We start from the raw sequence: 68,557 nt of genomic DNA on the forward strand, positions 1-68,557 counted from the left end.
AGTTTTGTTAATTCAGAAAAGAAGTGCATGGAAACTGATTGTTCAGCAGCTCCTAACAGCAGTCAGATGGAAGCACTGATCCCTACTAACAGTGCTGTCATTGTAACCCGAGTTTAATTTCAGGACCTCTGGGCTAAAATATCTCTGAAAAAGATCTAAGAACTGTAAGAGAAAGCACTATAATTGTGTCATGTCACACTAAGCACTTATCAAGCTGAAAATTACTGTAGTATTACAGTAACCATCAAATCATGAGAGTCGTTAACAGACTATTAACAGTCTGTGCTGTGTTTTCTTTTGGCTGTTTACCCCACATGTCAATCTTATACGTTCTAGGATTTTAGAGCCTCACTGAGTGCATAGGACAAAGGATTTCCACTCAGTCATTTTCAGTTTTATTTTTTGTCTTCCCTAACTACTTTAGTGCACCACTAGATAGCACCAATATACTGTCTTTTCCCTTAATTGCCTTAAGCAGTTTCCCTTTTCTGTGCAACTGAGAAAAAAAAGCTGTACTATACTTCAAGCTAATAAAAGGTGAAAAGACTTAGAGTCTTTCTCACTTCACACCATTATAAAGAACTGCTGCAATTTTTCTAACAGACATTTTAAAATTAAATGGGAGAGTTGCTGATTTGGTTTTTTTTAGTTAATTACAATGTGCCATTTAATATTGTGCAAAATTATAATTTCTGCTCTTTTATTCATTTCTAACTTCACACCTGCAGTCTCTCCTGGCAAATCAGTCACGTCAGACCCACCTGTCAGCACTGAGAACAGTCAGGGTAAACACTGATACTCCAACTGAGGTTAACTGGATAAAAGACAGCAGCTTGCACCCAATTCTTCCAAAGAGCCAGGTATCCACAATATAACGTGTTGCATCTACAGGCACACAAGTTAATAAAAGCAGTAGGTCTCCAAATGCCAGGCTGGTGATGAAGATGTTTGGAACCGTCTGCATTGATTTAATCTTGAAAAAGACTTTGATGAGTATAGCATTTCCAAGGAGACCCACTGAAATGATCACAGCATATGTAACATAAATTGTGCACAGTATTTCTAATCCTGGAAAGGAGTCTTCGGTCCATTTTTCATTTGTAGTTTCATTATCAATGATTGATTTCAGTTCTGTACCATTTGTAGATGCACACAAAGTCTGATTAGCTGAATGCAAGTATACTTGAGACATTTCTTTAACTGTTTCTTCTCCCCAGGCTGGACTTAAATTGATCAAAAAATTGTTTAATATTTAGCTTGCAGCATATCAGCAAGGTCAATAGAAAGGTACAGATTTGTGCCTGAAATTAAGATTCCCGTTGCGCATTAACTACTTTCATCCCCTTCTGGGTCTCAAAACATGCCTAGGAGAAATGCACGCAGATCCTGTTCTGAACTGTGTAGGAGGTGGAGAATTTTTTTATTGGCTTTGCAGCTAGTGGAGCAGAGAGGGAGGAGGAAAAAAGAGAAAAGGAGTTTCTTTAAAGGTATTTGCTGAAATGATGTTTTTTTCTTGGAGGTATCTGACAAGTAAATATTGTGTTGTAATTACTGTAGCATTAGGGTTTGCATATTACCTAGCAAATGTAAATATTTTTCAAAATATTCTGAAAAGGAAATAAAATTAAAATCTGAAATAGTTGTCTCAATAGTACAGGTAAGGATAGAATATAACAATTTAACACAAAACTGTACAGTATACCTTAATGGCAGATAAAGTATTTCAGAGTATAGATAGTATTTGCCGAAAAAGCCATAGAGACAACCTGTGCTTGTCTATGCTCTGATGAGTCTTTCTATCACAGAATTGCAGTGACCTTCCAAAAGACAATATAAAATCAAAATTTATGGCCATAATCCTGCTAACACTTATATTAAAGCTTAGGTTCGTCCCTTGAAACAGTCTCATTGCTATCAAAACCACAACTTACGCTGAAGTTTGAACAGGTTTCTAGATGGTTGCTGTACGGAAGCCTGTTACCTTGCAATAATCCATGTATTTATTGGCTTTGGATGGTACAGCTGATGATTCAAATCTTCTGGGAGAAAAATAACTCTTCATGATGCTATCTCAATCAAACATGTTAGTACTATGGGTTTTCTTATCTTTAGATTAGTCAACAGTCAAATCTTAAACTCTGCTCTGTGATGAACTCCTGATTAACATAAAATAAGGTACGAGGAATGTGACCTATTGAGTTAAATCTCCTGAAATTAGGGAAGCCAAGATCTAATTTCTAAATAGTAGAAGTCGAAAAGATATCAAAGGACTGAGCTTTATGCCTTGAAAATGAAGATGAGTAGCTGGAGTATTTTTTCCTCCAGATTGTTCTTTAGCTGTGACGTTGGAGTGGAGAAGGTAACCTGCTTAAATCACAAAAGCGATCTTATAGCCAAGTCCCTTTACCTTTAGCTGCACACATACAGACACACAAAATCAAGTTTGTTTCATATACTCAGAAAAACTCCTCTAAGTACTATGCATGAAAATTCTAATTTTCCCTCTCCCAATCCCAATCCTTGCAAACGCAACTATGCCATAGATATCAGGTGGTGATAGACCACACGGTAGATCAGATGGAAGTCCAATGCTGTGGCCAGGTGGAAGAAGGAGTCACTAATACAAAAAGGATGCATGGGTTAAAAATTCCAATTATGTTTTTTGAAAGTGCTTTTAGAAGAGAAGTTCTTGTCACGATTAACCACAATATAGCCTTTTATGCAGGCACAGTATGTAGGTTGCTCACAGATTTAGGTGCCTTTGAGGATGCCCGATTATGTTGTCCACCCACACTGGTGTAGTACTGTGCATTATATTTAATGTAGAGTTCAGCAACTGTAGCAGATTGTGACAGCTTAATGTCAGATAGTTACATAAAATGTTTAGATTTCCTGTATAGAAGTAGGGTATCGCCAAACATTGGGAACCAATTGCTCTCCATCAAGTGTTGAATACTCAAGGGTGGCATCTGAATGAAAAACATCAGGTGTTTAGCTGAAACTGGAATTTAGCGGAAAGAAACTTGTTACTTGCCTTGAATTGCACTAGTTGATGCATCAAAGTTCAGCTAGCAGCCTAGATCCCAACCTCTTACAGTCCCAGAGCTTTCAGAGCCATCTGAGAGATCCGGGCTGACAACGTGAAATCTGAGGATCGGTTTATTCTCTCACTTGACCATTTCGTATGGCAGAACAGAGGACCTGAACTTATACCAGTCTGTGCAAAAGATAATCCAGAGGACTGAAGACTCTTGAACTATGAGATGCTCCCAAGAGCTGGTTTGGGGGATGATTCAGGTGTGAAGGGAAAGGTGACAGACCTCCCAACCCATATTTAAACCTCTTGAGGACACCAACATATGCCACAGGTGAAAGCAACCCCAGAAAGTGGCAAGGGCTTAAAATTCTGTTTACTTCTGGTACTTCATGTGCTGTTTATTCCAAACTGGACCTGAATTCATATATCTGAACCTGAGTGCTCAGTCTGATGCTTCACACTTTAGAAGCCCGCATTACCTGGAAACACAGACACATTTTCCCTGCTCTCTCTCTAATAGGGCACGGTACATATGTCTAACCTAGCTCACAGCAGCATATAATTCTACTTGGTTTTCTCTTTCTAGTGAGAGATTGTATTTTTCCCAGTTTTCTGCCTCCTTGGGGGAATCTGGCAGAAGGAAGCTCCTTCGTTTCTCATAATTCTTCTTACGGCCCTTGTATTACTGCAGGTTTTAGCTAGTCAGCCAGGTTCTCTCTTTATGGAGTGTAAGATATTAGTTGAACTTTAGGAGGTGAAAAATATTATTTTGAAAAAGCACACAAAATAACATTCTCTAGACCCAACAAAAGCCTGAAGGACAGATAGTAAACATCAAATATGCAATTTGTTTATGATGGTAGAATTTCAGTGTTTCTGTTCATTAATTTTGTGTGCTTTTCATTAGTGTCATGGGTAGAAACCAGGCAGGAGACAACACACCGTGTTTTTAACACAGATTCTGGTAGCTTTCAGTTGTGCAAATCCAGCTGAAAAGGAAGAGAATGGCGTAATTATTCCAAACAATAAACAACTCTAAGGCGTTATTTTAGAGCTCTGTCTTCTGGTGCAAAGAGAAAAGCAATTTGGGTAATTCTGGCTATTGTTTGAAGTACCAGGCTTCACAGAAAATGAATGTTCCTTTTGAACTCCATCTTGAAAAAAAGCCCCAAAACTAGTAAAATACCCAAGAGTATATCATTTAGCTGTATTTTTAATGCAAATTTTCTGTTTTAATGCAGTGTGACTGCTGACTTAAGTCATTTCCATGTGCTGCATAGTGTCACCCACTCAGAAAAATCTCTTTCAGAACCATTTGCTCTGCACCAAACTAAAATATGGAGAAAACAGCAAAAATCTTAACTGCCATTAAAGGAATTGATTTTCCAAAATTGTAATTATTTTGTGTAGCATATTTTTGTTATTTCAGTATACATTGGTCATGCTGCATTAATCATTATTTATACAAATATGTCAAAATGCTTTGTAGGTAGAGTGGTAGAAATACAAAACTGATAACACACTGAACTACAGCTGTATTAGCCAGCCTGGGTTTTTTAGGATTATTTTAACTCACTTTCTTAGGTCATTATTTGTATCATTTCTGCACAAAACTATTTAGTTGTCTTAATTCTTCTTTTATGTCTCAAACTCATTTTCGACCCTTGCTTTGATTGTCTCTCCTAGCAATTTTGCCATCTGTTTATTGCTGGCTGATGTATCTTTCTGTCTCTCCACTGAGCGAACTGACGTTTATGTTCTTCGGGTGTTAACGGCAGAGAGATACCGAACAGCTTGTCTATCCTAGTCCTGAATTTTGGTAGACTCTGTTGTGGCATCCTCTCTTATAAAAGGCTTTTCTTAGATTAGGATCTCTTCTACAGATGAGCCTGATTGCTATCCACGTGCCCAGACTGTTCAGCACAGAGCAGGACTCTGCCATTGGGTCACCACAGGCACATTCCTCTTATTCCTCCCTGGAGGTATAAAACTGATTGAAGTCTAATAGTCTGCCCAGATCAATGTAAATCTTTCCCTTCCCGCAAATCTCAGTAGCCTTCCTTTTAGGTCATCTTCTTTTGACATAAAGATGAAGGAAGGCTTTTTCTCCTCCATCAAGAAGTCCTAACCTGGAGTCCTTTAACAACTCTAGCTTATAAGTTAGACTCTGCAGTTATAACTAGAATGATATTATCTGAAATATCTTTTTCTTCCTAGTGTTTTCTGAACTGGCTTTGCCACCTTTGTGTTGGGAAAAGGAGTCCCTGCTCTACAGACAACATTCTCGGGGATGGATACCTGTAATTGCCTTGGTTCTGACTTGCATCTGTGTTGCAGCTTTAGTGTCTTCTCTTTAAACTGAAATTGCCAATAGCATGTCAAATAATGGCAAGAGGGCACAAAGAGTATCATGACTCACGTCGATAGTAAGAATGAAGCTTTTATCTGACAGCCATTTCATGGGCTGTATGACTTGTGTAACTGTTCCCAATCCATTCTAGTGTTCAGGCAGGCAAGTATTAAATGGGAAGGGCTGAATGCACACGTGGAGCGAGCGACGATGTCAGAGACAGCAGTCCATGTTTAGAGCAAATTACTAACACATCCAGGGCTGTTTCCAGTTCCTACTGCGAGAATGGGAATGAGTCATTTCCGTGCACTACATCTGAGTCTCTTCCGAAACAGAGAGAACATCACCTCCCCATCTCACCAGGCATCCATTTCGGAGCTACAAGTGTCAGGCAATGGGGAGGAAGGTTGCATAAGGCTCTGCCCGCACTGGATTTCTTCACTTGAGAGCACAAGAGCTTGGTTTCAGTGTCTGTCAATCTGATGTTTTTCACCACTAAGCGGGAACATCTTCTCTACCCTGTATTTTGATTTTTTACCATTGCCCAGTGTCCTCAGCAGTTGGAGACAAAACAACTACTGAGCTATTAAAAGGGAAAATATCTTTTTAGGATTCTTTAATGACAATTTCCTTGGCTGTGTCACATTCATAGCAGAGTGTAACCATTCATTTTCAATGACTACTCATTTAGGAGAAAAATGCATTAGTTTATCACTGGTTTTATCTCCCTGTCACCTGTATGGAGTTGATTCTACACCAAGGGCAGAGGGAGCTGTGCAGGCACTGAGACTTAGGGCATCAAATCCTGCAATAATGTTTGATTGGAACTGCATCCCTGTTTTCTGGAACTGAAGATGAGCTATCGAGTTACACTTTCAAATACCACAAGACTTACCAGCATGTCTAGGAGCAAAAATAACACAATCCCAGCCCTCAGTGTTACGAAGGTGAGACAGAAGGTCAGTTCAGATGAGCTGTCAGGAGCAGCATTCAGTGATACAGCAACAAGAGGGATATCTAAATCCAGACTAGCCTCCTTTTCCAAGAGTTTCCTCCGCCGGTTTCAGTATGGGAATGGCCAGTGAAATACTGGTGTCATTTCTCAGAAAAGAGAGAAAAATAAACACTGCAATGTATCCTTGAATTTCTTCTGTTACAGGAACAATCAGGAAATGAAGTAATATAGCAAGCATAATTCTTTTGGGCATCCTTGAAACTCTCAATGATACATTTAATTTAGAACCATTAGAGTGCCATTACATGCTAAATACTTTCTGACACCTAAAAGCATAGAGTATTGTGCATTAAGACTTAACAGTGATCTTGCACAATAGGTAATTATCTTCCCAGTATTTTGATTTTTAATCTCAAGTCATTTCCCATAATGACATTTCTTTCGTTGTCCCAATAATAACTGCCTGCTAAATTTAGAAAGAATTATACATCTTGGGCATAAGTATTGCTAACCTGTATTGCTAACCACTATTGTAGATTCATAAACTGTCAGAAGAAAACGTAAACAAGCTGTAGTGACCTTTAACTGTCATTCTATGTAATATTGTATTGGCTTTGTGTGGCAAGGTTTGGGGCGGGGGGGCGGGTTACAGGGGTGGCTTCTGTGAGAAGCTGCTGGAAGCTTCCCCTGTGTCCGACAGAGCCAATACCAACCGGCTCTAAGACGGACCTGCTGCCGGCCAAGGCCGAGCCCATCAGTGATAGTGGTAGCGCCTCTGGGAGAACGTTTTTAAGAAGGAAAAAAGCTGCTGGGACAGACAGAAACGGCAGCCGGAGAGAGGAGTGAGAACATGTAAGAGAAACAACCCTGCAGACCCCCAGGTCAGTGCAGAAGGAGGGGGAGGAGATGCTCCAGGCGCTGGAGCAGAGATTCCCCTGCAGCCCGTGGGGAAGACCATGGTGAGGCAGGCTGTCCCCCTGCAGCCCAGGGAGGTCCACGGTGGAGCAGATCTCCACCTGCAGCCCGGGGAGGACCCCACGCCAGAGCAGGTGGGTTCCCGAAGGAGGCCGTGACCCATGGGAAGCCCGCGCTGGAGCAGGCTCCTGGCAGGACCTGTGGCCCCGAGGAGAGAGGAGCCCACGGAGCAGGTTTTCCGGCAGGACTTGTGACCCCGTGGGGGACCCACGCTGGAGCAGTGTGCCCCTGAAGGACTGCACGCCGTGGAAGGGACCCACGTTGGAGCACTTTGTGAAAAACTGCAGCCCATGGGAAGGACCCATGTTGGACAAGTTCATGGAGGACTGTCTCCCATGGGAGGGACCCCACGCTGGAGCAGGGGAAGAGTGTGATGAGTCCTGCCCCTGAGGAGGATGAAGCGGCAGAAATAATGTGTGATGAACTGACCGTAAACCCCATTCCCCATCTCCCTGTGCCGCTGGCGGGGGGTTGGTAGAGAATCCGGGAGTGAAGTTGTGCCCGGGAGGAAGGGAGGGGTGGAGGGAAGGTGTTCTGAGATTTGGGTTTATTTCTCATTACCCTACTCTGGTTGATCGGTAATAAATTGAGTTAATTTCCCCCAAGTTGAGTCTTTTTTGCCCGTGATGTTAATTGGTGAGTGATCTCTCCTATCCTTATCTTGACCCACAAGCCCTTTGTTATATTTTCTCTCCCCTGTCCAGCTGAGGAGGGGGAGTGATAGAATGGCTTTAGTGGGCATCTGGCATTCAGACAGGGTCAACCCGCCACAAATATTTATCTATCACATGGTTTCAAAGCACTATACATACACTGAGCTAGAAGGCAGCTTTAGCCACTTGTCCATGCAGAGACATAAAAAATCTCCAGGGACCCTTGAGTGAGCTGTCTAGACCTTGGATCTGCATCCACTGACTTAGCTGGTACAAAGGGTGGTGAAGTTTTGTGCCGGTCTAAATAGCAAGGTGGGAGTGGGGAGGGTTTTGCCCAAGTCACCAGAGCTGCTGCAGTGATTTTACTATCATTTTTTATTTCTTTTGCATCATCTAACCGATTGTTAACAACCCACTGAGATCTGACATCAAATAATTGTCTTCATAGATAAATATACTTTCAGAAATCCTTCTTTCATTGGTTTAAAACAGAGCACGCATTTCCTGGTGTATGTATCACTAAAAATAAGCAACCTAGGAGTAAATGAGAATGACTTAGAAATCAAAGGAGCTTTTAGATTGCTGCTTTCTCAGAGAGCGAGCAGACTCAACTGATACAATCAAAACCGTGGGGAGGAGGATGCGTTTGTATCGGTAATGCATCGCTGCCCGTCAGGTCACATTCAAGCCAGAGCTGTGGAAGCTGTTCCCATCACTTAAAATTATTAGGATGTGAATCAGAAGTGCAAAGCAATTTTTTATTAGATTTGTCTTTGTGCATGTCCTCTCCCTGTGAAAACCATCAGTGCACAATTCTGTGACAGAATGTCAGCGTAGATATGTTGGAGAAGAGCAAATGTAGTGGTGCCGGCACAGAAGATATTATTTCAGCCCAAAGAAAATTATACATCTTCATTCCGGCTGACAACCTAAACAATGCCATGCTTGAAACATAAATGATACACTGTTTAGCTGGAAAAGCCATTAGGCATATGATGGAGAGTGGAAGTGAGCTAACCGCCTTTGCAGAACAAATAGCTCTTTGCATTTTACATAAGCAAGTTGACAGGTTTTTAAAAATTTACTTCCGAATTTTGCTTTGTGAATAGAAAAAAAATCAATAGCAAGAATGGAGACCTGACATCGCTGCCTGCCATGCAGCTTGCTCTTCTTCCCACTGTTATACCTCCGAAGCAGGAAACAGGCTGACAGATCTGCCCAAAAAATGGCATTTCCAGCCATTTCTTGGCAGCCTGAGAAGTCTTAAGATTTCCAGCACTATTCTTACTGCTTGTCCAGCTTTTATCCAAATCTTTGCTGCTCCTAATCATTTAACAATGTTATAAGGGCATTTAGCAAAAACTTCAGAAAATCAAGGTACATTTTGTCTTTTATCAGGTATGTAATAAAACAATTACAGTATGCAGGAGACAAGGCCAGTCTCATGTTCCTCTCATATTGATCCTCTTTTGCTGCCTTTTTATTTTAAATTAGAGTAATAGAAAACAGAGTTGGGAAGATTTTCAACAGTTCTTCCAGTCCATCCTTTGCCTTAAGGCAAAATCAACTTTACTTATACCAATTCTGGCAGGTATGTCGTACCACTATGAGTATTTTTAAGACCTGCAATGATGGCAATTCCATGTGCACTCTAGATAACTTATTCCTTAAAATTAGAAACTGTTGCCTAATGCCTAGTCTAAATTTAAGCCTATTACCTTCTGTCCTGTAAAGCGTATGCAGAAAGAATTACTGCACGAAGGAGGACAGTGGGGGTCGAAGCAGGGTGGTAGAGAAGGCAACAGTGTCAGACTGTCCATCCACCTAGGCGTACAGATATCATAGCAGAGACAAACTGGTGTAAAAGGGACTCAGGAGGACTAAAGCTCCGGTTCCTCCGAAGACCTCCGCAGCCTCCTTCCTGGCCCTCACAGGACCCCCCTGGGGTGTGCAGCAGCCGGGTTAGGGGTGCAAGCGGAGTCAGGCACTGCTTTAGCACGCAGCACCATGGCACATCATGTCCTGCTTCTCATTGCAAAGCAGGGAAAAGTTGCATTCAGCAGCAGATTGTGGAACAAAGAGTTTACTAATGAAAATAATACAAGCAGAGGATGATAGTTCAAGTGTCTGACATACTTAACTGTATTTTGTATTAAATTTCTTTGTCATTGAAAGCAATTTCAAGTTAGAAACAAGTGGGTATGAGGTGGAACTCGTTTGCATGTTTTTAACGCTAACATTTCTCCCAGAAAGCCAAGGAAGTGAAGGTGATCTGTCTAATTTCAAGTAGGCTGGCTGTAGCTACTGTATGTTGAAATACTCATCTTTTTCCACTAATTGCTGTGTGGGAGTTATTCACAGAATGAAAGAACCTTTTGTATTTGCTATCATACATACCAGCTCTAAGACATCGCTCCTTTATATTTTCTTACTTCTCTGTCATCGGTACAGGTTAGTATTTTATAATATTAGCAATCATTAAAAAATCTTCACTTGAATGATACAGAGAAGGGCATTCAAAACTGAAACTAGGATTTGGTTGAGCAGGCAAGTTACCAGTTCAAACACATTTGCTGAAGGAAAGCCCCTCTTTAGTAGGAGAGGAAAGTTAAGTCTCTCTTGTGATGTTATGAAATGGAGTTTACCTCCTGCTGTATTCACACCAAAGTATTACTAAAGGACAAACTTCTTAATCCCTACCTCCAAAGATGGTAGGATTTTATCTGCTATTGTTCTAGGGTTGTTTTGTGGGTTTTTTTCTTGCAGGAGAGGTAATCTGAAACCTGTATCGTACACATGGATACTCATTAGAGGCAGGAATTTCAGTTTTTCTCATTTCCACATTCCATTTGAAGGTACTGGGCAACATTTTCAAACATTTAAACACATGTGTATCTCTTTAGAGATCTAAATCCAAGTCAACAGTGCCAGCACATCTGAAAATAAAAACATACAACTGAAAGGAATATCTTGGAAAGCTGAGTCCAATTTCTTAATTTATAAGTTGATCAAAGTCCATCTCGGAAAAAGTAAAGAAAGATACTTATTGAGGAGCCTAGATATCCACGCCTGAGACAGTCAGCCAACAGGCTCAAAAATATGACTTGAAACTCAATATTATGCATATTAGGTTCTGAGGATAAGTATCAGATGAAGAAGGGAACAGAGGTATGGCAGGAGGGTGTAAAGAGAAAAAAAGAGGACAAACTATGAGAAGGGTTAATGATGAGGAAGAGAATGTTTCCAGTCTCTGTTTAACATGAGGACTAATCCTGGAAACACAGGGAGACCAAATCCTTATGTGGTCAGTACTGCCACTCCACTGAAGCCTAGTGAGTTGAATCATGGGATGTTTTAGCTCCATAATTGTGTTCAGAGTGATAATTGTACATTAGAAGCAATTATTTAGATCAATGTTTATTTCTACATGCCACAAAAGAGAACCATCATTAGATAATCAGAAGAAAACAAGTTCAGTATCAATGAAAAAATCTTGCTTTCAGTGGATAGTGCCCTGTATCCATGGGTAGTATTCTTCGTGAACAAGGATGTTTGGTCTGAGCATCTTCTGGAGGTTCAGCACTGGGGTTGTAATGAACTTCAGCTATGGAAAAGAATTAGGGAAAATTTTCTATTATAATAATTTGGGTTAATATATTTAGAAAGAAACCTGTCTATGCAGAACTCACTGATTTAAGGTCTTTGGGGAGATAACAGAAATCAGCATGTTTCCAAAAACAACGAAGAATGTTTGGTGCTTATGTCACAATTCCTCTAAAGGCATTCCTTTTTCAGAATAGGGCTCTGCAACAATTTCTCTATCTTGGAAGGCAAAACCTCCTGCTGGGATTCTTCTGGATTAAACAGGCTCACAGCAGGTCCTGTTTGGCTTTCTGTAACCCTCAAGATCTTTGCTCTTCTGGGAATGTATGCAATAGACTGTAGTGCTCCCTGACTGGAAGTAGGTCCCATGAGAATGAGAGCCAGCTGGCCCAGGCTAGAATATCTCTTAAGTGCCTAAGGTGGAAGCTGAGCAGAGAATTCCCTTCCTTTTGGAGAAGAGCCATACCAGGATCTTAAGGGCTTTCTTACTTTCTTTAGTACAGCAAAAGCCATCTGTAAGGTAGCCATTTACCCCAAACTGAAGTCTGACACAGACAAAGCAGTAAAAGGTTTTCTATTTAATTCCATTGCTTGGGTTTTGACAGTCACCATATGGAACCTACTGCATTCTAGTCTATGCAGTGCATACTGTTTTTCTTACCGATCCTAAAATTTATATCTGGAGAAGTCCTGGGAAGGAAATCCAAACCATTGGAAGTTGAACTTGTTCCATTAGAATTTAGACTCCACAAAGCCTGGGACGGTGATTTGTGGTTTAAGTGCCTTGGTGTAGATCCAGCAGTTGCACCTGACCCACTCCAGTCTGAAATCAGAGAGTGGAAGGCACAGGAATAAAAATCTGTACGGGTGTCACATCCCAAACTACTAGAGACCAGGGAGGAGAAACGTCTGTGCTTGCTTCTTGTGCCATCCTTGTACCTGCCCTGAAGCCGTGGATTTCCGTGAAGCACAATGCACAATTCCTGCTGTTAATTTTTACACTAGCTCTGTCACACTCGTGCAGGTGGGGCTGGATACCAGCAATTCAGTCCTCTATTTCCCCTTTAGGGACCCAATCTAGTAATACTAATTTGGATAAGGTCATATCGAAGAAGACGGGTGGTACACAAAGGAGAGGAACGGCAGCCTTACCCTTATTGTATCATACAGTATCAAGCTGGCTCATGCTCAAGGGAGAATATGTGCTACTTGGAGCGTTCTTGCGGAATCCCCCCTCTGCAAGTGGAAAGCTACATATTCCTCAGCAGCACACAGTTCACAAGACCGCCGTGTACAGGACATATGTGTTAATACAGGATTTTTAGTCTGGTTTCCTGAAAAGGCTAAACCAACTGATTTAGCTTCTCCTTTGTTATACCCATTCGTAATGTCAACTAATTTTGATAGACACACAGAGGTACTGAAGTTATTAAATTCTTCCACATTTCTGTGAAAAATCAACATTACCAGAGTAACCCAGAATAAGCCACAGCCCATGTTATTTCGTGCTGAGCTGGTAGATAGCAGAATCTTAGAATAATTTAGGTTGGAAGGGACCCTTGCGGGTCTTCACTCCAACCTCCTGCCCAGAGTTGGTCAGACACCTATCCAGCTGAATTTTGACTCTCCAAGGAGAGAGACTCTTTCCACTGCCTTTCTGGGCCACTGTCACCTATTTAACTACCCTCATTGTGAAAAAACGTGTTTCCTTATAAATAATGGGAATTTCCATAGCTGCAACTTGTGTTCATTGCCTCTTCTCTTCTTGCTGTGCACCTCTGAGAAGTCTGTCTCTTCTCTATAACCATCCCTCAGACAGCCAAAGACAGTAATTACCTCTCCCTTCTCCTTCCCAGGCTGAGCAAACCCAGGTCCTGCACATAAAAAATAGCTACTAGTATGTCCAATATCCTGCATAAATTTCTGAACCTCGGCTGTATGAAGACTTGGAAGGCCACCAAAAACATAGCTCATGTAAGGGAACACTGAATGGCATGTGAGAAGAGAATCAGAGACCAAGCTGAAATCTTTTTTGGAAATCTACATTTTTTACTGCATGCTGTCACCCCATCATCATATCGTATAAACAGTTAATGGAAGAAGATAAAGACCTATTAAAGAACAATTATCCAATGCAATGCAGAAAGGCTACTGAGGGGAGCCTTATTTCTTAATGTGGAGCAAACGTGACACCAGTAGCAGGTGAAGACTTATGAGTCAAGCTAAACAAAACCCCTCAATGCTTACCAGAATAATTACTCAGACGAAATCTTCCCCAGCAAAAGTGTAGTCGGCACTGCTTCACTACTTCTTCCTTCATTAGGCAGTGAAACACAAAGATAAAGAACCCTGAAGAAGTAAGAAGAGAATTTCACAGGTTTTCAGGTGGATTCTCCAACCTGCTGTCCCTTTTCTAAACTTTTTGTATGCCACTCAGTTACCAGTATGTTATATATGGGCAGAGAGGTGGTCCCTGGGCCAGCATCAGGTTGGCCCAGAATTGCACTGAGTCCTTTGTGCATATGAAAGGGTAATGGGAAGAGCTTTCTGCAGATTTGGTATAAAAATAATCTGCAAGTCACTGTAGAGTCTATCAACCATTTTTATGCCCAGATGAAAAGGATTGTGCCAGGTCCTGAAAAGATGCATTTATTGGGACCCATGTTTCAAAGGCATGAATTCGTGTCTTTAATAGTATATCTATCACAGCAATACTATCTAAACAACACCATCATCCCACTGCAATGGAGCTTTCCTATTAAAATAGCTAAACACTGTAACACAAAGCTATACGAGCACTTCTCTTCCCCCATGCTTGAATTACATGATGTTAGAAATTTATTTCTATTACATGGCCCTAAACTGTTGTATCTATAGCAGTACTCCATTCAGAAATTACCTTGCAAGGTGTTAAAAATGCTGAAGAGATACAAGAAAAATATCCTCAGTGCTCCCCAGGCAAAAAAGACAAAGCCCCAAGTTAAGCCCAAAAGGAGCATCAAGCTGAAAGCACTTTTGAGGTCTTGAAGAAAACCCTTTTTCCAGAATCTGGATCTCTTTTGTGTCCTTGTTTTCACGGCATGGATTTGAAGGAGAACAGTGATGAACACGGCTGTATTCGTCAAAAATATTAAGAAGATGTAGGCCACAACGGAGATGTAGAACACTATGTTCTCCTGAATCCAGCAACTGCAAGAAAGGGAGGTGTGTATTCAATAAGGAGTTTTGTGAGCAGTGAAACTAATGAAGCCTGGTTTCCAAAATAAATGTCCCATATGGTTCTCTGATACCTGGTACGGGGCATTCCCTAACGCCCATTGCTTTCCCCCAGTGAAGACATTCATAGAATCTCTCCACTTGCCTTTTTTATGGATGTTATAGAAATTCAATAACTTTGAGACTTTAATATTTCTGCCAAATTCAGATAAACCTGAAAATTGTTTCACAACTTAATAATGTGTACGCACACACACACACTGCCTTAGGAAAACCGAGTTAAATATGACTTAATTAGGAGTCAAAATAGTAGTATAGGACAGAGATGAGCACTGGTTAGCTTTTCCTCTGACATAAATTAGTTTTACTGCCTTTTTGCTAAAGTTACAGTTTTCCCTCTGAGGTGTCATGGGTGTGTGTTGCTTCTCTAATGGGATAGAACTCAAATATTCCAGGTAATCTTCACCAACAAGTGATCAGATCGTGCTATACAGGCAAAAAAATTGGAAGCATTCTTTGCTATAAAACCCTTTTAAAAAAAGGATGAAAGAATGCTGTGTTTTCCCATTGGAGAAGAGAGGAGGTTGAGATGATTTAAATAAAAGAATTTGAAATTATGAAGAGACAGTGATGTGAATTGACATTAAAAAAACAGAAGCAAACGTGCAAAATACTAGAGCAATTACTCTGCCTTTAGGTTTTACTGGAAATTTAGAACATGCAGGAGCATATACAAATGTCCCATCAGACTGAGTTAGAAAAGAAAGAGATTTTCCAGAAAGTAAAAATGCAGTTGACTGGCAGAAGCCCTTCCTGTCCTCAAGCCCAGTCCATTGATGTGAGAGTTACTCCATGTAGTAGCCATATATCCAAAATGATCCAATGAACCAGAATCACTAAAAGATGGGGGAGAAAAGGCAAAAGCAAGAGAGAAGTTGCCTTCACATTATTTCTTGTATCTTTAAAATACTCTAGTGACCATTGAAAAGCTCAAAGTATTATACTTACAAATTGCTGAAGGGATTGCTCTGAGAATGTGATCCATTGCCATAGAAGTCTTTATTTATAATAAGCACAATAGTAATTACAATAGCTGGTATTCCTAATATGGAAGGCAAAAGAAAAAGAAATATTTAGATTAAAAAGAAAAAATGGAGAATATGGAAAGATGTCAGGTAACCTCTGATGAGTAATTACAGCAGACGTGTACATCTCAGGATCAAACTCTACCCCTAAAGCTCTTCTGAAATAAGTATAATTAAATGTGTGGCATAGCAGGTTTAATCTCCTTATTTATGTAAATTACAGATGAGTAGGCATAAAAATATCTGTGTTTGCAAAATGTTTGTGAGTGTTCAAACATCTCCAGAAGGGATCCAATCTGGTAAAATAAACCCAACTGATTATTACAAAAAGCAGAGTGTCAAAAGACAAGCAGACCACAGCATTTTGTAGTAAGATCTGATAGAGACAGACGTTTTCCAGACAGTGTTTTATCAGTCTTCCCTTCCACTCATTCCCCATTTCCCATATTTCTTTCAATTCTGGCTTTTCTGTTGAGAATGGCTGCTGCCAGCACCTCCATCATGGATGGCTGCCCCTGAGAACAATTAAGTGCGACATCAGATCTAAGGTGATACGCTGCATGCTATTCAAAAGCCTAAAAAACCCCTTTAAAACAGCATCTAATGGCGACCCAAAAAATATAGACCAAATTCTGCTCTGGGTCAGCGCTTCTGGTAACACCTTTTCTAACAGCTGAGCCAGCATTTTGGGTCCTTTTTGTCATGTTTCTCCCAAACAAGTGTGATGCTCAGTGCTTGGAGGAAAGGTGAACTTGCCTGAGGAGAGCTATGAATGAAAGCCAAATCCACCCCCCACAGGGAAATCGTGCATAGAATGGCAGGTAAGGACATGAGGCCTGGAGAAGGAGGTCAAAATCACCTCTGAGCATCCCCAATGCAGGGGTGAAGGCTGCGGGCAGCTCATACTTCCTCAGGCACATCCACTGACGTGGGGTACCATGATAAATCATTCATGTAAAGAGCAGGAGGGGTAGGGAAAGCAGTTCCGTACGCCCACTTCTGGTGTTCATTGCATATGACTCTGCGCAGGGAGCAAGAGGCACTTTCTGCTAATGTCTCCCTGGGCAGAAGAAACTTAAGCTGAGCCTGCCTGGGGGAAGAAATCTATCCTTACGGCTCAGGGTGTACACCACATTTCTACTAGCTCAGTGTCCTGACTCACTTTTGCAGATATGCCCCTATCTTAGAGAAGTTTACAAGCACAGAAGTGGAGAAGAAATTGCTTGCTTACCCCAGCCAGCAATACAGCATTTTAGGAGGTACTTTGGGACATAAATATTGAAAACTTTGACAAAAGCCAGGTAGAAGTGAACAGACTCCAGGCACATCCACGTGAAAGCTGCAAGAAGGAAATAGTGAAGGAGCACGGCCACGGTGATACAGAAACCTGGCTGGTTGAATGAGGACAGCCAGGAATTGGCGAGGAAGACCACGTTCAGCATCAGCAGTGCGGCACAAAGATTGAGCAGGATTTTTGAAGGGTTGTCTCTCCGCAGCTTTCTAAAAAGAAGGGGAAAGTCCACAAGGTTATCATTGCATGAGTTGTGCTGGGTGCATTCACTAATGCAAAGTAGCACAAATGTGTATTCGTCATATTATAAACTGGCTTCTTGTGGTATAAGTTGTGTCTGCGTTAGTGTTTTACATCACATCACTAGTGTGGTTTTGAAGCAGATCTTGCAGCCTGAAAAAGCAGAGCTTCTATATACATGGAGATCTGCTAGGTTTTTCACACTTGGTGGAGAAGAGACAGACTTAACATCATCTTTTTACTACTGCATCCAATATTACTGTTATTGCAATATTACTGGATTATGAAAGCACCCACAGTTACCTAAGTCTAGGGCCCCATCGTGCCAGGAGCTACTGGCACATACAGTATGAAACGAAACCTATCCAAAAGGACAAAACGCCCGAAAGACCAAGAGCAAAAGAGAGAATTTTCCCTATTTTACTGTCGATATCATCCACTGTATAGGCTATATACAGGGAATATTCCAGATTCTTGACATGATATCTTACCCATGTCCATGGGTAAATCTGTGAAATGACAGAAATTTAGGAATATAGAAGTTGCTGAACAGTTCAGACTAGTGCTTGTATTGAAGCATGAGTATTTGAATCCCCCTTATTTCACCACAGTCGCAGGTCAAAATAAAGCAATATTTACACTGTCAGCTCTCAGTCCTCCCTCCTATGCAACACAGCATGAAATATTACAAACATTCTGACAGTTGCTGCAAATTCATTACTGCTAACATATTAAAAGCGATAAAAGAAAAAGGATCAAACTTACTCAAGTGCTAGATATGTCACCAGTGTTATGCCCAAAAAAAGGGAAGAAGCACCACATCCTGCATAGCTTATCAGAGTTAATATACGATCATGTGTGATATCTATCTCTGTCCGGGACAAGTCCTGTGTTATAAAATAAAGAATCACAGTTGTTTGCCATAACAGACAAAGAAAATTGCTTTCCACACTTTCACATTGATAAAGAAATCAACTTCTGTTCTGCTTACTGCTACTTTTGGAGGGTTTCCATTAATATTTTTGTGTTTCTTGTTGTATAGTCCTACTGAATATCCAAACTAGTAAAAATATGCAGTATTTAAAGTATCCAGTAATAAGGTGTGAAGCTAGAAAAGCTATACTTCAGAAACCACAAATTCAACGAAGATTCCAGGATCTTGCCAAAATTATTCCACTGGGAGCTCGCTTTGTAGGAGAAACTCTACTTTGTTTCAATGGCAGCTGCCACGCTTGGGAACTGCACAGACCTGCTAAATGTCTTGGAGCGTGGGAGGATCCTCCAGATCCAGAAACGATCCCTCTGCAAAAATCAGCTGGGAGGCTGGGCCCTGCTCCTCCACAGCTGCTGCCAGGAGTAATTTTGAGAGGATTTTGTTGTTCCCTGCCACAGCGTCTCTTCTATTTGGCGAACTTCGAACCTCAGAGTGGTAACCTACATCTCTGACGTACAATCGGCGGTGCTGTTAAATACCTGTAACTGTGCTGATTACTAAAGTGGCAGTGCAGAAGAGGTGTGATCTTAAAATCAGCCTGAATTCTCTCTGCTTGAATGGAAACTTTAGCAAGTTGTCTGAAATCCGTGACGTCGAAATTCCTGTGGAAGTCACGTTTTTACTACCAGGGAGGGCTTGCATGCCTCTGGTGGAGCAGGGTAATGCTGACCTCTAGGGGAAGCTGGGCAAGCATCTGAAGGCAAAGGGATGGCCTTATCCCATCGTGTGGGTTGTATCCTACTGGGATTAGACAACTCCAATCTGCTCAGTTTGCTCTGAACGTGCCTAACACTTCGCATTTGTTGCAGCCCATTCTCAAGCAGTAATGTCATTTTTTGACATTCATCTTTAGAGGCAGTGTTCTCTGTATTACAGAGAAATAAGAGGCAATAGTTAATGACATCTCCCCTATTTATATTAAACTTCCCTTTCTGATGGAGCGTAGATAAAACTTTCAGAAAGATGTAATGTCATTAGTTGCCACTGGCAGGTAGTAAATTTAACACTGTACTTACAATGCAGCAAATAACACATTAACGTTGATTAAGTTACATTGCAAAGAAGTACAAACTACATCTGTAAAATGAATTTGCCTTGAAGCAAGTGACATTTAGAGGACTTTATACCATAAAAATTGTTATAACTGTTTTGTTTGTTATTAGTGATTTTGGCAAAATTGCAGATATCTAACAGGTTGTATAGATATGAATCTCCTATCTCTCCCAAAACTAGCGATGACTTTGTTTAGTGCCACGGGACTTTTTTGGAGATGATTCACGGAGTACTTACCAGTAGGACTCCAAAATGGGTAAGATGGTTACAAAAACAGATTGTGTAATTCATATCTGTATATTCCATTTCACACCCCGATGTATTCCAACCACCCAGTCCATCTGTGTAATAGAGAAAAAGGGATTTTTAAGCAGAGTTAGTCATGCTCAGGCATTTATAGCTCTGCAGCACGCAGAATGTGTGAATACGAGCTCAAGTTAGTACAGATTGCAGGGTCATTTAGCAGCACACAAGTGAGATTTCACACAGGAACACATCTTATATAGTTGCCTGAGAACCTCAAAACTTGGATGAAAGCCTTTGGTGGAATGAAAAAATATTTAAAGTCATTTATATGCCTGCACACAGAGAAAGCAGGAAGGTAAGGAAAGTGCGCTGGGCTAGATTACACTGCAGGCTATGGAAACACAGAAGGCAAGAAATATTTACAGGGCAGACGATTTGTTTAGGCAGAGTGTAGCGTTGAAAAAGCCAGATCTTCCCTGGTAAGATTAAATTTATGACCCTATTTATGTGGCATGTATGACGTATTCAGAAGCTAATCTTCCAATTTAAAAAAAGTATATATTCTAACACCAATAATTGCAGAGAAAAACCTCTCCCACGCATTCTGAGTTAACCCAATACACACTTGTCTTTCTGTATCTGTTGACTTTCTGAGCCATATTCAAGACCTAACCACAGCAAAGCCCCCGCTGACTTCCCTGAAGAAACTGTGAGAAGTCATCTGACGTTTCACTGCATTTCTGCTTTTTTCTTAAACTGTCTTCTTATTCATGTAGGTGCACCATTGTACAATGCTGAACACGTATCCCCTGGTAGTAACACTGATTACTAAGGTATCAATGTCAATGGAAACCAGCAACAGACTCAACAGGACAGTCTCAAAGTTTCAAGCTACAATGTCAAGGAGCCAAAGGCTCTGCGAGGCTGGTGACAAAGCAAGCGTGGCAGCTCTGTAAATAACACTTACTGTTCTTCCAAAAGTCCCAAAAGACGCAGTGCACGGCTGCATTACCCTGAAAGCAGAGAAAAAGGAGGCCGTGACATTTATTCAGTACGTCTGTACACCGCCTGCACTTGCAGACGGTGCATCTTGCCTGTAATGAGGGTTTATAACTACGGCAGTTTGATTTGATTTCCTCTGTGCTGAAAGCCCACTGATCTCTGCGACTATTTGCATGGTGGTGCTGCAGAGGGTCTGTAGGTCACGGGAGATGCCAGCAGTTCAGGAGCAGTTGGACACTGGGGCACTGGAAACCAGCTGGAATATCGGCCATCTCATCCATGGCACTGAAAACCAGTGGAGGGTCCCAAGTTTCGCCTTCCCCTTTACCAAGGGAAATGCTGGGAGTCGGTGATTTTCCCAGTTTTCCCAGTCTTTCTGTACCGTGTATTGTCTTTTAAGGACAGCAGAAAATCTGACAAGTTCTCCAGCTTAGACTGATTCCTGTGTCTGATCTCATTAGCTTCATGTGGTATCTGAGATGTCATACTGAATTACTGGTGAAATTCAAAAGTTATGACTAAGACCTAGAATAACAACCTGAGGTTTTGTACAATATAAAAAAAAAAATTCTCAACACAAGAAAAACTTTGGTGTAGAATTTCAGTGTTTCCACTGTCTCTGAAACCAGGCAGGGAAGACACCTAAGAGAAAATAAAGTTTGCCTGCATATTGCAAACAGCTGAACAGATTTAAATGAGTATTCAATGCAATGTTTTCCCTTGGGGACATTCTAGTTTATTACTCATAATGCTGCAGCAAACTTTCCCAAGGCACAGATTCATTTTCTTTTATTATTAATGAAGTTTAATAAAGCACAGAGTTTACAGGAAGCCACATGAACAGATAAGCTGTTAAGACACGTGATCTGTAGACTGTCAAATATAATTAGGCAGAGAGCCAAAGATGAAGGTTAGGATGATATCTCATTAAATATTTAATTAGGATATTTTTAAAAGGTCAAGGAAAAAAATCTGAGAGGTGCCAGATGGCCTGGTGGAGTAAAAATCATGGAAGAGAGGGGTTATCTAGATGAAATTTCTGGGTAGATATTACTTGCTAGAACTGAATGGAAAGAGCATATTGTCATAAAAGCAGCATTTTCAAGCTCTCATTAACTTAAACTTTAATCAAATTCATCTTATTGAATTATTTTGTTCTGCTCTGGGTTTGCAATATATTTATGTGGAGGCTGGACCATAAACAGTTGCAACACAAAAATCTTAAGGTGGAACCCAAGTCAACAAGCTTGACCCATGCCCATCAAAAGTAATTTAAGATAGATTTTAGTTTTGAAACATAATTTTGAAACAAAACAAAGCAAATTAATTTTGAAATCATCTATGCAAAGTTTTGCTTTTTTTTTTAAATTTACCCCTTTTGGTGACTAAAACAATTTGCTGAATTCAGAGAATCTACAAACCATTTCAGTCAAACCCCAAACCTCCATTTTTTAGCAAATAAACTATTCCTTGAAAATAATTGCCCAGATCAAAACAAAGAAACAATGAAAACATTCCTTGCTGCTAAGCATGGATTTGGAGTGGAGACACAAGCTTTACTAACCTGCAGGAATTAAACACTGAGATCTGTGTGATCTGTCAATGTTTTGGTTGATATATCACAGAGAGGTCAGGCAGAAAAATGTTTTAAGCTTATATGTCCTGTTCCCAGTTTATTGTAAGGGTAAGTGAAATAGGCTTTACTTCAACATGTCTCTGATGAAATGAACACATCCTACCGTATTTTGGTCTATGTGCTGAAGAGTAATAGTCACAGGCTCATTAAGGTTCTGAACTGATGCATTTTCAATGCTGGCACTCACAACGTAAGTATTCAACCTCTCCTTTGTTAAACTGTCATCCTGCAGTGGAAAAATACATGTATGCAAAAAAAAATCCAAGCTCTTCCCTGCTTCCATTTTTTTTTAAATTGTATTTCTTGGAAATGGCGATCAGCTAAACACCATGGGATGCCTGATGTAATTTAGCTACTTGCTACTTCATTAGAAAATGTAGTTAGTTGTAAATTCAGGGACAGCCTCCACATCAGCTGAAGCAGAACAGTTTCAGATGCACCAGCTGGATTGAGAAAGCTGTATAATCGTTTCAGTACGTCAAAACAGCCAGTTGTACATCATTTAGCTCATTAGATAGTAGCCACAATTGTGAATGCTTCTTCTGTGTGAAAAGCATTGCTCAGCACACTGTATGCTCCATCATACCAAAAGAAATAACTCCCTTTTAAATTACACTCATCCACCCCCTCCCCAAGTTAAGAAAACATAGCAAGTACTAGAATAGTCCTAAATGCTGTGTATCAGTACTGCTATTGTTTTAATGGAGACATAAATCTTGAAATTATTTTCATTATATTTGACATGTACTATGCATGTTCCTTAAGCAAAAGCTTACTATCAGAGGAAGATTAGGCTATGTTCTTTTCCTACAGAACAGAAGTATTAGAATAACATCAGCTACAGAAAATGAACAAAAAGTCTAAGGTCTACAGAGACCTCTCACAGCATTGTTGCTACAGAGAAGGTTTTGCTGCCTGGGTGCATTTTCCCTGCACATTTCTTAGTGCTCCATTAGTCTGATGGTAAATGTGCCCAGAATAGATGACGCTATTGGGATTTTTCTTTCATACGCACTAAGAACAGCTGAACCAATTACTGCCGTGTTAGCATTTGTTAGGAGTCGTAGTTACCGCAAAGAGTGAAGTAGTGCCAAAAAACTTAAACTGGATCTTCGAATGCTTGTCTGGGTCAGAGTGCTCGACCCCTAGGAATTTCTTAAGTGATTTTGGCAAAAACACTGAGGCCCAGGCCTTTTTGAAAGGGTTTTCTTGAACATCGATCTGCAGGAGAGAGAGATGACATGGTCAGAGCTGCTGTCCTCAGGTCAAATACATAACGGTCCAAAATAGCAGGAGGATTGTCTGGTTTAGTCAGTGGTCCCTGAGGTGATATTTGCTCTCACCTTGAGATCCACGCCTCTGTCGTAGGAGGTAACGCCAAAGGCCAGTCCTTCAAACACGCTGGGATCTGGACGCATCACCAACAAAGCCAAGGAAGAGGTTATGACCGACGTATTTCTTTCTGTGTAAGTCACCTTATAGCCTATCTCCTCAGTTGTCTTCAGGATACTTTACCAAGAGCAACAGCAAGAAAAAAAAAAAAAAGATACATCTCTTGAAATGTTCTCCTGGCTTCATAATATACATCCAGGAGACAATCAGCTAAAAACCTCTGCTCTGATTTATGATCACAAGAAGCAATCACTAGAGCAGAATAGGTCCATTTTGGGGTAGATGGCATTTTGTCTGGCACAGGGTCAGGTGATGGCAAGCAGTTGAGTTAGCATTTTTCAGTAGGCTGAAAGTCTGGCAGGTGGAAAATACCCTCCCGCGGGGACAACTGTCGTGGTTTAACCCCAGCCAGCAACTAAGCACCACGCAGCTGCTCACTCACTTCCCCCCCCACCCAGTGGGATGGGGGAGAAAATCGGGAGAAGAAGTAAAACTTGTGGGTTGAGGTAAGAACGGTTTAATAGAACAGAAAAGAAGAAACTAATAATGATAATGATAACACCAATAAAATGACAACAATAGTAATAAAAGGACTGGAATGTACAAATGATGCGCAGGGCAATTGCTCACCACCCGCCAACCAACACCCAGCCAGTCCCCGAGCGGCGATTCCCTGCCCCCGCCTTCCCAGTTCCTAAACTAGACGGGACGTCCCATGGTATGGAATACACTGTTGGCCAGTTTGGGTCAGGTGCCCTGGCTGGGCATGAGAAGCTGAAAAATCCTTGACTATAGTCTAAACACTACTGAGCAACAACTGAAAACGTCACATTCTTCACATACCGAACTCAAAACATAGCACTGTACCAGCTACTGGGAAGACAGTTAACTACATCCCAGCTGAAACCAGGACAACAACACAAGGTGATTCTGGGAAGACCTGAGTGAAAACTCACACCCAGTCAAATACTACATTTCATCTGGAAGGCAGTAACTCATAAAACCTGCTAATTTGATTATTTGCAATCATCTAATTGTACCCTCAAGTGAAATATTACAGCCAGAATAATTTAGTCTGCAAGGGACCTCTGGAGGTCTGTCCTCCAACTCCCCACCTCCCTCAGGCAGGGCATACTTTAACAGTAGGTCAGTTGCTGAGGATCTTGTCCAGTAAAGCTCTGAATATCTCTGAGGATGCAGATTTCACAGGCTTTCTGGGCCCTGCTCTCAGTAGGTTTTTTTTCTAAGGAGAGAGAAGAGGCTGGAATCCAAAGGAAGCAGCAAATCAGGGTTGTTTAATGCTCATGGGTATTAAAAGAGTCAGAGACAGCTCCACATCTTGTTTGGCCACCCTTAAGGCTATTCAGCAGTATGCAAGAAGGGATAATACTCTATTGAAAATGTGTATGACAGCTTGGCCCCAACAGACTAAAGGCAAACCTTCCTGTCCTTCTTTGGTCTGGTGTTATCTTCATGCATTGTTGGTCCCAGACACACAAGGACCCCCATGGGATCCTTTCAGCCACAGCTGCCCTAGAGCTGCAAAATTCAACTTCCTCAAAATATCAGGGATCCAAAATTTCTACCGAGGCTTGAAAGAAGGAGCGTAATAGCTCTTGTGAGGATATCATGCTAGCACTCATCAGGAATCATCACAATGGTTATGCTCTTCTGAGGTCAGATCTATGGAGAAATTAAAATACCTAAGATTCTCCTGTCCATGAAAATTGTAAAGACGTTTTTATTACAACTTGCATATACCAACTCCATCTCCATTAAGGATCAGGAGTCCAGGGTCTATTAGAACATCATCCTTGTCCCTGAAACCTTACATTTCACAGGAGGAGAATTCGAACTGATGGATACTTCACTTAAAAAAACCCCACAGCCTATTTGAGAAGGCAGAGGTGTTGAGTGCTGGCAGCTATCACAGCCCCCACTCCACACACTGCAGTGCGGTAGACTTTGAAGAGAGAGCACACAGCCAAAAGGATCACGATGCTCGATGCTTTCTCTCCAGCAGATTTTCTAAGCTATTTTTGGCTACTCCTCCTTGCGGACTCCTGACTTCTTTGAAAAGGCAATGCATAGTTGTCCAGTACAAACAACTGAGCTGTTGTGTAGTCTATGCCCCACCTAGAACTTAAGTGGAAACTTCATTTTTCTTGCTTTTGATATTTATTTTAATATTTCTTATTAAAATACTGTTTTACATTAAGTGAAAGAAAATTGCAGATAGGCACAGTCTTTAAAATGAGAGATGCTGAAAGACTTTAATACGATGAACACTGCATCTCTTTCTTACACTGTTGGTTAGCATTGGGTTTGCCAGTGCAAAGTAGAATAATCTTTCCTACTTGGAGGTTCAGGCCGTGCAGTGAGAAGTGGGTAAGCTGCCTTGCCCAAATCAGAGATGAGTAAGCTCTGTGTACTTGCGTTTGCCTTTGTAAAGGCTGGCAGTAGTTTTCTGAACAGTGCGCTGCTCAGCAACAGAAGCCAGACATTTTAAAAACAGGTAGTTGAGTTACCTTTAAGATCTCAAAGGAGAGAGATGTTTTTAAAGTTATCTAGCAACCTTGACTTTAGCGTGTGTGAGAATCACATAATGGACATAGGATCCTAAATGTAGATTTTGAAGTCTAACATTGAATAGCTATGTCTGAAAAATCTTCGTCAGCACAGGTACAGCACTCCAGCCTGGTGTGCTGGTGGAACAGATACGTGTCTCCAGGCTGACCTGCCAACAGACCTCACTGCTGAAGTGTGGAGATCACCTCTGAGATGAGATGGCAGCCAGCCAGTCTCCCTGGTCTGCCTCCAGGCTGAGATGCTCATAAAGAACAGCTCCGTGATGGTGACTTCTGCAGAACTGGTTCTGCTAAAAACACCTTTGACAACACAATAATCAATCTCTACTGCTAAGAACCACAACCATGCTTAAGAACCATGTACAGAAATTGCTAACTCTTGTGGTCGTATTTTAATAGACTGAATGAATTATTCCATGGTGCCATTTTAGCTTAGGAAGCCACTTCTGGGCAAGTTATCTTACTTACCTATTGGTCAGTTTTCTAATGTTCTCATCTTCTATTTCTTGCAGTAAAATATAGTTTAGTATAGACAATATAGTCTCTGCAAGTGTCACGCTCATATCTGCAAGCCTTACGATATCAGAAATTTTACTTGCAATGATTTCTAATTCTTCCATATGCAGTGTTGCATCTGGCAAGAGGTATAAAATATGCTGTACAACATCTTGTGCATTCTCTGAAAAAAAAAAGTACAGATGATTTATGTGGCATAGCTATATGTCTAGCTATATAGCTACGTGTCTCTATGTTAAAGCAAGGAGTTAGTCTGCTTCTTCTCTCTTTCCATATGGTCATAATGCTTCTGATCTATTACAAAGTTATGTCCCAAGTATAAGTCAATAAGCCCTCAACTTGTCAATGAAACTGGCAAAAACTTCAAAGTAAAATCTGGATATCTCAGGTTGTAATTTAAAGGAAGAAAACACTGTACTTTTCATAAGAATATTATCACTTGCTTTTGTATTATAAAGGTTATCTGTAAATAATACTTAGTTTTAACTTTGGTCACATTTACAAGCATTTGAGTTCAAAATTACACAAGATCCGCCCCTCTCCCCAAATGCTGCTTAACTGCTATAGCAGCAAAAGCAAATTGTGAATGGTATAGTTTGAAAAGTTGTATTTGCCATTCATCATCTCATCATCCTTCTATAATTTTTTTATAGAAGCAGAGTTTTACACCCTGGGACTCAGACTGTATGCAACTGCAGATATCTTTCAATGATCTATTATTTGATGGCACTGCTGAGTAGGTGTATAAGCTATAATATTGTTTTTGTTCACCATTCAAACAACTTGCACCATTTGGCATAGCTTAAAAAAGATATAAACAGGTGGTAAAGGTCACCTTATAGCTTACATGAATTACAGCACCAACTTTTCAATTCCATACGCTGATTTGTGCGTCTTTGTATGAGATATTATGAACTACTTTGATGTGGTAACAGAGTATAGACAGGCAAAACCTGTTACATTATTCATTGGTTATTTACTTAGTTCTAAATCCAAGTGTAGGATATGAGACAAGTCTTCAAAGTAATAGCTAGAGAATGTTGAAGCACCTTCAAAATTCATCTGAGTTAAAAACACTTTAAGATGACCAGGTGAGTAGGATGCACCTAAAGCAACCTTGTTGCTTCAGTTCTTCAGATGTCCAACATAAGCATTATCTGAGTATAACAATTTTTACTTTGATTCACGTGTCACTGAAGTATCTGGTGCCTTACCTTCTGTTATTGTGATATCATGGAGGTCTAAAATATTATTTGGAAGTTCTTCCAGTAATTTACATTCAGTCATATTTGGTTTCTCCCAGAAAGCTTGCTCAAGTTCAATATCAATTGCACTGGAAAATGAAAACAGTGTACTTTGTTACAAGAAAAAATATATAGTAATTGATGTTCCCCTGTATTTCCCATTTAAGTAGCTAAGAGTGTAATTAATTAGCCCAATTTTGAAATTTGACTTGCAAGTCAGATCTGACTTAGCACTCATTTAGCAGAGTGGGAGCAGAGCCCAAATGCCAGAGCAATCTGAAATGCATCTGGAGGTATTGGAGGGCAGAGTGCCATGAACGGATGGCACAAAATGCTACCGTGCATCCATTTCCCCTCCCTGCTCAAGCAGAAAGTCAGCGTCCTACTCTGCTGGCTTGCACTTGCTGCAGGTGATGGAAATGATGCAACACTCCTTTTTCCTGCAGCCCGTGCTGGACTGGCCCTGTATACTTTGCATCTTCTTGGCAGGGCACCGCTGGGTGCCATGACAGACTACCATCTGGTTCCCCATCACACAAAGCCCGGCGCTCCCTCCTGTTTCCCATGCAAGAACCAAAATGAGATGATCTCATCACTCACCAACTCCTCTGAGCAGACTGCAGAGGGTTTTTCCTGCAGCTGACCTCCGCTTTGGTAGCTGGGCTTGTTAGCGGCCAGGAATAATTTCCCTTGTCTCTCGTGTGTGAAAAGCTTTCTGGACAATCCATTAGTGCTGAGGAAGAAATACATAAAAGCTCTTTAAAAAGATTTAGTAGTCAAAAAGACCTGCTCTGATACCCAGGGATCCAGCAGTTCTCTGGACCTCCTTTCCTGATGGGAATGAGCTGTAATTTGCAGACTGGATAGGAGTATTTTACAAGTTTACTGGCTGCAAGAAAACGTTTTGCTTAAATACTTCATCTGTTCTTCTACAGTCTTTTTCTCTTTTGTTTGACAAGGTCAGTTCTCAGGTAAAGTGTTAGTTTCCCAGCATCACAAACTATATTTAATGACAGTATATCCTGCAGGCTTCTCTAATCTATCTGAAGGCGCTTTCACACTGCTCCTCATTATCCCATCAATGTCTTTCCTCCAGGCTTGTGGTTTTATTGTCTGCAGCTGATCTTTCATAAGTCTTTGGTATAAAATGTGGTTTTGAATTTCAGGTACAGTCTGGTAGCTCTTATCTCTGGCTTACTTCTGTATTTTAAGGAGCAATAGAGATTGTAACCAAACCAATAAAGAGATTATTTGCCATTTGAGGCTTGATCCAATATGCACTGGCATTAAGCAAATGTCAGCAATGGGTTTGGTTTTGGTGTTTGGCTCTGGTCTCCCTCAATAGTGAGGCTCTGGGGCACTGACTATGAGCAGGGGCTCCTGGATTTGCAGCTGCATCAGCCTGACCTTGCCTTCATTGCAAAGGTGCTCAGACCTGCCCTGGCACCAGGATTCAATTTTAGCTTATCTCCATTTGTCTGGGACCCAAGTTTTTGATCTTGCTGTCATTGCATGATGTTCTACAGCTTGTGCATCAGATGAGGTCAGTCTGGCTACTTGTAAGGACGTTTTCTAGCCTAACCTCTCCACAAAATTTACATTTGACAAACCACTTGTAGCCAGAATTACGGAGCATGTGATTTCCAATGAGGTTTTCATGAAGTATTACCTATTGGCTTGACAGCCACATCTTCAGGCTTCACGTATAAGGATAATGGTCCCTCTTTGTAAGTATCATTCAATAACTGTTTGATCTTGAGACTCAGCACTTCTTGTATTTCAAGTGATATGGCCTTTATAATGGCCTTGCAGATGTAGCTAGAAATATAATACACAAACAAGGCTACCATATTAGTAACATTTCACAATTATAAGTGGCTACAAATTTAAGGAGTAACCCAGAAAATTATATTGAGTTGGAGAATTTCTGTATGTATTTTGTTGACTGTAGGTGCAGTCTTATGGCAAATGTCACCAGATGCCACTGCTTATGTACACTAGTACCTTATCACTGGAAATGCTTTCTAAAGTACAATTTATTGGGAGTACAGGTACAAGAATCTTTTTATAGTTACACGGTAAATACCTCAAAAGGTTTCCTAATCACAAGTAAGCATTTTTCAACCATGTTTTAAAGTTTGGAGTGAGCTAGTCAAAACGATGAGGTGCTTGAGTACCCCTGCGCCCAAACAGAGGTGGCTCCAAGGCTCCCTGGAAAACTGAGATTTAACTAACTGCTTTCACTACCTCCACTGGATTCCAGCTTTTTCTCCTCAAAATGGCTATTCTTCCAGATAACTATGTTTGCTGACTTTAGGAGGTTTGGAAAGACTGTATCTCTCTTTGAGTGGCTTCAGACATGACAGAAAGGTGCAAGAAGCCAGCTCTCAGTTGTGGGTGGATCACCTCAATGGACCTCTAATTTAACTGGGGGCTAACGAGTGAGATTTCCTTAGGACTGGGATGTTTCAAGTGTTTCCAACTCGCTCCTGCCTCTACACAGTTGTTCCCCACTCAGCATGGTCTTTGTAAACCATTTGCAACCCCTTGAAGGTGACGGGAATCCAGGTCCCCTTCCTCTTCTGGCCTGAGGTCAGAAGGTAATTTGGATTTCCTACGGAAGAGGTGCAGGATTCATCCTGGCAGCCTTCCTGGGCACTCTCCACTCACTGTTCTGGCCCCAGCGAAGGATACTGCTCACAGCCAGCTCTTACAAACCTCCTGGCTTGCCATGGAAGCACTTTGAGCCTCCCAAGAGATGGGTTGTGGGAGGGAAACCTTGCATGCTGAAATACGTTTCCCCAAGTCAAGCATTACTGTGGTTCTGACACCACATGTGCTTTTCTGTTTTATACAACTAAAGGTTCCTTAAAACACCTGAGGAGGGGTATAATTCCTCCTCATCCTAAAAATGAAATCAATATGAACTATGGAAACCCAGTTCATAACCACGGGTCTTACCTTTGTGACATCTGATTTACCTTCATCTTCAGTTCACATGGAAGGACACAAGAAGTTAGAAGCTGGTTAGAATCTACTGGCGCAAGTTGGATTTTAATGAAAGCAAACAGCAGAAGCTCAGTGTGCTCATTGAAATAGAGCCTTTTGCTTTAAAAGTTATTGGGACCTGACTCTCTAGAGTAGCCTTTGTTTCACAGTACTTCTAGAGGTATGTCAGGATAAAACAGAACCTCATAGTGCATTAATGCTGCCTCATGAAGAGAGGAGAGCGGATCTGTATCTAATGCTGTTCAATGAGCACGCTCACCAGAAGGCTATTGCAAAGTAGGCTGCTTGCAAATAGTGCTGGGCACAACCAGCATTCCTTTGTGTGCACAGAACATATAAATATCTATTGAGACACAGTGGCTCTCCAGCCCAACTATTTACAGGGGGTACACCTACCAGATTGAAGGTCAATATTTAATAATTTCAACAAAACACAATAGTATCAGCATTTAGACCATGCAACTACTATATCCTCTATGCAGAGATAAGAAAAAGTAAGTTTTTAAATCAGAAAATAACAAATTACATACGTGAGCCCTCTTATAGACACTGCTTTGTGGGTAATTACCCCTGCAAGTGAAAGAGAATAGAATAATTATTTCATAGTAAGCATATAAATGTAACGTGCCCCATTCTGCTATCACCTAAAAAAAAAAAAATAATCTTGTGTCCACAATGAGCCAGACCTTGCAGCAGAGGAGTCATCTTGAGTTCAGTACAGGTGTATCTACATAAATCACTAAGACCAAGTGCTGTAACAGATAAGCAGCCTGACAAAAAACGCTTCTTCCAGAATGGAACCCACCCTTCTCTGACGGTTTTCTGAATTGGATTCACGCCGTGTAAACAGTGCAGTGTGTTACTGTATTGTCATTTGTAAAGCAAGCAGTAACTGTGGAAGTCAGAGAAGAAAGAAGGAAGTCGAAATATGCATAAAATGATAAAACTCCATGTCTGTACAAGTGATACTTTTATGAATTGCTAAATATCCCTCTTAGCTGCTCACAGTTCGGATACGAATACAGCTGAATTGGGCTAAAAGGTATGAAACAGAGGAGTCTTGTGCAACAAACTGTTGTTTCTGAGCATGGTTTTGGAACTATAATATCCTTTCATTAGACACTGCCACACGAGAGGCAGTGTGTACCTACTTACACAAACTAGACAGCCCTCAGGGGTCTGTGACCCTCACTCTGCAGATGGATGAGACCCCTAAATTCCTTCGCACTCACATGCAATCGCTGAAACAGGGCTTCAGCAGTAGTAATGTGAATGAACCCTGCAGGTACCAGCGCTCTGCCCTACTTTCCGTCTCCTGCAAGTACCAATTTCTGTACTTTTTGAACTGCCAGGATGGCATACCAGATACATCAACACACATTGGCTCATTGCTTACACACTGCAGAGGCAGCAAAGGTTCCATCTTCGTCATGAACCAATATACATGGCCAAAAATGAGATCTCAGTTTGGCAGCAGCTACTTGCCTTGCATTAGGTAGGATATATATTTTCAGGTGAATGAGCCCAGTAAACAAAATGTGGGTGTTCCACTTGATCGCAGTTGTACAGATCTGGGGGTTTGGTTTACACCTTTGTCATGGGACTGCTCAGTTGTGAAATGGGTACTTGGAACCTGGCTGCAATTTTGCTCAAAGGGCAGAGGGTCAAGGTGACACCACTATACAGCCAGAGGCTTACCTGACTTTAAAGTTTGTCACCACAAATTCTTCTCCAGTAAATATGATACTAAACTGGAAAGAAAACAATAACATTTTCATGAACTTGATTTATTGATACTTTATCTAGACCTGCTCGTAAATTTAGAATTGTCATCAAAATTCTAAATCCTGATGAAAATGGCTAAAAATTTTTGCAAAATGTCAACACTTTCCCCTTCCTTCAGAATTTAATTTTATCCTGTTAAAAATGCGTTGGATAACGTGATTCTGAAATGCCACAATATTGTTACATGGATACTCATTTCTGTGTTGTCCCATCACTTTGCATTCTGTACCAGCTGTCCTCATCATCTGATACTTGCTAGAAATACATGAGAAAAGAAAGCTACTCACCCAGTTTTCAAGAAGCTTCCTTGCATCATAGTAATCAGGAGCTTTCTCAGTTTTGTAGAAAAGAGAAAAGTTCATGTCAACGTTGAAGAAGCTGACTGTAAGAAGAGAACGTGAGACGCATCCTGTAGTTTGCACAGAAGGTGCCTGCACCCCTTCCCATCTCCTCATCTCTCTGTTGAACCACGGTTCTGTTTCCCATTCCCACAGTCACCGAGGCTCTTTGGGAAATCCCAGACTCCAAGTGTCTAAGTCTAGATTACTGCTACATTGCTAGAAATTTTATTAAAGAGCCTAAGGGCCCAAACACATGGTCATGTTATCACAGCTTAAACAAACAAGTTGTGGTTCATACTTGTGGGTGCCCTAACTTGGCTTTTACTGCCTGCTAAGTGCATAGGAAGAGATAGGAAGATCTGCTGACATACAATACCTTGCTAAGCAGCAATAGCTTAAACATGTGACTGAGTCTAAAATTGTCACGTGTATGATGTCAGTCAGTGTCAGTGATGATCACGTCAGCATTTAAAACAGCCTCGTTCAGCACTTACATGGAATGGTACCATTGGTACTACTGGTCGGAGGTGATGGGGGTAGCGTAGGAGCCGTTGTGGACGATGCTTCACTCGAGCCTGCTGAAAAAAAACAGTAAAAGGCCTAAGAATCCACAGTGGCAAAAGTGTAAGGAAGAGCATAGTCCAGGTGAGAGAGAGGTGTGAGTCCTTCAGCGAAGGTTGTCGTAACAAAGAGCTGCTGTTGTTCCACAGACCTCTGCAGGGGGAAGGCAAAGGGGGAAAATACACCTGTGCGTGGGTTGGGGTTTTTTATTTCTCCAGAGGTAACTACAGCGTAACAAGGGAGAAAACAGCATTTGCAGAGTTTAGATCGCAAGGAAGGCTGGAGTTTATGCAACATTATCTTTTTTCATTGCTTGTGTTGAAGAGTGGTTATCGCTCTGTTCCCTTCTTGCTCGTTAACCTGTGCCAGCCTTCAGGAAAAGGCATTTGTCAAACCCTGAATGCTAATGGGTTAACATGCAGTAATGCATGTCAGATGAACATGCATTGATATTCATGGTCTCTGGTTTAATGATAACCTGGCATAAGGATTACCATTATAAACGCCAGCCATCCTGCCTGTTGTTTTCAAAGTAAAGACTTCCAAGAATTTGTTCGTAGCTAATTTTCCTTGAAGTGAATCACCTTGTCAAACCAGATAGGATTTTTGCATTTCACATGCAATCTGCCACATCACCAGACAGACAGGGACAAAATGGGTGATGTTTGTCACATGTACTACAGAAAATTGCAGTGAACCGAATCACCATATAACATTACAGGCCTCGGTGATGAAAGAAAAGCAGAATCACAACATTTTGCTCTAGAGGTACTGTTTCCTTGCTATGCTGATAATTTGTGTTTTTTTCTTCACTCACATGACTGACAGAGACTTGACATTCTAGCTCTGACTAAGAGAAATAAACTTAACATATGAATACAAAGCCAAATGTCTATGAATAAGGAGTGTGGTCGGAAATAAGTAGCATAAGGCCATGCTTCATAAAACAATGTTTTCTCTACTGTAGTTCAAGGTAAGGAGAATCATCCATGCTTAAAATATAATGGCCCATCCCTGACCCATTCAAATCAACGGCAATACATCCATGGACAATAACAGAAACAGGAGCTGTTAACAACTTGAAGCCTCCTATTTTTATCCTGAATAGCTTCAAATTATTTCATGAAGTTGAAAGGACAGCTGAAGTCAAAAGCCCCTTCTGAACAGGCACGCTACAGTACACAAGCTTCTGCTTCCTAGACAAACAAGGAGTTTTACCCTTTGCATTAAGCCACAGGCCGGGCACTCATCGCAAAGTCAAACCGGAGCAATTTCTGAGTCCCACCTTCATGAACAAGAGGACAACAAAGCTATGGGAAGTCCAGCTCTGAGCTGTCTCTCCGAGGTTGGCTCTCGCAGACTAAGCTGAGACCCTCCAGTCTTCAGCTCAGACCTTCAGCCTCCAAACGCTCCTCGGAGGTGCCAGTCTGTGTTTTGGGGTCATCTCATGATTTAGGAAACAGCGGTTTCAGCCCCCGCAGTACCATCAGCAGAGGCAGAACGCGCAGAGCTGGCGGAGAGCTGAGCCTGGAGGCTCCTCCACAGCTGGAGGCAGTGGGATGGGGAGCAGGAAGGCTGGAGGGGCTGTTCCAAAGATCAAACTGTCCAGCAACCTGCTTTTGCAGAGCTGTGCTCTTTGTAGCACAGTCCCTGCTGCTCCCAGGGTCTACAGAAAGCTGTAACAATAGCAAGCCTGCTTTTCCCGTGATGCTTGATGAATCTCAGGTTTTCGTTTGGACATCTCTCCTCTTTACTCAGGCCTTTTGCTTCTGAGGTAGTATTAAACTGTTGGGAAAAAGAGGACTAATTTACTCTGCTTTAGTCTTCCACTAAAACTCTAGCAAGTCCAGGAGCAAGCTGCCACATTGCCATTTCAAATCCGTTGCCTGCAGCAGGTCAGAAACATGACCTGACATAATGGGTATTTGCTGATTCTTTATTTGGAAAAGATCCGCAGGCTTAGATCATCTAGCTGCAAGACAGACCCACATATTCAATACACAGACCTCCTACCAATAGCCACTAACACTGTTTGGCAGACGCATGAATATGCAGAAAGCAAGAAGCCAGAAGTATCTACTAAATTAAAAGCAAAACCCTAGAGATAAAGCAAAACAACTCCTCTAAAGAAAACAGAAGGACCTGAACCTAAGGGGATGTTCTTTTTCCTCCAGCACCCGTGCACACCAAGCCCTCCCCACCCTCAAAACACATACTACCCTGAGAATACAAAGACCAAAATCCGGAGTACCTGACCCCCAGTGCTGCGGAGAGGCAGATATTCCAGCATCCCCAGTGACTTTAATTCCACAGCTTAAACTTCTAGTGGAAATCTGTATGCCTTCCTGTGGTGTGAAGCTGCAGAGATGGGTTCTGTGAGCCCCAGTGTGATGATATAAATAATTAGTCCCTGGTTTCAAGCTGACAGAAAATGAGCGTCTTGTTATAGGCTTTTTTTAAGAACTGCTGTCATAGGGGAAGTGTGATGAGAACGCAGAAGGGCCAGTGCTGTGCAAACATGCCCTATCACTGGAATAAATTCTTTTTTCTTTCCCTACAGAAATACAGATATGATATTAGGCTATAATTTATCAAGCCGTAAACCAAACCGCTTGTACACCTAGGGTTTAACTTGTCCTCCTGACTGTTACAGTGCTGCAGGTCCTCTCCAGATAGGAGGAATCTGCATATAGCTGGGTGATTACAGGCTCCACTCTGTTCCTGTTGTTATCAGTGTAATGTTTCAAAAACCATTGCCTCAGGGGTGATGTACGATATCACCCAGTGTCAGCTAGGATGAATCAGAAAAATCTGCTAGGGGAAGAAAAAATAATAGAGAAATGGCCAAACAAAACCCAAACCCATTCTAATCAGGAATGTAACTCAGAATGCCGTTTTCATCTCCTGACAAATGAAGCATAATTACAACTTCACAGATTCTAATTCATTTCTTTCTCTTTCTCATTATCACCTGAATCAAAAAAAAAAAAATCTGTTTATGCTCACATGTCAAGGATCATTACCAGCAGGCAGGTGTGGGACTAGCCACCTGCATCCTGTAACTTCATTTGCTTTAATTAACATGCATGTAATTCCATTCACGAAATTAGGGCTAAGGCGTGATGACAGATGAGATCTGAGGCTAGAAAAATACTGTACCACTGACATTTTTAAAGTCCTAGTCATGGATTTTGATTTGATAGTTTAATAAGTGGTTTATTTGGCATCCTGTAAATATGTATGGTTTCCAACAGAAGAGCAGCAAAAATTAGACCAACCAATAAGAGAACTGTGATAAATATATTTCTATATTATTAGCAGTCATTTTCAGATATTGTATATTCATCCCTCTCCCAGATAATTTAAAATTAAGAAGAAAATCAGAAATCAGTGTGTGGGTGAGGTAGGGGGAGGAAGAGATGAAGACTATGAGTCAGTGAGAGGATGAGAACACGCAATTTTACTTCTGCACTTTTCGCAAAGGCCCAGCTGAGCTCGAAAAGTAAAGGATCATCTTCAAGAACTCTGGGGAAAAAGCAAAGGCAGAACAATAACTTTACTCCTACTATCAAGCAAAGCCAGTGCAATTGCTATGATAATTATATCACTTATAAAAAGTCAACACACCTTCTCAAGGCTGCTTCCTGCTACGTTCATATGAGAAGTTTCACTCACTTTGCCTAAACGAACCCTGGCTTTCCAAAAGTAGTGTAGGATTTCCAAAACAAAGCAGGTTGCCTGACTTTGCAGCACAATTGCATAAACTGTCTACTGTCAGGGTGAACTGAGCAATGCACAGGTCTATAAACAACATATATAAACAGGAGAAGGAAACCTTGCAGCTAGTAATTGTTATAAGGCATAAGTAACAATTTGAGTCATGACATGAGCATTGAAATGGCACTTCCCCATGACATTTCATTACATAGAAACACTTTGGCACAACTATTTCTTATACGCATGCTCCAGATGTTCTCATGGAGGCTCAATATATATGACCCCATATGGACAATCCATACGAAATACAGCCAAGTGCAGCTTCCCTTATCTGGCAGACAGGACATAAATCTCGGTATGTATTTACGCTACTCACTGTTATCTGTATCTAGTGTATTGTCAGTATATCTCTGTGCAATAGCTAGCTCATGAATTTCAGTTAATTAAAGTAAGGAGTAGATTTATAGTGGAAGCAAAGGTCTTGCCAAGATCTGACATATGACAGATTCTCAAACGTGATTAAATTTTATGAGCATCTCTATAACTAGGGCTTCACAACAGTCATCTTAGTTATTGCTCTTGGGAAAATGTCAGACTCCAGTAACCCTTCTCCCAGCATGGAACACAATGTGGATCCAGCGGTAGGCAAGAGTAGCCTCGGTGTCTGTTGGTGTAGTTCCTCACTTGTGAGAGACGCTGCTGTTTCTCCTTGCTGATAACCTTTGAATATTTGGGCCAACATTTTCCAGACTGAATGTCCAATTCAGGCTGCACTGGAGAATCCTAACTAGAGGATATCACCTGGTTCTTGGGGATTGCTTTAAAGGAAAGAAATGCTTTCACCATTGAAAGCCTCCCTCTAACGTGCTTTGTCTCACTAACAAGCTGCTCAAATTCATCCAGGTTATTGTTTTGGAAAAATCAAAGTCCAGGAACACTGAGCGGAGGCTTTGATTTTAGGTGCTAAACTTTTCATCAGCAAACATGACTAAGCTTCTCACAACTCCTTGCCAAGTCAAGCACACACCTTTCCCACAGAGCGAATGGGCCCAAGGGCAAAGGTGTAAATTGGAAAAGGGAAACTGAGCCTTCCTCCTCCCTCCTCATCAGATCATATGCCCCCCTATGGGGAAATAGCTCCGGCAACAGGCAGTGCAGAAAGAGGACTCCCTGGATAAAGGGAATGGGGCAGGGAGCCAAGAGACAGATGGGAAGGTTGTAATTTACAGCAATTGTTATTAGTGCCTGCGTTTTTTGGTGCAGAGCGAGGGGGTGTGCAATGAGGGAGGTGGGGGAAATCCCTGTGAGCACAGGTTTCAGCAGCAGTCGGTGATTTCCTGATGCTCTTCTCATTGCCTTCGGCCCTGATTCAATGAAGCCTGAAGCAGGAGATGGGAAAGAGCAGTGGGAACTGCGGTGAAGTCAGCGGGTGCTGCACTTGACAGAGACGTGCTGTCTGATGGGATGCTCCTTGAATTCTCAAACTGGACACCAAAAATGACCAATGACTTCATACTGTGCCTCTGTTTTCCCTGAGAAACCATCAGCTTACAGATGATTAGTAAAGAAAGATGCATTCGCTATTATTGTGGAGCACCTAAATATTGTGGCATGTCATTAGTTTTACATAAATTAGTCAGTCAATCAGGCAGTGAGTCAATCTCGGTCCTCTGTTTTAATAATGCGTAGTTTAAATACTGTGCAGTACATACAGTCATCAGGATTGAATGATGAGATAACCCAAAACACTGCTAAGAGTGCTTATCAGTGAAGCGACACCCATCTAGGGCACACAGCAGACAAGAGTCTTGCGGAAAAGTGATTACTATCATCTAACTACTGGCTCTAGTTAAATATTGTTAAAAATATTGGAAGAAAATTTCTGTGTCCAGCCTACCTCGCTCAGTGCCAGGCCAGCTGAGTAGCAGGTTGGTGCCCCAGCAGAAGGATGAACCACTGGAAGGTTCATCTAAAAGATGCCACCTGCCAGCAGCCTCCAGGGGATTTCAGTGGCAGAGCCTGCCCCTGCCAGCTTTCCCTCATCCACAGCCTCTATATCTCCTTCAAGAAGAGCCTGTGTGGAGTGAGTAGGCAGTGTAGTACGCATGGCTACAGCTCTGTCCACTCCTGGTCTCAATCACGGCAGCAGTGACTCAGAGGCTATTAGACAGTCCCCGTTGTCGTGAGCAGTGGAGGGTTCCCTACTCTCTGTGTATGATCCCCAGCAACACACACAACAGCCCCAAGAAGAGAAAATGTTGCAGAGACTCACCACAGCGCAGGCGATGGTCCGCAATGGGAAGGATGCTGCTGAAGTTCCAGTACTCTTCCTTCCAGCTGACAATATTGCCCATGGTGCAGTCCAGCAGCTCTTCCTGACCCATCACACGGTCCCACATTTGGAAGTAGTACAAGCTGCCAATGAAGCTGTTGCTTACCCGCACAATAAAGCCATCCTTTCTTTTGTGCAGATGACCCAGCACCAGGCTACCGTTGGGTTTCAGGCACTCAGCGCTGCCAATGGTTTTGGTATGCACGAGCTTACCATTGCAGTAGACCTCCAGCAGTTGTCTCCTGGTGTCCCACAAGCAGCACACAGTGTACCACACAAAAAGGGCCAGATCGATCTCAATGTCTCGTCTGGTGCCAAAAAGATACAGTCTCAAGTGCTTGTTTTCTCCAGAGAGTCCAAGCTGTAAGTCATTTATGTCAGTGGAGGTGGTGTTAACATCATAGGAAAACGCTGCCCAAGAGCTGACATTGGCAGTCCGGTTTAGGTCAATGCACACCGTGAACTGACATAGCTCAGGGATGTTGAAGTTGACCAGAGACACATACTTATCATTCCTTCCCAGTAAATCCAGTCTTTCTCCATGCAGATAACGTGTTTCTGTAAGCAAACGGCAATAGGAAAGAGGGTAAAGAAGGGAAATAAGTGTCACTCCCAAAGAAAAAGCTGCAGTATGACCTCATTCGGGTACTTCCCTGAATGACGATTTAAAAACCCCAAAGTTTCTTCTATTTCCAGTTTCTGCTGCCTTTGAAATTTAATTCGGAGACCACCCACACTACCAGTAAAAAGAAGATGAGTTTAATTCTGCAAAGGAAAAGTTGAAGTCCTCAAGACATGCCTAATAGGAATCAATACAGAATTCAGGTCTAGGGTCCACATGCTCCGGTATCGGTATGGATGTCCAGTGCAAAGGTCTTGGTTCAGCACATTCTGGGTAAAGAGCTGTTTGCATGTTTGGCTTCCAGGTGACATATCACACCCCCAACCTTCAGTTTTTAGGTCAAGGTTTCTGCTAAAAATAAAAGTCATAAGGACTGTCCTTGTCTCAGGTTCCAGAGAATTTGTTTGGGCATCTTTTTTCTTCATTACTTTATTATATCTCTTTATATCTTTACAACCTACTCAAAAGGTTTTGCTGACAGAGGCAAACTCCCGGAGTAATACTAACCGCAGACCTACATGGGCAGTGAGTAACTTGCCCACATGTGGCCCCAGCTCTGACTGCAGAGTAGCAGAGTAGTAGCTGCAATGGCTCTAACTCAGCCAGCCTCGGTCCCTGGAGCAGTTTGGCAGGGGCATCAGCAAGCTGTGGAAGGTCTTTCACTCTGCTTCTCTGGGTTTTGCACTCCACATTAAGCGTCTGTCGGATATCTAGACAGGAGCCAGTCCAGTGCAATGCTAAGACATGTATCCCCTTTCTGGCTCCTGGATTTGCCATGGTCTCCTACTCAGCGAGTCCCACTGCAGTCACCACCAGCCACGACAAAGTCCCTTCCCCAGGCAAGAATCTCTGTGAACGTGCACAAAGCCACAGAGCAGCGCCGGTCCACAGGCAACACATTTAAACAGCAGCATGCAGTCGCCGAAGGCAGGACCCAATCCTTCCACCAGCTCCATCTGCCACCAGTGAAGTGTTTCTCTAGGGGGTGAAGTGGCCCCACGTGCACCATCAGAGTGATAGTTAACCAGGTTCAAATTATAACCCAGGCCTCTCCCATACAGGTGATCTGCATATTTAACTTGCCATTACGCTCACATGTTTGTTTACATGTGCTTCACTAATTCAGGGTATATTTCTTCTAGATAAGAATTGGCATTATGTTGAGTCTTTTATAAGCACATCTAGGGGCTGTTTTTACAGCATTTTCCTCAAATGAATTTACATTTTTCCGAAGTTGATTGCCAGCCATGCAAATCAAGTATTATAAATCCCTGAAGTCTAACCTGACCAATAAATCTCCAGTGACTATTTGCACTTCTAATAAAGGTTATACACATCATTGACTGCAAAAATAGCTGGCACTGCGTCACACGCTTCAAATTGGAGGCAAGTAGGAATGATCCATCTGCAGAGTCTAATTCTCTGTAGGTGATCAGAAGCAGAGCATTGCTCTCCTAGCATAACCTTGTGCACTCGAAGTGTAAAGAGAGCATTTCTATTACACATAACAACACCCTGCTATCTTTCATGTCTGTCTCAGCTCTAAAATCAGCTCCAGTGAGCACCTCAGTGTGTTGTGGAGCATGCACCCACATCCTGCTCTAGCTTCCACCACTGCAACTCTGCTAAGATGGTGGTTTGCACCCAAGATAGTGATTTTCCCCTTGAGTGGGAGTACATAGGGACTGAGAACAGCAGTGTATAACATCCTTTCGGTGGAGGCCCCTGGGTGGGATGGGAGTTTAGCACCTCCCCACTAACACGCCAGCCTCTGCCCTAGTGGGAGCAAGCCTTTGCGCATGAAATCACATGGCCAGTGCTGGGACTGCAGGAGAAGATCCATGGTGGAGCTTTAGGGGATGGAGAGAGGTGGGTGTAGCTACTCAATTACAGCTCAAGCAGTGAGTAATTCATTACAGCACAAGAAAATGCAACAGTCATCTTCAGCCATATTTCCCAGCAGCTGCGGGGCCCAGAAGGGTAAGAAGCCAGTTCCCATGCGTTTATCCAAGAGATGGGAATCCCTGTGGGATTATGACTGGCAGAACTGGCACCCATTTCACGAGTAACCAGAGCACCATTGCACCCCAGCAGACACACGCTGAGAAATCACCCTTTCAGGGGTCAGGCCTTCCAGTGTCTTACAGCGGACAGTATAGGAGCCCTTAGCCAAAGCTGAGAGAAAGCGGGTACGTTTGGCAAGATCTAGACATTAATTCAGTCTTTTTATTACGGAGGCTTTACGTGGAAAGAGCTCATTTGTTCCTTGACTACACTGTGCGCTGGAAGAGACCCCAGTGCTACAGGGTGCATTTTAGAAGCATGAATTATCTCTGTGGCCTGCATTGTTCTTAAGGAGAAGTCAAAAAAGAAATAAAAAAACCAACATAGAACTAATTATTGTTTTGTTGGGATTTACAGTGGAGCGAAAGGGTGTTGAGTGTGTTCATGAAGCACAGCTTACTGTGTTTGTCTCACGGCTTGAATTATTACTAGGGAATTTGGTTTTGCCAGTAGCTTCTTGCTTTTCCCAGAATACCATGAAGTGAGTAAATGCACAGCTCTTATTTTACAGCAACCAAAGTAAAACTAGAAAAAAACATAGAGAAATGCAGGGAGACACCCAGGAAGGAAACAAGTGAATAATGACAAAACCAAGAGGCTTTTCACCTCCAAAGGTAGACAACAGCTGTGATGCAACCAAAACCTGATATTTCACTCCTTGCCATATTTTCTTATTTGTACTGAGTCATCTGCGGCCCAGACTGAACCAGAATCCCAGGAGAGGGTGTGCATCATGCCCAGACCTGTAGGTCTGCAGGCCAGGGATAGACAAGGACCCCGGTACCAGTTGCAGTGAGAAGGGAAAGGTCCAGAGCAAGAATAACTGCTGCAGTGGGGCAGAACAAGAGGGAAGTGGGCTTCCATATAGATATACTGTGTGTGCACAAACCAGGAAACCAGCAGACATCCCCTGGGCTGGGGGATGCCCAGAGCCCACTGGCAGCACCATCCCTATGGTTAATCCTGAGGGGAATTACTGTACCTGCCAGAAGGAAAAGACAAGCAGCAGCCATCAAGGTGAAAAGAGTGTTGCCAGAAGAGTGCTGTCCAGGGCCACACATGAACCTCTTCATTCTTTAGCATGTTCTGAAAGAAAGATGTTGGTGAGCACCCCCTTCCCACACACTTGGCTGAGAAATTCAGCCTGCCTCTGAAGTCCTCACTCCCCGTGACCGAGCTGAGTCAGTAGATCCATAGTCTCTGTAAAGGTCACAGCTATACAAACCCTCTGGCTTCTGCTGGTTTCTAGAAGAGATGAGGTTTACGCAATTACACTGTGCGTGTTTTGTCCATCTGTCACAACTCTGCAAACCTGCTAGCAACTTTCAACCTGCTTTGACAAAAGGAGTCCACGTTTGAAGTGGCAAAGTTCCTACAAATGGGGGGAAAACAAGAAAAGAAAGCCCTACCAGTGAGGTTAAACTGGATGTGCTGACCCACAGTTATACCCCACAGACTCTCGTGGGATTGGAGACCACAGGGCAGCAGACAGGGCAAGAGGCACACAAAGAAGCAGGACACAAGGCTGCTCATGGACAGCACAGTTAAAAAAAGTGTTTGTTCTCACCACTGGGCTTTGTCTACAAACAATTGTCATCAGTTTAATAAAGCCCTGGGAACATACTCAGAATTGGGGAAGGGCTAGTTCTGGGGTATAAGCATACGCTGAACACTGAAAGCAAAATCCAAATATGCCACTCTAAATTGGAAGGAATTTGTCCTATTTTGTGCTTCGGTTTGACTAAAGTTGCTTCAAAGACGACTGCAGTTAAACCAGAGCAACTGAGACAGACAGCCTCCCTGTCCAAGAGCCCCAGACTCACTCCTAGTGCCCCACACACTCCTCTGTGGTGCTCTGCTTTCCCTACGCGCTTCACCGGGCATCAAAGGTAAGGGCTTATTCTTGGTTTAGGACCACACAGGATTAAATCTTCAGCTACTTATGAGGTGTATAAAATGGCTGTAAGGGATGGACTAGATCCTCAGATTGTCTAAGTTGGCCAAGCTCCGTTCAGTGGAGTCACCTGGCTTCACATCAGACACAGTCCTTGCCTGGGGCTCCCCACTAAAGGTTACTACACTCTGACCACTGGCAAAATAGAAATGGTCCCTTTGTGTCCAGGCACGTAAAATAAACATTAGAAAATTATAAAAAAACTGAGCTAATAACAAGTCTCTCCATTTCCTTTTAAAATTGCACTTTACAAAACTTACAAAGTTAGGCAATGTCGTCTGGTTTTCCATTTACTGCTGTGACAACAAATCTCTTCTCCCAGCCTTCTCCTTTATTACTCCAGCAATGATTTGCTGACTTTTGCAGTAACATTTAAGGAACAAATCATTGTGCTCCCAGCCTGTGGTACCTAAAGAGGACTTCTTACATATTTCAGGTGATTCATACTTTCTCCTAAAAACACCATAGTCGTTAAAAGGTGCTGCTCAAAAACTCACCTACCTGTGTAGCACAGAAGTCAAGGTAGATTTTTGCCAAGTGCTTCACACTGTTTCTTCCGTCAGATGCCAAAAGACGGGTGAAGAGAAATATGAAGAGAAAACCAGGTGGGATGTTGTGATGTTTTCAGTGGGTCAGGCAATGAAGAGCAAGTGATTTCTGTTCTGAAACCACATTTCTTAGGTCCTGGAAAAGCTGCTATGACAACAAATCTCTGCTCCCAACCTTCTTTATTACTCCAGCAATGATTTGTTGACTTTTGCAATAACATTTAAGAAACAAATCATTATGCTCCCAGCCTGTGGTACGTCACAGGGTTGTATTAAGTTTTGTCCAGAGCAAAGTCCAGAACATTGAGCGTTATAAAACACAAATTAGAAAGAAACAACTGAACTGAAGAGTTCCTCTTGTTTCTGATTCGAAAGTGACTGCACTAAAGAACATTAGTTGTAATTTTCCCACAACAGCTGTCTAGCCTCTATTTGTAGTATATAGCACTATAATGTAAAGATCAACCAGTATCTTTCTTCCCTCCTGCAAGTTATTAATGACTCATTGCCAAGTTCAAAAAATATTAAATATTGCTTGCTACTGAGAAAGACTTTGTGAGTTTAGATCAAGGAGGGAGGGGCACAAGGAAAGGATGATCCTGCGTGACTGTCACTTTGGCTAGCTAGAGGTTAAGTCTTGAATTTTGTGAGTTAGCTCTGGAGGGACAAAATGGTTTGGGCAGGTCCCTGGAGGGTTTGTTCCTGTCTCCAGCAGGAGTGTGATTGTAAATGTTCTGGCAGTGGCTCCCAGCATTTCAGCTCCCTCACTGGATCTGGTTAGGGACATAATAAGAACTGGAGAGAGCCTGAACCTCCCAAGGCTGCTTAACACTGCAGTTCAACCTGCTCCTCCAGACACTCTAGTCTCCAAACAGGATGGACATGTCCCTCTCTTCCACTTTCCTAAATAATCTAGTCATCCAGCTTCACCTTAGTCCTGACAAATCTGTCTCGTCCTCTCAATTACCCCTGTATAAACTCCCCAGACTTCAGGTTTCTCCCCTAAAAACCACTACAGCACCCCTTAGCCTAACTTCTCCATATCTCAGGAACTCCTCTCCTGCCTTGTCTTCTCACTGTGCACCAGCATAGATCCTCTCACAGCCAAGCAGCCACGGCTGAGCACCCTCCTGCCATCCACCAGCCTCAGCCAGCAGGTTTTGTTCTCTTCCTCTTATGGGCAGATCATATTCATGGAAATTGCTTGGCATGCGCTGTTTGTCTCGTCAAACCCATGCTGCATAGTTTCTAGTATTCACACAAACCCTGCATGGAGAGCCTTTCTTCAAGCATGGGACTGAACAGGACTTTTCAAGGGTGGGTGCTTCCAAAGTCATCTTTTTGTACCTGTCAACTTTTTGTACCTGTTAAACCAGTATCATGGCATCATGGTGTGGAAGGACTTGTTACTGCAACCCCAGAGCAACCATGGAGAAGGTCTAGCTGTTGCCTTACTCCACTTCCTCCACCTTCTTCTCTCCGTTTCCCTGTTTTTCAGTTTAGTTTGGTGGTTTTAATTATTCAATACAAGTTGTTTATCTGTTTCACTAGAGATTATTGCAAAGGGTCTGGAACACCACATGAGGGCATCTCCTCTTTAACACTGTCACAGGCAGAGCCTGATCTAACAACCAGCACCCTGCATCCATTTCTGGTCAAAACTTTCCTGGGAAATTTTAGAAGAGGACACTTAGGACTCAGAGCAGGAAAAACCTCTGTGATTAAGGAGCACAATGAAATGAAGAGAAGCAGAAGATGAAGACAGAAAACATTCAGACTCACTGGGGCCGTTCGGATAAAAAGAAATTTTGCTTTACTTTGGATGTGCAAAGACTTTTGCCAGGAGGTTGCCATGGTGACTTTTCAGCTCTCCCAAACCTCCTCATACTGTAATTACATCTCAAAGTCTGTGAGCGGGGAATCTTTGATTCTTTGGAGGAAGAATGTGGGTGGCTGACTCTTTAGGATGTTTTTCAACCAGCCTTTTTTATTCTAAAATAAACCAAAAAGATTCATATACTTGTGCCTTTAACAGCTGCTTACAGTTTCTATGAAACCTTCTGGCCTCACTGACTGCCATCCTCCCAAGACCTTCTTGAATAATTTTTAACTAAAAGGCTCCCTTTTCAGAACACCTCAGTCCTGCGTTATGCATCAGCGAAGGTTATTTAGAGGATGTTTAGCTCTCGATTGGTCTGAGCTTTCTTTATACCATGGGACATTTAAATTTGGTCCCTAAACTAAAGCGTGCATAATGACGGGAGTATTTTCACGTTTCCTCAGCTTTTGTTATTTACTTCAGTTGTCGCTGACTGAGTGCTGAAAGCACAGAGGCTGTGCAAATATTCTCCACGTTTTCTAGTCAATGGACCTACCCAGCTCTGCATACCTCCCCTGAGATAATGCACCATTAAAAAAGAGTTAAGGCCCAAAATACATATCCTTTGAATCAGAAACAATCAGACCACTGTCCTTCAAAATAAACAGTATAAAATATTTAACAGCAAAGGGATCCAGTGTTAAGTTTCAATAAACAATTGTTATTCTTTTTCTTCAAAACAGAAGCATCGGGGTGCCTTGCGTGGCCACAGAGCACAGAGACCACGGGGCGGCTGGCCGAGCAGAGGGAGGGCTGGAACTGCCCTCTGGACACTGATCTGTAAATAACTTGCTTGATCATAAACCATAATCCTGCAAATTTTATTGTAAAATTTTAGATTAGTTCACTAAATAAGGGCAGGAAAAGATTAACAGGGTGTTAACCTTCCCATTCAAAAACCTTGAAGGATGTAAATATTACAGAGTACTAGCCCATACAAACGTCTAGGTTACAAATTGGTTTTAATACAAAATTGACTTTTTTCATTCCTTTTTAATTTCAAAGATAGGAGAAAATCTTTTTGACCATGATTTTTTGCATCCTCTAGTAGGTATTTTAGAAACCTGGGTAAAATCCTTATGAAATTGTAGGCATTCAAGAAATACAACTTAAAGAATAGAACCACACCTTTAGATTTACTTGAGTCCTTTTCTACAACCTGATTCTAGAATGACATATGTTTTGTTCTGTCAAAATATCCCAAGCAGGTATTTTTAGAAAGGAAAAAAATCAAAGTTTCTACATTCATTTTTTTGTTTTAAAAGATTTATACTTTTAAAATTCAAATTGGAACAAGGATTTTGAGTGACCCAAAAGAACATGTTCTGAAACTTATTTTCCTTTGCCTTTCTTGGCTATGTTTCAGCATGAGAAGTAGTAGAAATTTTAATCAAATCAAAATCTTGTTCCCCCTGACTAGTTATCAATGGTTCCTGAAAGAAACCTAGTATCAGTGAATATTTTACACCTTGTTTATCGTGGTCTGCTGTGCGATCACCTCACATTGCCTTTCTACAAGGCAGAAATGCTGGGTGAACTTGCAGAACACGATGTTCAAGAGGATCACGGCTGCTCTCCTTCCCTTCCCACGATGACACAGCTCTGCTGTTTCAGCAGACTTCCCTGGGCATGGGCTTTTGCATGTCTACCTGTGCCACCCTCACTGGGAAAAAGATGTCCCAGTTGTTTATCTGTTTGCACCCAGCTCATTGCCGTGCAATTGCTGAGATGCTACTACCACTTTGCTCGCCAGGTATTACAGCTGGAGCAGTGGGCGCAGTGTGCAGCTGCCTACGTGTACCCTCTCACGTAACCACACAGGAGCAGCATCTGTTCGCTCTTAGCAGCCCTTAACCTCCTCTTAGCAGCCCTTAATTTTTTCTCCATGACCGCCAAAGACACATCTGCAAAAATTGCACCTGGACATCTGTTTTGCAGCTATTCTTGGTCTTGCTCCACTGCTGAAATCCTCCCAGGTCCCCCAGCGCAGGGGATCTCCAGCTGGAGGCCAGGCACCGAGCAATCCCCGCAGCCAAGCACCTTTCCAGACTTTGTGCCAGGGCCATGGCCACAGCACGCTGCATCTCATGTGAGGTTCCTGACGGCTCCCTGTCAGCTGGACTGGCTCAGCCCTGGGCTTTCACATGTCAAAAATATTGCATTACCTGCAAGGATCGAGCCTCACCAACATTTACCACAGCAAATTAAGCGGAGAACCTTCTGCGTGACCCATGAATCTCTCTGCAGCACCTAGCAGGTGGTTCATCGATCCAGGCTCTTACTGCTGTTACAACCACAACACATAATTGCTGGGATGGAAACCGCTAATTCCATGCAATACACCTACACTCCCTCCCTGGCTTAATGGTCCCAGAGTGACTGCAGCACGGAGATGGACAAAAATTACAATGTCAATCTCATAACTGATTTTATTAGTAGTGTCTCCTCCTAGTCTTCTGGAATTATGGATTATGAAAATTGCCTTGCAAGTAATTTGATGTTATGAGACTTTGGAACAGGACCTTTATGGCTTGAGTGGCTAATACCTTATTACACTCACATTGTGGGACGTTTAAGTAATGAAAGAGGAAAGAGAAGGAAAGCTGAGGTAGATATGAGTGGCTGTGGTGGGAGTTTAAAAGATTGAGAGATTGATTTGTAGCAAAACTTGCATGAAATAAAAAGGCAGATTCTAAAATGCCCTGTTTAAACCTGGCTTGTCTCCCCAACATGGTACGATTAGAGACACCTGGTCTGCTCTGAAAAAGCTAGATCAGCTGCACTGCTTTGCACAAGCTGATTTACCACACTGCTGTCTGGAGCACAGGACAGATCAGAAGTCCCAAGCATATCCAAAAGACTAATGTGAGTCCCTAGCAGGAACTCTGATCAAATCCCCCCACCTCTGTCACAGCCGTCTTCACCATTATAAAGTGCTCGATTGCATTTAGCTGCCCTTGATGAAGCCAGCTTTGCTTTAGGTGCTTCCCCCACCTCCCCAGGAGAAGGGGATGCTCGTAGACGCACACGCACACATCGGCCTGGGGAGCAGACCGATGGGCTCAGGGCTTTGGACTTGGTGAGATGGAGGGAATATTCCCCACTTTCCCTGACTTCTTCAGTTTTCCCCACTGGAATCTCAATCCCAGGTGTCTGCCTACTAGGCGATAAGAAGAAGCAGTGGTTCTTTTTTGCTGCAAAAGAAACTTAATTAAATACATCCCACGACACTTTTAAGCTGCAGAACTTTGTGACTTTAAACTTTGGCTTGAGAAGCATGAAGAGTGGGTCATTAGAGTAAGGGTTCAGCCTAACTAGACCTCCTACTAGGTGAGCACAGCAAAAGTATACAACAAATAGCAGAAGGACCTACAGTCACATACCATAGTGGTTATGCAGATAAGCCACCAACACAGCTTTTCTTTTTTAAGGTATTTGTGACACATAGGAGGAAATATTTCTTATGAAATTTTATTTATATCTTATTCTGAGCAAGTTCTTGTCTGTCCTTTGTCAAAAGTGTAATCATGTTACAGCCAGGACAAGGCACGCAAGGTCTTAATTACACTGGGTGAAATTTAAAGAACTTATTAAAGAAGTGCCAAACATCCATTGACTTCAGTGGACACCCAGTTTGGCCATCACAGGCTCAGAGCTGGACCCTGGCAGAGTGATGCACGCAGATTTTGCAAATCATGGGCTGACTTGGGACCACTGGATGTCACTGTTGCCCCACACAAGTTTTGCTGCTGGGCCTTTTCCTGGGCACACAGCAGGTGGCTCTTGCAAAGAAAATGCTGTGACTGAAGCAAGAGTAAAAGCAGCAGCAAAAGAAGCAAGCTGCTTAATTTTTTCCAAAGCAGCATTAAAAAGAAAGTGTAGAATTGCAAGAAACAAGGAGGGGATTTTGCTCAGGGTTCCTTGCTGTCCTCCGAGGGGGACGTGAGCTCATCTCCTTGGGGTCTGCAGCAGCGTGAGCTCAGAGCCCAGCCAGATACTCACACACAGCCCTGCAGAAGGTAACGTGTGCCAGGCTGACACATGCAGGAATGAGACGGATTGTGTCCCTGTCAGCTACGCATTACTGCTTAATGTATGAGCCCAAGAGACTGAAAAGACTGTTAAGCACGGCTCACGGTACACTGTAATCCATCTGCAGAACAGGAGAGCTGATCTGCAGCATCAGTTAGTCCTCTGCCTCTCCTCCAGCTCCTTTTTACATATGCTTCTGTCCGGATCCTGCACACATGTACAGTGCAGGAACAAAAACAGAAAAATGAACATAACAAGAATACTGTCCAGTGGTTAATAATTTCCACTGCCATTCTTCCATAAGCTAGAAACACCTTCTGGAAGAAAAGTAAGAACCGTAAGCTAAGCTCAGATATTTCTTAAAGTTACCTTTAAAATTATTTGTGCCAGTGAGACAGAGTCCCTCTTGCACAAGACCCCTGTAGCGTTCGCCACATATCAAGGTGCCGCGATTAGATCACTGGTCGACCCAGACCAGGGAAAGAGACAGATAACACACACAGTGTGAGCGCCAACTTCCCCCTTTTATTGCGCAGTTAATTCCTTTTATACTAACAAGGGTAGGCGGGATTACAGATACATCATAAGGCTGCGACTAACCCTCTGTCTTTCCGTGACATCACGAGATCTTCCGAATGCCGAACCCTACCGACCACCAAAATTACAAACCAGAGATTTGGCGCTGTGCCTTTAATCTGTGCCAGGTTACACTTTAAATCCCCCCTTCCTTGGTGAAATCTTAGTGATATTCATGTAAATATGATGGAGTAATGGTTCTCATCTGAGCCAAACACCACTGTACAGGCAGGAGTTCAGAAAGACAGGGACCTCCATAATAGTCTGTAGAAGGAGCTTCCTTCAAGTTACTGAGATCTGATTCTTCTCTTTGACTTTTGCATGCCTGGTGATTGTGGTTTCACGACAAATGATCCCATACTCTGAATTTTGCATTGGACCGTTTGCGCTGGAAACATGCCCTGGACCCACTCTCTGGCTGTTCCTCCCCATATGCAACAGGACTTTCCCTCCTGCCCTTTGTGTTCAGTCTGCTCTATCAACTGTGCAGAAGGGCATTTCTGATCAGTGGTAGTCCCAAACAGGATTCCTGCTGGGATTCCTAAATTCTCCCATATTTGCAGCTTCCCTCAATGCATGTGAATGGAGGAAAACCATGATCCCAAGCTTCCCGATACATGCACCTACATTTGGAAGTTGCTTAAAGGCTGGAAACTTACTGTTCATAACTCTAGGATTTCTACATGGTTATGATGCTTCTGGAAAGTTGCTGTTCATACTTGAGAATTTCTACATGGTTATGATGCTGCTAGTCAAAAATATGAAAGCTCCAGTTACTCTGAGAGCCACCAAAATTGGGTAGTTCAGCAGTGATAACAGACTAAATATTTCAGACAGTCAGCTGGGGCCAAAACCAGACAAAAGCAATAGGGAGAAATCTTGTTCCACAATAGCCGATGGACATAGGGCTGCAGATGTGGAAGAGAGAGCAGCACAGCAGTGGCAGGATTTCCTCCATAGCCACTGCATCCAGCTGGGGAGTTAGGGCTGCCGGAACTATGTGAACTATTCTGCTAGGAAAGTACAGATGACACAGAAACTTAAATAGATAAGTGTCATAGCCGAGATTTTTTCCACAGCCTGAATTCACTGTGTCACAGCATCACTGCTTTTCTCATTCCCTGTGGCTGGGGAATTTCTTAAAGTGATAATAACATTTTCACTGGACATGAACCAAAACCCTGTAAAAGCTTCGCAGTTAAACATAACAGGGTGAGATTCATATCTCATGTAAGTGGATATAAATTTCTTCTCTGCTTACACCAGACCTGGTTGTGCAGTCAGGGACCCAAAACACAGGGACCGTTACCAGCTAACAGGACAGCACACTGTCACATCAGCCTTTGGGACCCCCAGGACAGGCTGAGCTGCTAAGAGGCAACAGCCCTTCTCTGTAATGTGTCTTACAGGCTATGATTTATTACTAGATTTTATTTTATTACTGAGCAATGCTGGGAGTCTTTTTAGTCTCTTGCTTACCAGAGAGAAATATATATTGTCCTTTAATTATGGGTACTAGATATGAGTGGGAGGAAGATCTTTTGTTTTCTCTCCATTCCAGCTAGTTAACTGCATGTATCTGGTGAGAAGGAAAAACAGTGATGCAGAAGCAGAGCCTGGTAGGTGGAAACATTGCTCTGGGGCTTGCCTTGAAGATGCTGGTGAATTTGGTGCACCTCTCTTGCAGACAGTGTGCCCCACACATACAAACTCTGCCAGCAGATCCCAGTGACTCCCCATTTCACGAGCTGAAAAAATGAGCCATGCCTATCCTTTCCCACCAGAAGTTCCTCCAAGCTGGGGCTGCAAGTGGTCTTCAAAGGGAGAAAAGGAAGATGGTGCCCTGTTGTAGGATAGATGGACAAAGGCTAGAGTGGTTGGGTGTTCTTCAACTATACCTCAACCCACCCTCACCATCACGCAGGGAAAAAGGGCCCGGGGGCTGGTCAGCAGAAGGGCTGATGTCCTGGCTGCCAGAGGGCTTCCTTCCTGCTCACAACAGCCACACCACGGTCACAACGGTGCCTACATCACCAGTGTTTGCTGAGGGTAGAAATGGGTTTGTCCTGTGGCTTCTGACTCCTGTCCATGACTGTGGCTGACCATCTGTTTTATCTCTGCTAGCACAGGGCAAACCTCAGGCAATTCAGTGGTTCGATCCAGACATGTTTATTCTAAGTGCATCCTCATGCCATCTGCACTCTGCTCAGAAAATTTTGATCGAGCATTTAATAAGACACCCCTTTAACTCTTTTAATTCCTCTGTAAATAGGCAACTGCCTTTACTTAGCAACTGCCTGACTCATTTCCTCTCTGAGCAATCCTCTGGGTTCACTCTGCAGTACTTCCTCTTCACATTTTCTACATCTTCTGATATTTTTCCTTTTTTAGCTGAGGCAGGCTGTTAAAAATAGCAACTGGATTGCACTGTGTGTTTGTAAAATCAATACTACCACCCCAGAGATCTTCTCAAGCCCTTTCTCAGAATCATTCCATTTTCAATTGTATAATTACTGTTAAGTCTTGAGGCAAGAGAAAGGATGCATTTTAGTAGTTCTAAAAAAAAAAAAAGAAATCTTTATGAACATGGTAACTTCTTCAATATAATTCAGACTTATGTTTCGAAATACTTCTGAAATAATATTGACATTAACAATCTCACCAGAGTAGGAAAAACAGACTTAAGGGACGAAAGCTTTTTGCTATCTTTGTATTTTCACCATATTTCACCACTAGATGCCTAGAGGATATACTGTTTTTTTATGCACTCTTCTACATCAGTTTACATTAATTATCACCTAGAACTGTCCTAATACAGAGTTAATTTTTTGCTGTAAAGAGATACCAAAACTCCAGTACGTGAAAGCCCAAACCCTGTAACTACTCAGTGGAACAGGCTACACTGTGCCAATTAAGATCGTTTCAGGAAAAAAAAAAAAAAAATTAGCCCTGGTTTTAGGTAAAGGAGGAGTTTGGGATTTACCAGCTGCAGTAGCACTGCTTTGAAAAAAAGGTGACCCTGTCCCATTTCAGGACAAGGACCTTGCTCAGACCATGGAGAATAAGGCTTAAATCCTAGACTTCCCTACACGCCCAGTAAAATGTCCTTTCTGAAACCAGGAAAGTCATGCTTGACAGCTAGTGACATTTATGCCATTGCCACCCATGCTGCCAGAACCACAGCCTGCACTGCTCCTGGGTCTAACCCGTCCTCTGGGAAAGGTCAGGGAAGCATCTCTTCCAGGAGCACCCCATTCAGGCTGTCACTGCTCTGGGCAGAAATGAGCCATGGCCAAAAGTGTATCTGAAACTCCTGGGGCCCAGGAGATGCTTAAATCTAAACCTCAGTCTGAACTCTGCTGAAGGGATGTGCCTTTGCAGCTCTTCAGAACGTTACATCTGCTCTGCTCAGGGTGTTTGGGAGCCGGAGCTAGCCTTTAATTGTGCTTTCCCAGCTCACTTCTAATTGAATTTTGCTTTAACATTTGTACATGAGAAGGAGTGATAATTGAAGGGGAGGGGACCCTGCCTGAGTCAGAAGCATGTATGTTCAGCTGATTTATAGCAGGTAATAACCAAGGCCTCACTGGATTGTTCCCACTGCGAAGAGAGGCTGAAAACAGAAGTCAGATATTTACAATACTGAGACTTATTTCCTTGAACACAGAAGAAGAAAACCAAGCAGGGCTTCTCTTGTTCACCGCTTCCAAATCAGGGTCATTAGCATGCCTACACGCCCAAGACTGTCTGTCCTCCTGTTATTTCAGGAGTCCATTAGATGACTCCTTTTCTCATGGACACACAAACCATCCAGCTTGTCTCAAATCCTCTAGCCTTTACCTTTGCAAGTACAAGCTTTGACATGCAGCCCATTGCTTTGGCTGGGAAACCAAAGAGAAACATCAGCTCTTAGCTGTCATTACAGAAATAGGTGGTAATTGGTCTTTCTATTCGGTTTCCAAGAGCACAGCGGTAAGTGAACTACCATCTTTAACCAAGTCTGCAGTTGATGCATCCTTTACCACACATGAAGCATTCGTAATTCGTGATTTATTCTGCTCTGCCACAGCCTGCTGGAGATAAATTCCAGATCAGATGTAACATAGAATCTTTCTGTGCTGTATCCTATATTTAGTCACTCCACACAGGCATGCACCTTATTTCATTTTTAGTGTTAAACCATGCAGTGTGTTCAAGTGAATGGTTTCTTAAGAGCTCTACTGCGTCAAAGGCTTTTAAGGAAAATTGTCCCGTGAAAGCAGGACGAAATCTGAATGCAGAATACAGCTTTGTGCTTGTACCACTTCTCTCTGGAAATGAGGTATTTGTCAGAAAAGCAGCAAACAGGCATGAGTAGTTCTCTCTTTATTTCTGCAGGTGGCACCAACCATTTAGTTCTGAGACATATTAGTTCTTTTAAAGCTATTTTGAATATCTAAAAGATGCTCTCTGTGCTATTCTACCAATCCTTCCCATATCACAACCTATATACTAGAATGATGCATAGACAAAGCAATAGGGTCTGCTTTGATCCTCATCCCTAACTGGTGGTGACATTAGTTACATCCCCCTGAGGTGATGCAACACTTCTTCCACCAGCTCTGAGTCCCATCTCTCTGTTCTGTGCCAGTTCCCACGCCTATCTGCAGGACCTTTTTTTACAACCTCATAAGCCTCATTTAATTTTTCAAAATCTTATTTTTTTCTTAGTTTCAGGCCCTTATTCCTCTGCTCCGCTCCTGTGAGCTGATCTCCACAAGAAGTACTCCCTGACCGATGAACACCACAGCCATACACGGCTGGGATGTGTCAGTCGGCCGGTGGAAAAGTCTTGTGGAGAAACATGTTTTGCCATAGCTTCTCCATCCAGAGTGAAGGGGATCAAAATTTCACATTGACAGTAGCTGAGAAGACGAATGAAGGGCAGAGGGGGAGGAATGACGAAACTGTGCAGCCTTACCTGTGCAATATAAAGCACACAAATAGAGGTAGAGAAACCACATTATAAGGACATCTGGAGGCAAGACTGTTGTGCTGCACTGCGCAGTGCCTCTTGTAGCTAAATATCCTGCTCAGCTGCACACCCTCGGTGGCTGCACAGCACATGGCCTCTCTCCAGCTCTGGGACCCCACGTACCAGGCCCAGCTGGTCAGTGGTTCACCCATCAGTCCTTGTTGTCTCTGGGATTGCAGTGGGAACCGAGGTGTGAGGCATAGATAGCCCCAGCCAGGGGGAAGACTGGACAGAAGCCAGTGGCATGAGTGAGTATGGGATTACAGCCGAGGCAAGCCAACAGCTCACTGCGCTCTGGGAGGGGGGATCGCTAACCAGTCCCCCATCCCCATCCCTGCATCCTACCCACGCCTTGCACCATCCACCCAGCCTTGCCTGCGGGAAGCTGCACCCTCAGACCCCTTCCACAGGGTCAGTTTTCTGAAGATTTAATCCCGCAGAGACAGACACCGAAGGGCGGGTACTGCATGCCCAGGGCATCCTTTCCTTTGAGCAGTGGAGGTCTATACAGATGGATGCTCAGACCACACCGGAGCGTCCTGTTCCATGACAGCTCTAGCTAACACGCACGCCCACACCAATTTGGTGAACCGGGGAAAGACCCAAGACTAAAAGTGGACCCCAGTCAAGAAATATAAACTAAATATCCTTATTCCTAACCACTTGCTGTCACTGTAAAATTTCAGGGCCACAGTCACAACTCTCAAATTTGCAAATTGCAAGCTCCCCCACAGCTAGACCGGGTGCTTTGAGTTTTCGAGGCTCAGTTGGGGATTATCAGTCTTTGCTAGTTACCTTTTTGGGTGCTTCTTCACACAGATGGCCTGACTGGCTGCATTGTGTCAGAACCAGATTGCATTTCACTGCAGCCTTTTGGAGCTGTTACTCTATCCCCAGGCTAACATATCTCCCATACTCGTGTGCAAAGCAGAGAGAGACAGCTTAGTGGCCCAAGCCCAAAAACGTTATGACTTCTTATTAATTTAGCAACACATTTTATTCACCACTGGCAGTATTGGCTGAAGAGCAAAATGGGGAAGGCAGATTCATCCTTGTCTCCCATGTATCAAAATAAAAAAACATCTATAGCACTGCACAGTCATGCTCAGAGCAACCATGAGCTCCAGGGCTCAATGCTGAAGGAAATCACTGGAAATAGATGATACTATACCTGTCCTGTCTTCCTCTGGGTCCTGCTCTACAAAGCACTCTGCTGTTTGACTGGATTGTACGGAGTTTTTTGCACTACATCCATCACTGTTATACTTGACAGCTACTGGTACTGTGCTTGATTTTCTTAGCTGGGCTATCCATAGGTACTCAAGGGATGTACACAGTACATTTAAAACTGATGAAGATTTTCCTTGATTTTCTTGTGTCATTGAGATACAAAGTCCCAGATTATTTCAATTAGGTAGCATTTCTGGCCTACAGCCGAGTGTGCTGCTGTGTAGTGAAGCATGTACTTGTTACAATATGTTATAAAAACATTATAATACTTAAAAGGTAGATAGTGTCTTATAATTTCAAAGCACTGTATAACCACTAACTAATTGAGGTTCATGGCATCGCCTTTAAGCAGATAAGGAACTACCACTGAAAAGCAAGTAGCAGCCAACACTTATTACCCTGAGGTCTGAACCGCAGTAGTTATTTTTCCAGGTGTGGAACAGCAAAATAATTGAGTTTGCTCAGATGCTACTGTACAGTAATAACTGGCAAATGTCAGTATTTAAATAGAAACTTCAAATGGAAAGCCCCCACCCCTATCCACTCTTCCACCCACTCGCCCGCAAAAGTTGCACAGCTAAAGTGCTACCATCGCAGGACTTGTCACAACTTCTTTTCACACGAGTTACGCAGCCCTGATACCGCCTTGAGTCGGTGGGGTGCAGGCTGGCTGAAAATCATGCCCCCAGGAACCCCCTGAGAAAAGACAAGGCTACAGACCTGGTAGGCTGAGCAGGTTGTCATACTAAGACGAACCAGTATTGCTGGTAGAAAGCAAGCACCTCACGCTCAGACCTACTGAGGTACTGGGTGCTTCTTTCTTTTTTATTTCCTACAGCAGAGCAAGCTTCAAAGGGCTTCTGCGTGACCCGCCTGCTTTGATCCAGTGCTAAAACACCTTGAAATTGGGAATCTCAGGTACCAAAGCAGGTGCTGCATCACCACAGTAAGGCAAAGGAGAATCTTCAGGGCTTTTCAAACTTCTCTCCCTTTTTCTTCTTCATTGGAAAAACCATGCAACCTCAACAATAGGCTTGCAGCCGAGTTTAAACACATATGGGTATTATCGCACTGTGTTCACAGTAATTTATACTAGGTCACTTACCACAGGATTTCAAAGCACTTAGGGCTCACCACGGATGACTTGAGCCAGAAAACTTCACACGTGAAAGCAGAAGTCATGGCAAATAAACTAGTAGAAACTCTGTTAGCAATTCTATGACCTGTGCTAATAGCAGTCATACTGAAAGCCATTAACTCCCAGAAAACAAGAGACCTAGAGGTTTCTGTTAGCAGGGTAAGAGGGTTGAGGAGTACCAAAACTGAAGAGTTTGCCTTCAAAAGCTCACTAGAGTATGTGCTCAATGCTTTACTGAAGCTGTTGCCCTGGCTACTGGGTGTTCAGATGGTCAGTGGGTGTTGTGCACAGTTCACTGTGCATGGGTATGGGAGAGAATTACAGTGGGTACTCTGAAGGGTTCTTCTGGAGTTAATATCATTTATATGATCATCCAGCATTGCGACAAAATATATCTAAAGGATTGCTACATGCTATTCCTATGTCTCATTTATTTCAGAAATATTTAAAAGTCTTGCTAGTTTGGCCCTTAAATTTCTAGAAGAAAGAAATCTGGCTGTCCTTGTGGCCCTTAAATTTCTAGAAGAAAGAAATTTGGCTGTCCTTGCCAAAGATGTAAATAAATGCAAAGCTAGAAGGTAACAGACTGGGCCGAGTGGATTTCTTGCAGGGCTACAATCCTGCATGTTGCTGAATCCATGGCCCACAGCATCAATTTACTTATTATGATGCACTTACCTATTATTTTACACTCACAATGCTTCGAAGAACTGAGCCAGTGCTCATTACAGACAGCTACACTGGAGGCCTAATTGCAGAGTGCATCACTGATTACATTACAAGGGGCCATAATAACTGATTGGCTGTGTGTGCAAAGTGGAACTGGCATACTTCTAGCACCTGCATGATTTGTTAACTCTGACTTTGAAAACTCTAGTTACTATAGACAGGCCTCACATAAACCACCTTCACACAGTCCAGTCAGGGACATCTCGTTACCTGCCTCTTAAAAACTGATCATTTTATAACAGTAATTTTGATTAATTAATTTCCTTTTTCATAAATGGAGCACAGGTCCTTTTTCTGTGGTGGAAAGCCTACTTCTGTTGCAGCTCACAGCCTTATTTGAAAATGTGTTCTGCTAGGAAAACTCTGTGCTCGGTGATCTCCCCAAAGAGCAAAGCACTCCTTGCTTTATTGTTTCGAAGCTGAAATGCTTCTTTAGATCTTAATCTTGAAGACTTTCCAAAACTGACATTAAATAAAAATGTAAAGCCAAAGGAATCATGGAATGGTTAACTTTTGAGGGTGAGACAATTAGAAAATGCTCAAGGAGAAACATCTGGCCTTTCTCCTCCTGCTCCATGCCACCATTCAGAGCTTTAAATGAAGAGTAATCCAAATGGGAAAGCACGAAACCTGCTTATGACAGACAGACAGATGCTAGTGATTTGTTATGGCTGTCCCTGGAATGCAATCCACAGTTTCAAGAATAAATGGCACTGCTGTGATTCTGTAGCAACAACTTCACAAAACAACCCTACCAGGCAGGGAAACTGGCCACAGATGGGCTGATACTTGTGTTTTAAGGATCTCGACTCCAAATCTAGCCACTTATCACTCCTTCCAGAGTCTGCCGTCCTCGGTAGCACAGCTCTTGTTGGGCTAGTGTTTACCATGAGCTGTCTAATGGGTCCAAAATTGACTTTAGGGTTAAATTCAGGGAAAAAAAAGTATAAAAAGAGAGTTTTGTTTGTGTAAAATGAGCAGAAGTCTGATCAGAATCTGACCCTGCATCTCTCACTATGTGTGCATGGATGTGTGGGTGCAGGGAGGCAGAGGAAATATGTGAGAGAAGTCATAAAAGCTCCTAGATAATGCCTCTAAAGTATTTCTAAGCCATTGCACAAGTAACAATATACAGAGACTTAAAATTCAGACACAAGGGATCTATTTTACGTGGACAGAAGAATACTCATGTGGAATACGCTTACAAAGAAGCTTCTTTAGGCAAAACAAACAAACAAACACTGGAGTCATTTATCTCCTTGCCCTCTTTTTTGTGCTGGAATACAGGAGCTTCACAGTGTTACAGTCTAAAACCGTGGCAGGGGCCTCCCGCTGTCCCTGCCGAGTTCATCTGCGGAATCCCACTTCAGTTCGTTCAGCTGGTCAGGAGTAGAGGGCCCATTTCATGGGAGGACAAGGTAGGGTCTATGGCAAAGCAGCCTGTGAGACCAGGGTCTTTCCAAGCCATGTAAGAAGCCAGTGGGAATTGCCAAAGCAGCAAAAAACCAGGAAGGAACACCATAGATTTCCGTAACGACTATACTGCTAAAGGCTCTTCTCTAAATACTTTTCTTGCAAAAAGGAACTACTCTGTTTCTGCCCAAGCATTATTTCAGTATGAAATTGGTCTTTAAAAACTGATTAAGTAATCCAAGAGCTAAAAATCTTTCTTGATACTGCTGAATAGGACCCATAGCCTTTACCCCATATGGAACTTGGTAAGATTGGGTTGAATGGGGAGAGGCAAATTCAGCAGCAGAATTAACAGATTGTAACTCCCAGACAAGAAATGGAACCACAGCTTCTCAACACTGTGAATGCAGCCAGCACCTATCTGTGCCAGACATGCATACAGTCTTTTATTGTGCAGCCCTAACAGTATCCATCTCACACCAAGAGCATCTTTGGCCTCTGACAGAGAGGAAAGCAAATTGGATGCAGTCATCCTGAAACACCACTTGTTAGTGCCCACTCCCATGTGTAGGGGATGGGTCCCCTTACAAGCTGCTTGGAACAGCAGCTAGATGGCACTGGGATAAAGGAGGGATTTTCAGATAGGTAAATCCCAAAATACTGCACGAAGTTGAAATTTGGATTAAACTAGCTCCAGCTATTAAGTGTGTTAATAAAATCATTATTGCATTGTTGAGTTTTGGTGGATCTTTGTTGTTGCTGCTGAAAAGCAGTTTCTTCCTCCTCTTCCCCTCCGTGAGCGGGGTAGCGTAACTGTCACTGCCAGGGTTCTCCCTGGCTGGAGTTCACTTTCCTTTGGCATGGGAACGGCCTGGCAAAAGGCTGCACATTGCCTATACTGAAGCTGCGCAGGGAATCAAGACAATGTAACGAGGCTATTAAATCTAGGCTTGCCAAGAAATCTAGGAAGAGCAGGTGGCAATATGAAGCAAAAGGTCTACGTGGAGCTTGGGAAATGGGAGCCGTTCCTGACAAATCTCATTCTTACTGCAGGCAGGCAGAGCCACTCTTCAAACTCCAAGCAAGTATCTTACACCAGCTTAGGAAAGAAAAGACTTCAGACAAAGCTTCTATCCTTGCGCTAAGAACCTTTCCCATTATCACTACAACCTGCTTTTTGTTTTTGCTTTTTCCAAAAGCAGTGAGGCAGTTATCAGGGACTCTCCTCTGTTCTGCCAAGGAACTTTGCACACAATAAAATTAGCATGACTGACTGCTCTTCTTTTTTGTCCAAGGACATTTCTTTGAAAACTGATCTTTCAAAAGAAGCCACCTTTGAGCTGTTAGAAAGAAAAACACCTAAGCGGCATTGAGTTACTGAGAAATATTTTCATGCTTAGATACCTGAAAAATTATTCTGTATTCTCAAATTTCCCATAAGTACTCACTTCGAGGCAGGGATCAATCAGAAGGATTTTTAGATCATTACATAGATTTGAGGAGTCATCTAAAAGTCCTCAAAAAATGTCCTCTCAGTCAGATGCACAGTACTGTTAGCACAATACTGTAACTCTTCACAATGGTGTTTTATCTCAACACCACTTGGAACAATACAATATTCATAAAAAGCCACTGCTGGAATATATTATCTCATCAGCACATGATGATGAGATTAAATTGTTTAGTATTAGAAGTGATAAGGATTATCATATCAGTGTTTAGCTTGTTGGAATTTTATTACTTAGCGCCATTGAGAGTAATCACATCAAAATTCTGGATAATTTCAAATGATTCAGTAATAATTACCAGATTGTGCTGTAGGCAAAGGGAAATGCTGGAATCTGCACAGCCAGTGCAGCATTTGTACAATGACTCAGTGTGATGGGATTTGTACCTTAAGAAAATTGACTGAGCTGATTCACCTTAATCTTTTCTTTGGGAAATGTACTGCTCCAAATCAGAGCAGGACAAGAGTGAAACAAGTAAGAAAACTATTTTAAAAATTGGCCAGCTGCTCTACAGATCCTGCAACAAATTCTGGACCACATTTGGGCTCTTTGGGGCAGGGAGCAGCCTACTGCCGTCTCTGTTTAGCCGCTATTACTGCAGGCTCCTAGACACTGTGGCAATACAAATAAATAGCTAGTGGTGACGGCATTAGGTGTTTACACATCCAGTGAGCACTTGAGCACAGAGCATCTCAGTTTAGTTGAACAGATGCAGCTTTTACACACACTGTTTAGGCAGTCACTTTCAAAAAATTGGCCCAAGAGCTTAACTTTTATTATTTATTGTTATTTGTTTACTATTTTCGATGTGGTCAACCTACCAGACGCACACCTGTGTAGACATAAATACAGTAACTGTCAACCTCAGAGAGAGCTTCTGCTTGATGGAAAGCCATAGAATAAATAAGTAGATACATAAACACTGAAAAGACAATGGTGAGGAAAAAGATGGTGAGAACAGGCTTTCATATCCCTATTTTGACCCCCGTAATAACTAAAATTTGGATAGGAATATGTACGCTAAGGCAACACATAGGTGTTATTCTATGAAATGAGAACTGGTGGGCATGCACAGGATTACAGACAGGAAAGCAATGGACCTGTTTCCACATGTATTATATGTGCATGTTCTTTCTCACTTTATTCCTTTCTGTATAAATTGGTCTCCTGTCCTTACAAAACTATTGTACAGCAAATGATGATCTAAGATACAGAACTGGTGTCATGCACTGAAGCGTCAAACCTTTTCTGCCACCTACCCAAGACAGCCGCATGATCACAGTGTCTTCCCTTGAACTCATTTATCTTTTGTCACTGCTTGGTATGCTCTATCTAAATTTAGAAGGCAGTTCTGCAATCCCTGCATTGAATAATACTTGTTCTGGCCAACAGTCCCAAAACCCACAAGCAGGAATTGTAGAATCACAGAAACACAGAGCTGGAAGAGACCTCAAGAGGTCATTCAGTCCCTCCTCCTGCCCTCTGATCAGAGCTGCCTTTCTGGGCTGATACTCATCCAGCCACAGGTCTCCCATGTCGGAGCTTTACCGCTTCCCCGGCAATCTGTCCCACTATGCTTCCCTATCCCTACCTGATAATGTTTTCCTTGAAATGAAACACTAATCTTCCCCGATTAAAATCAAGTCTATTGTCTTTTATTCTCTCTGCTTCAGTCAAAGCAAGCAGATTATCACCCTTCATTTACCTCTTCCTCAGACTAAAAAAAAAAAATCCCAATTCTTTAACTCTCCTTTCGTCTTCCCATTATTTTTGCTGACATCCTCTAGATCTTCACCAATTGGCTTGTCTCTTCTAGTGCAGCGCCCCAACAGTAGTCCTGCTGATGCCTCACCATTGCCGAGGACTGCTGTATGTCCAAGAGGGTACCCTTCTGTCCATGCTCTCAGGCAGGGCACTTCCCTTTTCACAATACCATGGCACTGTTGACTCACGCTCAGCTTGTGACATCCCAGATTATCTTCTGCTCTGTCTGCTATTTAGCAAGCTGTTCTCTGTCTTGTGTTTCTGCAATTAATTATTCCTGTCTAAATGTTTTACCTTGCATCAGTCCCTATTTCTCCTCATTCAAGACCATTTTGAATTCTAAGCTTGTCCTCTAACATATCAGCAGTGCTTACAAATGTTATAGGGATGCTTTCCATTCCATTGTCCAGGTAACTAATAAATATACTGGACCAAGGACAAACTAAGGGCTTGATTCTATGTCTTTTATATTGAGCAATAGTGTCGGATAACTTTACATCTAAAGAATTATTCACCCAGATAAATACAAGTCAACCTGAGCCAAGACTGAGAAATGAGGTCCTTAGAGTATAGATGTATTAGTAACATAGATTGTTGCAGGTACTTGTCTCAGCAGGAGAGTAATAAACAAGAATGTGCAGTTAAAGCCCATTTGGAAAGAAGGTTGGACAGCTACAGTAATTTTCATGCCACCAATTTTCTTTCCATCAGCCATGGCAGTTACATTCACCACAGGAAACCCACTATAATCTGTCACAATATATGCCTTATGGTTTTGGATTTAGAACATTTTGAAATACTTCTTCATAATTTTTCAAAATCCTTTGCATGGATATAAATATACAGATACATCTAATTTCCCTGGTTTCTTGTTTTAGCTCTTACTCAGTGACACTCCGACATAAATGAAGCTGAATACACATGAACATTTTGCTATTAGATACTTCAATGATCAAAGCGATTAGGATCTATAGGCTCACAGAAAATCTGGGGGCTGTTTTTTTGAACTAGAATATAAAAACTGTTATACCAGACTTCAGACTGTCCAGTCAAGCACAACATCTAATACCGTGTAACACTGGATACTTTGGGAAACAGGGTAAGAAATAGATTAATGGGTGGGTGCTTCTTCCTCTAACACCCTCCCCGGATCTACCAATGGCTTAAGTATTTTCTGAGCTAGCTTTTTTTTTTTTTTGCATCTGGGTCATCACACGTACAAGCTTCTACTTGACTGATTTCAGCTACTATTATTGGAACTAATTTCAGTATTTCTTAAACTGAAATGGATAGTATAAAACCCCTGGATTCCCAAATTGCATGTAGTGCCAGGGCTCTATTGATTTTCTACTTAGAATGCCAATATGTACTCATCAGTGATCTGGCCTGAAATGTTTTTGAAAGATTTGTCAGAAACTATCACATGAAAACTAAAAGGACAGAAGAAATGACTGTAAAATTAAATTATTCACTTTTCCACAGGGACAATGGAAAAAAAGGACAGTCTTTAAAGGATTGGAATAAATCAGCTACTGCAATCAAATCTGCAAATGCTGCAAAATTGAAAGATGATTGCAAGCGCTGCTGAAGCCACGCAAGGTCAAAATTTTAATGAAGTTCCACTAAAAATGCATAAGCAGTAATTGCATGACCAAACTGAAAATCTGAGAAACAAGGTTAAACAGGAAATAAGATGGAAGTTACAGTCACAACTGCTGAAACACTAGCTCAAACATTCTTAAACTGCTCATCAGAGAGAAAGATAACATGTTTTCCACACTGGGGCAGATTTTCTCAGCTCAGTTCCTGTGTGCCTAAAGATAAAAGACATGCATATCAAGCAGTATGTATATGTATGGAGAGCAGGAAGGGACAATGCCCCACTTCTACCTCAAGAGTCCTTTTATCTCTGATGAATTTGTATGCACTTGGCCTTTTTATTTTAAGTTTACAGCCTCCACTGTCCCACCACAAATATCCTGAGTGTGCAACACTTGGTTTATTTCCCTTCCTGTAATTTATACCTTCTACTCTGAAGCTTTGCATGTGCAGAATATCAGACGTGTTAAATTGCAAGGACTGCGGCCACTTGTATATGTGTCTGGTGAAATGGAAAGAAGAGAAAATACCACCTCATTTGAAAATGCATTTTATCTCGCCATTCCATTTGTAAGCATTCCCTTCAGCAGAGTGATTCCTCCCATGCCAATTGTCTCATTTTTCTCAGAGGAAAAAAAATTGATAAATAGATACTGACCTCTTTTATTGCACAGTGTGTTAAATAAATTCCTTAAGTTAAGGGACATATACATAATCTAATCAAAATTCAAAGGCACCCAAACTTTCATAAGCACTTTATTTTTACATATATGGAAAGTACAGCCTCATAACACATTACTTACGGAACTTGCAAAAACATAAGAACTACATTCTACCAGGTAGTCTGACCATTTTTTTGTACCACACCCATTGTACTTTATGCTGTAAAAAATCAATATAAACCATTTGGATGCTATTGTATAACTGTTGATGAAATGAAGATAGAAAAAGACACGGATACAGAACACGGAGTCAAGAAATCTGGGCTGGCTTTTTTGCTGTGCTGCTTTGTTCATGACGCAACTAGAGACTTGGATTTCAGTGACTCAGTTTTCTCACCTGAACAATGAGGATAACACATCTGAATGTCTTGCAGTGGAATAGTGAAATTTAATTGCAGCATGTGTATAAAGCACATTGAGATCACTAAGTGGCAAGCACTATATAAATGCAAGGTATTATTACTATGTACTATAAACACAAACTTGGGAAATTTGGCACCGAATGTTTAGGGTTTTAGCTGCCCTTTTGTTTTAAATAATAATAATAATACTGGCATTCTATTAACACTGAGAGGAAACACCAGACAAAAGATTCTCTGTACACACATGCTAAAGTAGGGAAAGCCAATATAACAAACAAGAAACAAAGAACAGGGCAAGCCTGTGGTCTGAATATTCAAGTTAAAATGGAGTCCTGCTCTGAATTTTTGTAAGGTTCCTTTTTACTCTCTTGAAACACTGCATGATCCTACTGCTACTTTTTCTGCATTCTTCTCATTTATGGGATAACTCTTTGGCTCACTGACAGGTAGCCTTTCCGTTTATGATTTCAAAGAGAGTTTTCTGCACAAGGCCCTAAGAGCCTGCCCTTTAATACAGCCATGGATGCTGTGTTATCCTCACTCTTCCCAGAGCATAAACCCAGAGGCAAAATGAAGAGACTGTTCCAGAACTCACTGATAACCAACTAGGCAGCAAAACAACAACTAAGCAACAAATTCAAGTTAACATAGAATGATATCCAGGAATTCATTCAACGGGGTTTCAGTAATTTTTCTCCTGACTGGCCAGACCACTTCGCCCTTACCCCACTCTTCTTTTGGGAACACGTACAAAACCAGGGGTACTTGACACGCAAGACTCAACTCCCAGCCCTGTCACAAGCCAGCGAGCGCTCACTTACGCAGATTTGTGTCTGCTTCTTTCTTTTGAATCCAGTGAACCTAAATTTCCATGGGACCAATACAGACGGGATGTGCCTCACCTTCAGACCACGGGCCACTCAAGCCTAGCGAATCCTGCAGCACCCACCAGCACTGGCAGCTTCAACCCTTGGGAGCTCGTCCAGCTCTGTGTGTTTTCCAGAGCTTCAGGCCGACGCTGCATTGGCTTCAGGAAGGCAACTGCACCAAACCGTCCCCAACTCTCACCCGCCCAAGTTGAGACTAAAACTTGGTGCACCGTCTCAAAATTTAGCCCGATTCCCCCTTGCGTGAGCCTCTTCGTTGGAAAAGTGAGTTTACAGACGGACAGTTTATAACGGCTCGTTACCCCAGACAGCTGCCCGAGAAGCATCTCTCTCCGAGAGCTCCCTATCGGAAGGCCATCCATCATCGTTAATGGCGGGATAACGTTCGCAGTTGTTGTGGGGCCGGCCATAAATCACCCCCCCGTTCCCCAGCCTGTGGGGTAGCTGAGGGGCTGGCACTCTCTGCCTTGCGCACAGGCCGAGCCCTGCTCTGCGGCGCCCAGGGTTATCGCCGCCCCCTCCCCTCAGGGCCGTGCCCACGGGGGACCACCGCGGACTCCCACGGAGCCGTTTCCAGCGGCTTCGACGCCCCTTTCCGCGGGCCTTCACCGGGATGGACCAAGGGGCAGTAAGCGCCTTTCCCTCCACCGCCGCTTGAGCCCCGCAGCCCCCGGCCCCGCTACACCCCGCCGAGC

At 42.5% G+C, this 68,557-nt stretch overlaps 2 protein-coding genes across 2 annotated transcripts in view; both read right to left on the minus strand.

Annotated features, from left to right (window-relative positions):
- Positions 1-1,467, minus strand: part of BRS3 (bombesin-like receptor 3) — a 5,199-nt gene extending 3,732 nt beyond the window's left edge. Inside the window, exon 1 of the mRNA XM_010572465.1 lies at positions 762-1,467. Within this exon, the coding sequence (XP_010570767.1) occupies positions 762-1,192 (431 nt within the window). The 5' untranslated portion in view covers positions 1,193-1,467. The remainder of the gene's footprint in view (positions 1-761) is intronic.
- A 9,982-nt stretch (positions 1,468-11,449) lies between these two features.
- On the minus strand, positions 11,450-44,927 carry GPR112 (G protein-coupled receptor 112). Its single transcript, XM_010572545.1, has 20 exons — positions 44,909-44,927; positions 39,762-40,379; positions 33,706-33,786; positions 33,158-33,252; positions 32,784-32,836; positions 29,746-29,894; positions 28,677-28,809; positions 28,047-28,165; positions 26,785-26,995; positions 23,680-23,845; positions 23,408-23,557; positions 22,440-22,562; positions 20,666-20,711; positions 19,690-19,793; positions 18,171-18,292; positions 17,106-17,374; positions 15,798-15,891; positions 14,473-14,762; positions 13,821-13,922; positions 11,450-11,574 (listed from the first exon to the last, which is right to left on the minus strand). Exons 1-20 carry the CDS (start codon positions 44,925-44,927, stop codon positions 11,450-11,452), a joined length of 3,069 nt encoding a protein of 1,022 aa, XP_010570847.1.
- Between the last annotated feature and the right edge of the window lie 23,630 nt (positions 44,928-68,557).

Source organism: Haliaeetus leucocephalus, unplaced genomic scaffold (genome assembly GCF_000737465.1).
Source record: "Haliaeetus leucocephalus isolate CR32 unplaced genomic scaffold, Haliaeetus_leucocephalus-4.0 Scaffold340, whole genome shotgun sequence".
NCBI lineage: Eukaryota > Metazoa > Chordata > Aves > Accipitriformes > Accipitridae > Haliaeetus > Haliaeetus leucocephalus.

Bases quoted from the DNA above. Each gene is read 5' to 3' on its own strand.
- GPR112 (XM_010572545.1), bottom strand. The intron at 26,996-28,046 runs GTAAGGCACCAG...TTTTTTTTTCAG, and splicing joins TGATATCACAATAACAGAAG to AGAATGCACAAGATGTTGTA. The intron at 17,375-18,170 runs GTAAGTTTGATC...CCTTCTTTTTAG, and splicing joins GTGACATATCTAGCACTTGA to AAAGCTGCGGAGAGACAACC.